Consider the following 72,089-nt stretch of genomic DNA (forward strand, 5'->3'; position numbering starts at 1 on the left):
ACAAAGTTAAACATAAATATGGTAACAAAAGTGATACAAGTCAATAGGCAATAATCACAACATATCCTAGAACTAGGTATTACAGAGTCACAAACTCTAATTGAATACATGGAAATATCTCAAAATACAATACTGTTCAGATAGAGATTTGACGGTATAAATGTAAGGAAAGAACTCCAAGGGACCACGATTGTTGAAGCATCTCTACCTTGAATTCTCACAAACAAAAAAACTCTCAATGCCTGGTTCTGCTATCTCCAGCTCCCGGATCTATAGAAAAATATACAGAAGAATAGCATGAGTACACCACAATCGGTACCTAGTAAGTATCAAGACTAATCTTGGTGAAGTAGTGACGAGGTTCAAGACAAGACACCCACTAGTAAAATAACCAGTACAATATATCAATGACTGACAACAGGAAAAATAATAGAAGGCAATAGTTATAACCTCGTTAGAACAAGTGATAATCATTTAATACAAGTAAAAGCTCTATTTTACAACAAGTCATCAAATATAATCACACACATAAGGCACCTTGTGCACACATTATCAATCACCCTCGCACAACAAAAACCTCGTGCCACAATATGTCACACCCCGCACAGCAAAGCTCCCATGCCACAATATAAGTCACACTTGCACGACAAAGACCTTGTGCCACAATATAAGTCGCACTTGCACAGCAAAGACCTCGTGCCACATAATATCAAGATTCCGTATCAATTGCCAATTAATACATTTAATATAACTTTTCAAGGATCAATATAGTAATGCATGACAATAACTTTCTTTTTACTTTAATCTGTTATGCTAAGAACGACTCAATAGAATATGAGCTGACAACTTCTACGTAGGTAAATCAGCTTCGCAACCAAATCATCAAGTAATAATAGAGACATAATTTAGCATGTTAGGAACAACGCAATAAATATATAAAAATGCATGACACACATAGAGAAGTCATAAGCACAAACAAGAATGCCCCTTTGCACCCCCACACAAACATCATCAACAAAACGCTCTCAGGCCATCACATATCATTCCCAAAATTCCACCCTTATCTCACCACGTGCACAATAATAAAGCAAATGTTCTCCTTGTCTCACTACACGCATATTACAATCATCCCACCTTGTCTCGCCACATGTGCAAACTAGATATATATCCTGTCTTGTCTCTCCATATGTGCAATATCAATAATAATAATAATAATAATAGCACGGCAGATACCTCGTGCAAACACCCAAACAATCTGCCCAACAAGTTCATATGTGCCAAAAGCATAACAATACAACATGTCAACAATAATCACCAAGACATCAATTCACAATCTGCCAACGCGGTGCACAAGGACAATTCAGTAAGGATATGCAGATGGGTGTTCAATATATAAGCATGAAAGTTAACTCAAATTAGCAAAAATCTCACAATCGCCCAACTTGGCCATTTAAGGAATTAAAATCCTAAAAACATGATCTCTATCATGGAATATAAACTCAAGTAAGCAACCAAAGTGAAAACACATAAAGCAAAGACCTCTTAATAAAAACAAAGTGATAAGAGCAACCTCGAGCCGAATCCAGTCATAAATCATACATAAGACCGTGTACACGCTCGTCACCTCGTGTGCACGTCATTCACACAAATCACAAATAAGCAATTGAGCTAAACCCTACGGGATAATTCTCCAACACAAGGTTAGGCAAGATACTAACCTCAAACAAGCTAAGTCAGTACTCTAAGAAGCCCTCCCGCATGAAACAACCTCCGGACAGCTCGAATCTAGCCAAAACAACTCAATAATATCAATAAAAGCCATAAGAAACAAGCCCAAATAATAAAGCTACGATCTTGATTTAATTATGCAAAGTCAACCCAAAAATTCAATCCCCGACATGTACCTCGAAACCCGACCAAACTCAATAATTCCGAACACTTATTCCAATATGAGTCCAAATACATGTGTTTCACCCAAATTGACCTTCTATTCATTAATTTTCACTCTCCAAAATAATAGTCAAAAACTCCTGAATTTTACCTTAATTTCACATAAACTAGGTGTAATATTTCATGGGTAATCAATATCTATCGTAAAAATCAAATAAACTTCACTTACTTCTTCAATTGTAGTGAAAAGTCCCCCAAAATTGCATCCAATCGAGCTCCACAATCCAAATAATGAGAAAATGACCAAACCCTTTAACATATAATGTCTGCTAATTATTCCGCATTTGTGGTCACTTAACCGCATCTGCAATACCGCTTATGCGATCAAATCATCGCATCAGTGTGATGACCCTAAAGGTCATCTCTTGTTTTAGAAGTCAAAACTATGTTTCGAAGCCTTAAAAACCTCTTTTTATCTCTCCTCAATTTGCGTGCGCAGTCCGAGCGCGTTCCGGAAAGATTTTATGTGAAATTTAAGAAAAAGATTGATTTTGACCTTTAAAATTGATTAAGTTGACTTTGGTCAGCATTCTTGGTAAACAGACTCGGACCCGTGATTTGACGGTCCCTTAGGGTCCGTAGTAAAATATGGGACCTGGGCGTATGCTCGGAATCGAATCCCGAGGTCCCTAGCCCGAGAAAAGAATTTTTAAAGAAAATTGTTTGCTGAAAAATATAAAGACTTTTGAAATGAATGATGTGTGTTCTTGATGGTATCGGACCCGTATCTTGGTTTCTGAGCCGGGTACAGGTTTAAAATAATAATTAAGTCGAATCTGTGGAATTTGGTAAGAATCGGAGTTGATTTGGTATAAATCGGACCTTTAGTAGAGAAAATGGAAATTTTAATGTTCTTAAAGAATTTCATGAATTTGAGGTTAAATTCGTAGTTGTTGATGTTATTTTGATGATTTGATCGCACGAGCAAGTCCGTATGATATTTTTAGACTTGCGTGCATGTTTGGTTTGGAGCCCGAGGGCTCGATGAGTTTTGGATAGGCCACGGGGTGATTTGGGACTTAGGAAATTTCTAATGTTCATCTGGTATCTATTGCAGGCTCTGATCTCGCAATTGCGAGGTCAGGCTTCGCAATTGCGAGCCTGTCAGGTTTGGTAATTGCGAGGGGCTGATCGCAATTACGATGAATGCCCTGGCCAGCCTTGCTCGCATTTGCGAGCATTTCTTCGCAAATGTGAAGTTCTCAGTAGTCGCAAATGCGACCTATTTGTCGCAAATGCGAAGGAAGCAGAGATTGCAAAGGTTTGCATTTTCGATGCCCTTCTCGCAATTGCGAGCTTCGCAAATGCAAAGCTCCTGTTGCAATTGCGACTCTGCGACCTGTTAAGTGGGATTTTGACGGGATTTCAACTCACTCTTTCAATTTTTCAAACCCGAAACTCCCATAGGCGATTTTCTTGAAGAGACCCCAAACCATAGGTAAACGATTTCTAACTTATTTTCTTCAATCTATAACATCTTTTTACATGATTTCACTTCAAAATCTAAGGTTTTTCATGGGAAATGGGGTGTTTTTGGGTAGAAGTTAGGATTTTCGAATTTTGGGGATTTGGACATCAATTGAGGTCCGACTTCAAAACTAATTGCATATTTGAGTTCGTGGGTGAATGGGTGATCGGGTTTTGACCAAGCGGGCCCGGGGTCAATTTTTGACTTTTTGGCGAAAACAATGGGAAAGCTATTTTCATGCATTAGAATTGGTTTATTTAGCATTTATTAATGTTATTAAGTAAATTATGGCTAGATACAAGCGGATTGGAGGTGGAACCAAGAGGTAAAGCGGTAGTTGAGGCTTAATCTTGTCCGTGGAATCGAGGTAAGTGTTTGGCCTAACCTTAGCTTGAGGGAATAGGAGTTGTGGTCTTATTTGCTATGTGTTAGTATGAGTACGACGTATAGGTGTGGTGACGAGTATCTATACATTGGTGTCAAGCATGCCCGTGGATCTTATATCATGATTGTTATGACTCTATTATGCACTATCCATGCTTAAATTGATAATTATCAATGTTGAACAAAGCTTATGAAAGTTTCTTGGTAATTGACTATTGTTGAGTATTGGCTCAAGTTGAGTTTCATTTTGTAAAGTAATTGTTGAAAATGAGATTGGTTATAGCTGAATCCCTTGTCGGGATGTTATTGTTGATATTGTTGATTCCCTTGCCGGAACGTATTGTTTCTATTGTTTGGGTGAGGAAGAGTGTAAAGCACGAAGGGTGATGCTGTGCATGATATTGTGAGTAAGTGTAATGCACGAAGGGTGATGTCGTGCCGATATTATGAGAGATAATGCACGAAGGGTGATGTCGTGCCATGATTTGAGAGTTAATGCACGAAGGGTGATGCCGTGCTGATATTGTGAGGAATAATGCACGAAGAGTGATGCCGAGGTAATGCACGAAGGGTGATGCCGTGCCGTTTCTGTTGTTTCGCACGGTGAGGACGAGAGTAAAAGCACGAAGGGTGATGTCGTGCACATGTTACCGTTTCATTATTCTTGTTGATATAGATATGATGTTCATTATGCTTCTTTATTAATGCTTCTTTATTGGCTTATTGTTAGAATCTGATATTCCTCGCAGCATGTCCCCTTCCCACCTTATTCTGTTGATTTCTGTTGTTATGATTCTGTTGGTATATGATTTAACTGCACAGGTATATATGATTGTCGTGTCCTAGCCTCGTCACTACTTCGCCGAGGTTAGGCTCGACACTTACTCAGTACATGGGGTCGGTTGTACTGATGCTACACTCTGCACTCTTTTGTGCAGATTTCGGTATCGGACCCGGTGAGTAGCTGAGGTAGCTGCCTTCAGTCCAGGGAGACCAAAGTAGATCTGCTGGCGTCCGCAGAGCCTAAAGTTCCCCTTCCCTGCTTTAGTTTTCTGTTGTCTCTTTTCATTCCGAGAACAGTTGTACTTCCTTTAGACTTGTGTTTGTAGTAAAAATCTTAGTTGTTCGGGAAATTGTGACACCAGATTCATGGGTAGACATGTATTGGAGTATTTGGATTTGTTATGACTCTTCCGCGCTTTTTCGGTTGCTTGTTAATGTGTAAAACCTAAATAATTGGCTTGCCTAGATTTAACGAGTAGGCGCCATCACGACTCCCGAGGGTGAAAAATCCGGATCGTGACAATCTGCGACTTCCCTCCATCTGTCGACTTATCGCATCTGTGGTCCACCCGCGCATCCGCATCTGCAGTCCTTCACCACATATGTGCTTCTACTTGTGCGCCACACTAACCGCATCTACGGTCCCTGCCTTCTCCAACCAAATTCGCACCTATGCTCACCTGGTTGCTTCTGCGGCTCCGCATCAGCGGCCCTTTTTCCACAAATGCGAAAATATTAGACTCAGCAAAAACACCACTGCCAACAACCCACAAATAATCCAAAATACGTCCAAAACACTCGAGTCCCTCGGGACCCCGTCCAATCACTTCAACCAATCGAAAAACATAACACAAATATAATTGAGGCCTCAAACCGCATAAAACAACATCAAAACCATGAATCGCACTTCGATTCAAGCCTATGAACTAATGAACTTTCAACTTCTAAAACTCATGCCGAACCATATCAAATCAACTCAGAATGTTCTCGAATTTTGCTGCAAGTCCCAAATAACACAATGACCCTATTGCAACTTCCGAAACTAAAATTCATACCGATATCAATAAAGTCAACTCCCGGTCAAACCTAAAAACATTCCAGATCTTCAACTTTCCAACTTTTGCCAAAAAGTACTAAATTAACCTACGGGCCTCCAAATCCAAATTCGAATACTCTCCTAAGTCCAAAATCACCATATGAAGCTATTGGAACCATTTAAATACCATTCTGGAGTCGTCTATGCAAAAGTCAAATTTCGAACAACTCTTACAAACTTAAGCCTCCAACCAAGGGACTAAGTGTCCCAAATGAATTCAAGACCTCCCCATAACCAATTCAATCATCCCCGAAAATCTCATAACTACGATTACACACACGGAAAGCTTCCCAAGGGAAATCGAACCTCAAAATACACAAAATGATTGATCGGGCCGTTATATTATAATTATTTAATATATTATTTGATATATTTTGATAGATTAATCTAAAAAAATATTTAACTATGTAATTGCACTTATCCGATCAAACATTACTGTGAAAGTACACTATAATTATATTATGACAAAAAAATAGATCATTATAATTACTATACTATATAATTAGCAGGGTACGTAATTACTACCCTAGAATTACACAACCAGGTAATTATACATGGCTTTCCAAAGAGACCCGGAGAATAGAAGTTATATTAAAAGGATATTAAATCCTCATGGATTTTAGTAGTAACACAAAAGCCAAAATAAAAACCAGTCCTATTTTTCATGTGAGGTGGGTGATAAACGGTGAAAAATATATATTTTTTGGTGTACTTTCATCTCATAACTTATGTGAATGGGGGAGGCTACATGAGTTGTTGTAGTTAATTATGCTTATTACGTGCATTCTTATGTGTAGGAGCAAGTTAGACGAAAGGTGAGCAAAAGAAGTTGATTCAGGACCAAAAGACAAAAGAAGAACTTTGCTTGTTCACTCTCGCGTGCACACGAGAGAGTGAATGAGCTAGCTGAGGAAAGCTTGAAAAACAAAATAGTGAACTAAGCTAAAAAGGCATGGAAGTGCACACGAGATTTGGGGGAAAAAGAAAAATATATTAGAGATCAATACGGCAGGTTTAAAAGCGGGATAAGAGATGACGAAGCTTTGACGTGATCATAGTGAGCGGTGAAAAAGTGCAATCTAGCGTAATTCGAGAGAATATGACTACTACATAATTGTAGTGGCTCAAATAGAATTACAATAATTAAGTCGAGTGCTCACGATCAGTAGAGAATAACTAATAAAATGAGAGAATACATAAAGTACCCATTAAACTTGTCCGGAAAAATCATTTACACACCTAAACTTTACGGGCAACCTTTTACCCCACTATTCTAAATGTAAGTGAATTTAATACCCCCTTCNACATTAGAAATGGATTAAGAACCCTTAATAATGAAGACTTGACAACAGACAAAAAGTTTTGTATCCCTATACTGTATCAATTCTCTTGTAAATTTCTGAGGTCTGTTTACTTTGACAAGAAGTTATTGTTATCATTCGTTTTTTGATTGACAAACGAGAAATGAAACTATTTTCTCAAATATTTTCTTCTAGGACTAGGATAGGATAATTCTGTAATCTCTAGTTGAATGTAACCTTATGCTTAAACCTTAGAAAGTACAAACCTTGAATAAAGGATTAAGATTGCTTTGAATGGCTCTTGAGAATCTTTTCTTCAGAGTGTCTGCTGAAATAGTTATCCCCTCTGTGAGAACCACAAATATAGCTAACTGTTCTGGACCACCATTTGGCGGTGCAGCACTGACTGCAGCGGTTTCCAGGACACTGACATCAGCACGATCACACACACGCTCAATTTCTATTGAACTTGTCTGCAGGTAGAAAAGAAAATTGAGAGAATACATAAAGTACCCATTAAACTTGTCCCGAAAAATCATTTACGCACCTAAACTTTACGGGCAACCTTTTACCCCACTATTCTAAATGTAAGTGAATTTAATACCCCCTTCAAAATACTGAACCAGTCTTGTGGTGGCTGTGTTTACACGCGCATAAAGACTCATATTTTCATTTTTTTTCCAGTTTTTTTTTTTTAAATTTCAGTTTTTAAAAAACGAAAATATTATGTTAAAAAACAAAACAAAAAAAATCTGTTTTTACAAATTTATTTTTCCAGTTTTTACAAAACAAAATTCTTTTAAAAACTAAAAAAAATGAAAAAAAAATATTTTTCAAAAACGAAAATATTTTGTTGAAAATAATTTTTTCAGTTTTTAAAAAACGAAAATATTTTGTTAAAAAACGAAAAAAAAATTTCTGTTTTTTACAAAAAAAAGATCAGTTTATACAAATTTGTTTTTTCAGTTTTTACAAAAAGAAAATCTTTAAAAAAACTGAAAAAATAATATTTTTCAAAAACGAAAATATTTTGTTGGAAATATTTTTTTCAGTTTTTAAAAAACAAAAATATTTTTTAAAACTGAATTTTACAATTTTTACAAAAAGAAAGAGAAAGAAAAAACGAAAAAGAAAAGAAAAATGAATAAGAAAAGAGAAAAAAATAATATTAAGTTAATTAGTTATAATATCCCATTAGAAAGTGACACGTGGACCACTAAATTAGTTTTTAAGTTATTTTTTTTGCCTTCACGCGCAGCTACAAAGTGAACTACATTTCTTGCGCCAGGTCATCACTGAAGGGGGTATTAAATTCACTTAAGTTTAGAATAGTGGGGTAAAAGGTCACCCGTAAAGTTTAGGTGTGTAAATGATTTTTCCGAACAAGTTTAATGGGTACTTTATGTATTCTCTCAAATAAAATTATAGAAGACGTAGTGGGAAGGATTCCTACAATTGGGGAAATCATAACTCTAAATCTTCTTAATTCACTCTCCAACTCTTAGTATCTTTAATTATTAATTTAATATTTTAATTTGTTAGTTAATTAGTTAGGTATAATAATAATAATCTTTTAAGTGATAGGACAGTTATTGCTAAATCTTAGTTCTCTGTGGTATTCGATTCCGAATTTTTAGACCGGGCTATATTTGCGGCGATCGCTTATCCTTTTTAGGATTAGAGTTGGACGTGATTAGTGGGTACAACAATATAGGATAGCATGATAGAATTTGATTGGGTGCACATGCATTTCGTTTTTTATTTTTTATTTTTTGTCACGCTTTAGCTAATGTAGCTTTTTATCTTCCTAATTCCTGATTACAGTAACTAATTTCTTATATATCTCTTTGGATCTATAAATTTGAGCTAATATAACAACTTCAACTTTGTTTTATCTATCAATTTCCGAAATCACAAGAACGATCGCAAAATATTTATCTTGGAACTAACAATATGCGAACCGGCCAGGAAAAACTTTTTTTTTTTTTAATTTAATTTTTCTCCACCGAAGGTATAAAAATCAAAAGGTTCATCCACACGCGCTGTAATATAACTCGATCATCAGCTCCAAAAAGTTAGTATAAAAATTATATGTGATTCTACTGTTATGATAGACAAATTTAATTACTATAATATGATACAAATTTTAGTGAAACTTTTAGTTTTATAATGGATGACACTTAATAATCATACGTGAAATAAACACTAGTATATATAAGCTTTTATTCTTTTCTTCCTAGCTAGCTATAGGGAGTACACGTGGCGATAGAAAAACTTAACAGGCAATTGAAGCGGACAAAGTTTTCAGAAACAAACTATCTTTTGGTGAAAATTTTGAGCTTAGCGAGATATGAGATCGCCATTGTTCATTCCATTCCACAGCATTCCATTCTGCATGCGTTACAGCTTCTTCTTTATCTCGTCTGGTTTAATTTTCTTGATTGATCGTTGATTATCTTAATTTGTTTGGGGAAGGCAGAAGCAATATTAAAAATGCAGGATCATCTCATCCCTTCCTCACCATCAACACCTACCCGAATCCGGCGTAGACGGACGCAGGAGGTGGTATAGCAACTTCTTCATTTCATCTTTTTATTACTATAAATTTGCTTGGATTTTATTCCTACTGAATACTATTACTTGAATCAGGAGTTTCTTTAACTTATCTGTGCTAACGGTGCATAGTTTTTTCTGCACCATCACCTTAAGGTGACGTGGACAAAAAAAGTCTAATGAATTTTATGTTCCTCTGATCCCGCTGCTGATTTAATCTGTTAAGTATATAATTAGATGGAAGATAATGAGTTTTACACTGCTACAATTTGTGGTTGTTTCGCTAGAGAAGTTGAACTTGGTTAATTTTAATTTGTTCATGTCAGATATTTCCTGAGCTAAGCAAAGTAGATGAACAAAACAAATATAGATCAATGTGGATTCGAACGTATTCTTCTCTATGGATGCTTATAAGCATTATCATCATTCTATACTTGGGTCATCTGTATATTTGTGCGATGGTCGTTGTCATTCAAATAATCATGACCTTCGAGCTATTCAATCTACTTAGAAGACCCGATGAAGATAGATGCCTACCTGGATTTAGGCTACTAAATTGGTAAGAATTCCCCTGTATGTACTTTGATTGCAGCTACTCAAAATGGAAATATAACTGGGGTATGCATTTTATATTGTTCAGGTACTTTTTCTTCACAGGCATGTTGTTTGTGTATGGACGCATACTCAGCCAACAGCTTGTGAACACTGTAACTTCAGATGAATTCTCATATAAGCTAGTAGGCAAGGTCATAAAGTATCAGATGGTCTTTTGCTACTTTCTGTATATTTCAGGTCTGTTCATCTTCGATGTGATAAATTTCGATTTCTACAGTCTGCCTTTTTGTTATTTCATGCATACATCCATTGAAGGGGAGCCTTGGCATAACTGGTAAAGTTGTTGCCATGTGACCAGGAGGTCACGGGTTCTTGCAGAGATGCAGGGTAAAGCTGCGTACAATATACCCTTGTGGTCCGGCCCTTCCCCGGACCCGCGCATAGTGGGAGCTTAGTGCACCGGGCTGCCCTTTTTTATGCATACATCCATTCACTTCAAATATGCCTCTTTTCTTTTTCTGGTCAATTTATCGCTATGTGACTTTTGATGCTTTTATCAGTTAACGTACCTATTCTGTATCACAAGCGCTTTTTAGCAAGATGTTAATTATGTGATGATCATTTGTATTTACAGGACTTGTGTGGTTCATACTAACACTAAAGAAGAAGACATACAAGTATCAATTTGGTCAGTATGCATGGACGCACATGATTCTATTTGTGGTCTTCACTCAATCCTCTTTTACTGTAGCCAACATATTTGAAGGCATTTTCTGGTAATATAAGTTTTCAGGAAGTTAATATGTGATGTTATAACAATTTTTACTCCTGTTGATGCATTAATTAAATGCTTCTTTTGGTTATATCATTGAATTATCTTAGATATTATACGGCATAGCCTTATGAACCATACAATGAAAGAAATGCCTAAACCTCCCCTAGATATATGCTTTTTTTTACTGTCTGAGTTTATCGTTTCATAAATGCTAAAGGATGTATAATTTGGTCTGCTCTTTATCTTATCTGAGAGTTATGAAGTGAAACCTATATCTCTAGTTAGTTGGATCTCCAAATTATATCTTTGGAGCTCTATCCCACAGAGGATATTGCCGCAACTTAAGTATTTTCATCTTATTCCACTTGATTCCCGTAATGCAAGAACTGCTTCATCTACTATGTAATCTAAATTTGCACCTTAATAGCTATGGCAACAACATTCAATTAAAAATATGCTTCCCTATCCGTTAGTGGTAAGTTGGGAATATTAAAGAGAATCACCTTTTAAGGCTTGTGGATACTTATTCAAAGAACTAGCAAATTGTTAGCCAGAGATGATCTGTACTATCGTTGAGTTAGGTCACTTTCTTTACCGTAGTGTGCATATCGACATTTAATTCTACTGTTGCAGGTTCCTTCTTCCAGCATCACTTATAGCTATGAATGATGTAGCAGCTTATTTCTTTGGTTTCTTCTTTGGGAAGACACCTTTGATCAAGCTTTCTCCAAAGAAGACATGGGAAGGCTTCATTGGAGCATCTATTGCCACCATCATAACAGCTTTCTTGGTCAGTGGCACCTTTTCAGGACTTCCAGTTTTCAATCTTCCTAATCTCCTGCTCTTTTTGACCAACTGATTGTATTTTTTACACTTGGTTGAGATGGAAGTAGTTTTGTCACTGTATCCAAAACTTAATAATAGAGGAGGGACTTGATCTTGTTCTGTTCTTATGCCACGGCTTATAGTTGTAGATATACTTGGTTGAGAATCCAGGGGTGGAGGCAGAAACCGAGCTACGGGTTCGGCCGACCCCAGTGGCTTTTGCTCAAACGGCATATTTTGTGTTAAGAAATTTAATAAATATGTACAAATATTAAATTTAGAACCCAGTCATTAGCATACACTTGAAGTCGTCGTTCTAAACAGAATCCATAAGGTTGAAATCTTGGCTCCGCCTCTAGCTGAGATGAAAATATTTTGATTCTTTTAGGTGGTAGTTGGCTTGTTACTCTATCTTCCCTCCTCTTTCTATAATAAGGGCATACACAGAAAAGTTTTATGTGAAGCACTGTCAAAATGTGAATTTTGTAATTGAAATTTTCAGCTTGTATGCAGTTTGCTAATGTCCTCGGCCGTTTCCAATGGTTGACATGTCCAAGAAAGGTGAGATCTTTTATCTTTCAAGTTATTTTTTTAGTTGGTATTTTGCAAAATTTTGATGATTGCTTACTTATCTAACAATGTATATGCAGGATCTATCGACTGGTTGGCTTCAATGTGATCCTGGTCCTTTATTCAAGCCAGAATACTATTCTATAGCTGGATGGCCTCAATGGGTGAGTCTGCATCATTAATACCTTTCTGTGGAAACTATGATCTTGCTTTGCGGGTCTGTATATTAACCGCAGTTCCTCTTTCATCACGAAATCGAAATTACAAAACTATAATGCTATAAGCTTTCAGCCCATTAGCCTAGAACTCATAATATCAAGAATTCCGATGGTAACTTGAAAAGAGTGAATCCTCTGGAACTGTTTTGACAATTCTTTCTACTAATGATGTGTGGTTTTTCTTACTTGATGATTTTTTTAATCAATATTATCAACATTCTCCTACAAGCTTGGGACTAAGGCATAGTTGATTGAATGATTGATCGATATCGCTGCTGACAATGTAGTCTCAGTAGTTCCATGAGAAACTATCAAAATCAATGAAACTTTGTAACAAAAGATGGCTCAGATCTGCTACAACTGCTAGTTCAATCTAATCTCTTAACAAGCTGGTATTGAGTTTTATAAAAACACAATTCTACAAGTTTGTATCGTTCAAGTCACACCCTAAGTCATCTAATTTGTGCTTGATGAAATAATCCATTGCTTAGGCAATCTTGATGTTTAAATGCTCGAACCGCATCTAGCACTCGGTTGTTTTACTCTATAATATGCAACAACAACAACAAACCCAGGGTAATCCCACAAAGTGGGGTCTGGAGAGAGTAGAGTGTACGCAAACCTTACCCCTACTTTACGAAGGTAGAGATGCTGTTTCCGATAGACCCCCGGCTCAAGAGAAAAAAAAAAAACTAAAAAAGAAGCAGAAACAACAAGTAGTAACCATATCAAGCAAAGGTGATATAATAATCGAATAGATACTCTATAATAAGCACAATATCGTAGACTTTCTTAGCACTACATTTAACATGAAATTCCTCTGCTGCTTACAGAACTTACATACTCATTATCATTTAGTGAATTCTTACAGTTCCCTCTGAAGGAGATATCAATACTACCAGTGCAATGGCATGCTTTATGCCTGGGTTTATTTGCGTCAATAATAGCTCCGTTTGGAGGATTTTTCGCTAGTGGTTTCAAAAGAGCCTTTAAAATCAAGGTCTGTATAGCTATTATTTGAAATTGAATAGTATTACCTTTGTACTTTTTAGTCACTGATATCCTCCATTTACATGGAATCATCCAGGACTTTGGATATTATATTCCTGGACACGGCGGTTTCACTGATAGGATGGATTGCCAGGTAATACTCAAGAATCAAGCAGTTATCTTCAAACTAAAGAAACTACTTGTGCCCTGAGTTTTTTACAAAATAAAATGTTTTCATTCACCTTAAATATTTTGTTAAGATGATAGAGAGTTGAAGCATTTACTTGTTCAGACACAAAATTACTTCCTCTTATTTGAAGTTCAACAGTGTAAGCTAAAGCTAAGGTTGTGTTACATATGCAGATGGTGATGGCAATTTTTGTCTACATCTACTACCAGTCATTTGTTCCTCAGGACTACTCCGTTGAGATGATTTTAGATCAGGTAATAACTGATTTTCTAATAGAGTGCTAAAGGTGAAAGTTACATGCTTAAACATTTGCTGTGGCCATATTTTGTACTAAAAAGACATGAAAAATATAGCCAAATTGGTGAACATTGCTTGTGAAAACTACACTTCAAATGGATGTGTTGCTAATTCCAAGGCACAAACCAAGCAGATAATTCGTTTTCCAGGGTCTATCGGAAACAGCCTCTCTACTCCTCCGGAGTAGGGGTAAGGTCTGCGTACACAGTACTCTCCCCAGACCCCACTTGTGCAGATAATTAAAAGAAGTAAACTAATTGAAGATTTTGAATAACCGTGGTCCAAAGGGGTGTCAGTTGACACCCCTTCTTCCGGAAAATTACACTGTGTAGTTTGGTAATTTTTATTTTATACGCATATATTACTATATGTTGACTCCCCTTGACTTTTTCGCATGCTTACTTCTTTATATTTTGACACCTCTTAGTGAAAATTCTGGCTCCGCCACTGACCGTGGATAAGTAATCTGTAACTGATTCACTTGCTACTGCAGATAGTAAGGAATCTCAGCTTCGAGGATCAGAAAGCACTTTACTATAGGCTGGGCCAGATATTTCGGCAGAGACAGCTGGAAAACTATTGAACAGTACTGCTGCCAGATTCGAGCACAATATTTCTTCTAGGTTGAGATGTTATGGGTGTCCATTTCTGCACATTTACTCTTCTTAAACTCATATTCAAAGTTATGCACCAAAATTTTCTCCCTGTTTCATTTCTTTTATCTTTTCAAAGACTTTATGAGAATCGGTCAATGATCGCAAACACCAGATCCTGTGAAACAAATGTAGGGAGAATTTTTACTATGTCAATCCTAGTTCTCCCCAAGTTGGTATATTTTGGCAAACTGAAATTTAATGTGTGGGGAATCCTTACTTGCCAAAATCACCCTTAAATAATATAGGATGCTTCATTAAATTGCTTAATCACAAAATTTAGCAATTAAGAAACACAATCAGATTGGGTAATAGAAGGTTACACCAATAAGCAGCTTATGAATGTACAGCAGTAAACATTCTCTGGAGTGCCTCTCAAAATACATATAGTTTCAGTTCACCAACTTTAAAATGGTGACTTTTTGGATTCCGATACGGAAATCAGGATGATTCATCAGTCTGGAAATTGCATCAGTTGATCAAAAAAACAAGATGCTCAGATTCAAGAAGCTCCTTCAAACCAAGCCAACAATCGCGTAGCACTATAAGTTCTGGAAACTTGATACTGCTGAAACTTTGCTTGAAGCATTTGGCCACATCAGTTGCTGACATTCTTTGATCATTTCGGAGCACCAATATCCGAGGTAGATGACAAATTTCTCAGAAGCATCAAACTAAGTCGAAAGCTAACTAAGTCGAAAGCTTATCCTTTCGTTGAACATTATGTGCGTCTTTTCACCTAGTTATGTACTGAATATCTGCATTTTCCCTCAGCCATTCAAGTACTTTAGCCCCTTCAAGTACTTCTTGTACCTGTGCAACATTAAGGGACACACTCTTTACTGAATATGGTGGAGAGCAAACATAAGACTTGCTTAAACTGGTGAAATTATTGGTGTAGAAAGAAACATCATCTAATCCAGTCAAATTGGCATATCAAGATAGTTTCCACATTTCTATTATGATCAAGTCGCTTGAGATTTTGCGGTCAACTATATTTAAAATGTTATTGTCAGAACAATTCAATTAAATTCTAACCTGTTGCTTAACCCGGTCCTCGTCATAGTCCTGTTGAGACTTCTGGAATTCTTCAATTGAGTTCTGAACCTCTTTCACTAGCTCCTCTGTTGAAAACTGCAAAATGAATAATAATGATAAGAAAAGGTAAGCTGCACTATCAGCATGCCTAAGTAGGTAAAATGCGTAGGAGCAGAGCATAGATAAGCAGATGGTTGTTGTTAAAGAACTAGAAATGCAACCTACATGGAGGAAAGTGAATCACAAATTGAGTATAGTTGGTAGTTGAAGAAAGACTGGCGGAACAACAACAACAACAACAACAAGACTACTTTCGTTGTTTTGAGTAGTTCTCAGATATAACCTATTTTATTACCTTGCCAAAAGACGAGCAACTAGTATTTATAACAAATATCAAACAATAGCTAATGTGCAGACTATAGTAATTATATGAAATCTGAGTACAACTTAAGGCTTTGAGATTGCACCAGAGCCAAAGGGGCTTGAGATAAGGAGGGTACTACTAATAATTTTTAGAAATTTTAAGCAGCCAATGATAAAGATGAAGGGAAAAATAATTATCGGAATTTTGATGGGGGGTCATATATCATTACATAAAGACGGAATGTACCTGCAAATTTTCGCGTATAAATATGTCACCAACAGCTAAATTTTGCTTTATAATACTTGTTATATTTTCTTTTTGTGCTTCAAGGAACTCATTCACGGCCCTTGGGCTTGATAACGATGCCAGCTGCTGTTCGCTCAGTTTCATATTTGCCTAAAACAAAGATAATGATTAGATCAGAGCACAGAAGTCCATAAATGGAGAGACAACTGGCTGGTGAATACTAGTTCTGACCTGCAATTGTAAAAGTTGAGCTCCATAGAGTTGTCTTCCTTGCTCTTCGAAGAGAGATTGAGGAATATCAACTTCAACCATCTAGATCAAAAGAGAAAATGTCATAAACTCATCATAAACAAAAGGTTAACAAAACGAAATCTAATACATGTATGGAAATAGTCACCAAACTTAGGGTCTATGTATGAGTGCGAGTCTGCGGCACAACAGGATTACCATATCTCAAACATCAGCAATTTTTTAGTAGTGAGCATAGCAAATAATAACAATAAAACCTAAGTTATTCTCACTGACTGGCGGGTGTAAAATTTATTCAAAGAATTTTGTTATATAGGAAACGAACTGCGTGTTCATATGGCCATAAGCCCATAATCAAAGTTAAGGGAAAAACTCAGCTTGTGATTTGTAAGCTAGAGCTGATCAGAAGAAATTTGTCAATCAAGCAACACATGTTCACTATGGCTTGCATGTTTTTATTTGCTAGACACGACTGTTGAATAAAGAAATGGAAAGAAACCTTGTATAGCTGGTCTAAGATGGCATTATCAGTTGCTTGGTCTTTAGCTGCCTGTTCAACTTCAAGACATCTTTGTAGCAATGCTTGCTTTACCTGCAAATTATTTAGCAGGAAATTTCCTCAACTTCGATGTCATTCAGGAAAATAAATTGCTTTCCTACAACTCCTCTGCTGCACATATGGTTGGGGGGGGGAGGGGGAGGGCAAGTCCTACCTCCTCAATGGAGCTGCATCCCGGGATAAGCTTATCAGCAATCGAGTCATTCACCTCAGGCAAATCTCTGTAGAACAGTTCTTTACAATCAACCTGATGAGAGAAAACAAAAGGAAGAACTTTCATCAAAATTATACTGAGTTGTACATATTAATAATCTAAGTAAGTTTCTTCCCTACTCAACCTAATTTGGCAAAAAGCTCGAAGTGATCTCAGAAAAAAAAAAACACGATCAATCAGCCTTAAAGTGGTCGAGTGGCATAGAGGCAACACTATTGGTGTTATTGTCCCCCTTATTTGTACTATTCCTATGTGGTTCTTTTATTTGCTTTTTATTATGGCAAAATAGCCTAGGAGACACTTGTACTTGTTCCGGTTTGTCAGAACGAAAGGGAGAAAGGGATGAAGAAGAAGAGGAGGGGAGGGGCGGTGGGGGGGGGGCAGAACGAAAGGGGAAAGGGATGACAGAAGAAGAAGAGGGGGGGCAAGAACGAGGGGGAAGGGGTTGAAGAAGAAGAAGAAGAAGAGAACGAAGGGGCCCGGTAGGGGCTGAAGAAGAAAAATAGTATTTTTGATTTATTTATTTATTTATTTTATTTTTTTAATAAAGAAAAATCATCAGCTCACGCACCTAATGTGCGTGTAAATCACTTATTTTGTCCACCTCAGCCATATCAATGCCACATAAGCCCGGTCAACGGTCAGAAGGGTTTAAAAGTCTTATTTTGATTAAGTTGAAGTGTCTAGATGAAACTTTATGGAGTGTAGGGACCGGAATGATAAACCGGAACAAGTACAAGTGTCTCCCAGGCTATTCTGCCTTTTATTATTAATAAGACTAGCCCTAGGCACTTGCCTAGTGGATTTGCTTAAAAAAAAAAAAAGTGGTCGAGTAAGTAGCACTAACTTTTGCTTAGAAACACTTAACAGAGATCCTTATTCAGATGAGGGCAGAACACCCTACGGCTAAAACTTGAAAAATCAAAACTAGATTCCACATCAATTTCAACTGACCAGCAAGATTATGCAATTCTTCTCTACAGTGACAGCCAGCAATATTGTTAGATGAGCTTTAGTCAATTCTTGAAGTCAACATTTTCTTTGCAGTATTATGGTTAAAGTATTTTCGTCACTTTTAGTAGTGACGGAAAACATGGGGCAATCAGTCAGGGAATGCCAAAAGAGAGAAGGAAATCTTGCCTAGATGGAAAAGTGAGAGATGATAAACAAAGTAATCATAACTATTTAGATGATGTAGAATTCACTTCAAATCTTTATCAGGTGGCATAGGAACTCACTGTGAATTGAGCATGAACACCACGAAGATCCTCTTGTTTCCATGAGTCTGGAAATACCAAAGGGAATGACTTCGTTTCACCACGTTTAATACCAATAATTGAGTCAAGAAAACCGGGAAGGACATTATCTCCATCTTCTGTGTCAAAGTTGAAACCTGAACCATAAATATAATAACAATCAGCTCAAACACTTTCAATAATAGGACAAGCAACTAAAACATACTTGCAGACCTTATTTCATAAAAAAAAAAAAAAAAAGATATACTAAAGGAATACTAGCCTTTACTCTCTGCAGCAGGTATGCTTTTAGCATCTGATCCATCTTGTTCAATTGTAGTTGCTGATATATCAATCACTGCAACATCGCCAACCTGGAGAATTTTTAGATACTAACGTAAACAAAATATCGTATGCATAAAACAAAAAGAATAGCCTTCTCAATTACTTATGTATGCCTCTGGACTTAATCTCAGTGCCAAATGCACAGAAGTTGGAGAATGTAACAGTACCTATATGATCAATACTCTGTAAATGAGTATGCTAGGAAAAAGAGAAACCAAAATGCTTTCCGACATCAAAGTCAGTTCGTGCTAATGAAAGTAAAAGATAATGCTTATATATCACAAAAGGAAGGTTGCAAATCATATCATAACTTTTCAGCGTGTGCTCGTGCTGGGGGCTGAAAAATGAAGGAGCTTTACACAAATAACCGGCCGGATTCACTTACTTTTCAAGACAGTATACGTGGATTATACAGTGATTATACATGGTTATACACACATTATACATGAATAATACATATATTATACATCCGCCAGCTATTGTTAATTTTGCAGTTGAATGGGTGGCTATTTAGGTTATTTCTTCAAAAATGAAAGGGTTTTTTGCATTTTTACTCAGCGTTGAAAGATCTTCATTTTATCGCATGAATGATATCACTTAACCAATTTAAACTGTCATTTGTAGAAATGTTTCATTTTATTGCAAATGGTGTAAACAGAAACGAGGTGAGGAAGGGTTTCAGCAGCGAGGTGAGGAAGCAGCTGTGATTGGGGGAAGGTGTGGTGCTGGCAGAAGTCCGTAGGAGCTGTTGAGTTGCATCTGATTTTGTGGACTCTTAAGCAAAGAGGATACAATGGCATGCATATTCATTTATGCTGATTTAACATGTTCAATGTATAATTTAGGCGTTAAACTAGTAAGTAAGCAGAGAGAAGAGTTAAACAAATTCATTCAAACCCTCTAGATGCTTTCAAGAAGCTATCCAGCTTAGACCGAGGAACCAATGGTTATACCTGTAAACCCCGGTCAGTAACAATTTTCAATGCACCCAGAGACTTGTGACGCCGTTTAAATTCTTTTTCTGAAGCTGTCTGAGCATCCATATCACTGTCAAGCTCAACAACCACCTTAAGATTCTTATATGCATTGTCAGGTTTCCACTTGATTTCAGGAGCCACATCGACAATCACATCATACCTACAATCATCACAAATCTCAGGTCAGGACTTCCCTTACCTTTTTATGGCCATAGGCCATCGCATATATGATTTCTCAAGTTGACCAGAATTTTCAGGTGATATGCTTCTCAAAGGCGGTACCACCTCAATTAGTATTAACTAGATCAAACTCTTCTCACTTTTCAATTCTAAAGCTAATAACAGCAACTGTAGATCATGAAAAGTGCAAGTCTAACCACAACGCATGAGAATGTTATTACTTTTATTTTATTGCCGAGGAACAGAAATACAAAGACTAAGGCACATGTCTAAGAAAAGATGGCATAAAACAGCTTTTGAGCAAGTCGGCATGACAAGAAACTCATTATCGTTATTTTCTTATTCAGTTTTCCTCCTTAAGGCCTATGCTGCAGATCTAAATTTTTAAATGTTAGAGATGTAAACTCCAGAATTTATTCGGTTAGCACTGAAGATTGTTTGAAAAACAAAAACTGCCAAAAGTTTGTAAGCATCTAACACGAGTTTATAATATGCCAGGAAAAAGCATTTTGCACAGAAGTATCTATCTGGTCAAACTCAAAACCATTGCTTAACAGAGATGCACATAAGATTGTTAGCATTCATTTCATAAAGAGTACTGTTCAGAAAATTACCCAATGCATCAGAAGGTTAATTTCATTGTCACCAGTTTTACAGTTAATTGATCAATAGTACAGCATTTACTTTAATCAATTTAGAAGATGTGGAAAATAAAGTTTTCTAACTAAATTTAATTTGAGTCTTCAACAAACCTCAAGGAATTCGTAGACACATAGGTCTTTTCCATGTCTGCGAATTTGGTCGCAATGCGAATTGAGTCTTCCAATGCCTTTCCAGTAATCTGCAGCATACAGTGCATCAGAGTTAGCACACCAAGAAAGTGGAAAGCGAACAATGTAATTCCCTATTATTACTTACAAGCAGTATGTTAGTTTTTTAAAAGATGGGGCAGCAAAAAATATTAAAAGTAAAGATTGAAAATGTCTCTCAATAATTTTATTAAGCATAACAGGGCTTTAAATAGCCAATCAGGAACATAAGCTGCAGAAAAATCTGCATAACAAGAATTCAAAAAAACTAAAATATCTCAACAAACCTAAAAAATCTAACTGAAATTTAAATTCAAAAAAGTAGATTTATCCTAAAATTAAGCTAACTTATTATGCTAAAAAAATGCAATAGTAACTGAAGCAAATCATCAACACTCCTCCTTTGCTTCAGTTGCTCTAAAACAATTCCTCCTCCTCAATTACTGCTTCTGCTGTTTGTGCTTGAGGATTGTGTTGAGCGTCTTTGAACTTACACACTTTTGTAACATGGCCTGTTTGTTTGCAAATACCACATATTGCATCATGCCTCCACCAACAAAAATTTTCTAGGTGTGTTTTCTTTTTGCAGTATTTGCAAAGAGGATAATTGACCTTTTCTTTTTTGTTTTGTGCATAAAAAGCACCTTCAGTAACCATTTCTTGTCTAGATGCTCTTCTTTGTTCTTGTGCTTGAAGAGCACTTATTAGTTCTGCAACAGAGATGGTAGAGAGATCTTTAGACTCTTCTAGAGAGGAAATTTTGGATTCAAATCTCTCTGGAACCGTCACAAGAATTTTTTCAACTATTCTGTCATCTTTAAAATCCTCGCCAAGCAACCTGATTCTATTAACAATAGAAGAAATCCGATCAGAATACCTAGTGATAGTCTCGTCTTCTTGCATCCTAAGAGATTCAAAATCCCTTTTCAAATTTAAAATCTGCATTGGTCTAACTCGATCACTTCCTTGGTACTCCTTTTTAAGTTTTTCCCAAGCTTCTTTTGCTGTCTCACATTCAATGATTTTAGAAAAAATTGAATCTGCAACTGAATTTTGAATCACAGTTTTGGCTTTGTATTTTTTGGTTTTCTCTTCTGAATGGTTTTTAATTTGGGCAAGAGTAGGATTTGCAGGGAGTGGTTGTAATGGTCTATCTTCCATTACAGCTTCCCATAAATCATAGGCTTCAAGATATGATTTCATTTTCACTGACCAAATCTAATAGTTTTCACCAATGAAAGTTTGTGGGGCATTCAAAGAGAGACTGTTGCTTGCCATATTTGAAAATAGGTTTAAAAATTGATATTGGTTAAAAAAATGATTTGAAAATGGTTTTTTTGGAAGAACTCACAGATCCCGTAAGATCGATGAGGCTCTTGATACCACTGTTAGTTTTTTAAAAGATGGGGCAGCAAAAAATATTAAAAGTAAAGATTGAAAATGTCTCTCAATAATTTTATTAAGCATAACAGGGCTTTAAATAGCCAATCAGGAACATAAGCTGCAGAAAAATCTGCATAACAAGAATTCAAAAAAACTAAAATATCTCAACAAACCTAAAAAATCTAACTGAAATTTAAATTCAAAAAAGCAGATTTTTCCTAAAATTAAGCTAACTTATTATGCTAAAAAAATGCAATAGTAACTGAAGCAAATCATCAACACAGTAAAATATTTTAGAGCAAGATACAAGTTACTTCCTAAAATTGCCAAAACAGTATTGACAGACACCACTTTGGCCCGGTTTTCTATTTATGAGATACACCAGAGGTGAAAAGAGTTCCTAAAAACTTTAGGTACATAAACAGTTTGACAGGAAGTGATTAGTAAAAAGTCAAACCTCAAATTTGTAACAACAGCTCTAGAAGCTTAAGCTGTTACAAGATTAATAAATTTGTAAAAGTAGCATGATGACGCACCGAAGACATGGCATGTGGAAGTGTTCTTTTCAGAATAGACTCGACTGCAGCTTTTTGAACATTTTGCTTCCCAACATAACCAACGAGGATATCTTCTGGAACATTCTTCCCAGGACGAAATCCAGGAACCTGAACAACATCCGTTGAATTAGAATCCAGAGTTGGAGTGGATCGGCAAGCAGATATTTAGTGAAAAGATAGGCAGTGCACCAGCAGTTGCCATGGAGTTTTAAATCATACTCAATAGATAATGTGGATCATGGCAATCAAAGCTGACATCTAGTATTCCTAAGAGGAAGAAAGTATAGAAACAACATTTAAGAACAATGTTATAGTCTTCTCCTCAAGACAATAAATTAGCTTCATGCATGGAATGTGACAACAGTTATAAATTTAAAAAGGTTTCCATCTAGAACCTTTGAGTGTTTCATGAACTCTCTTATGACTCTTCCATAGCAGTCCTCGCATACCACAGTTGGAACTTCTACAGTCAACCTGACCTGCAAAAAGCAAAAGAATTGAAGTGATGTAAGTCAAATGACGGACATCATAATGACATCTTATCCTTCTAGACATTTAAACAAAAGAATATGTGAGCCTTCAACCCTGTGGATACTTCACTACTACAGATAGGATCAAGCTAAATTTCTAATTCTCAAATTTGACTATTCCTGATATACTTGGAACACCTTGTAATGCATTGACAATCCACTTTAACTATAGCAATGCATTTTTAGTTTTTGATCATCATAAATTCAATGCATCCGAAAAATTAAAATGAGGGCATTATTAATCTTAGCTAATGCTACATCCACTGTTTGAATTTTGCAGGAGATAAAGCCTAGGAATTTTTCAAGAAAGATAATAAGACCTAGCTAGGCAGCTGACATATATGCAATCAAAAGTTCGTTCAGAAAAGGAGAAAAACCACTTATGCACAAGATAAGAATCCATAACAAAAATTTAAAGTTGAAAAGATGATTAAAAACTTGTCACTAGGTTAGAGAAGTATTATTCCCTCTCCAATTTTAATTAACATTCTCCTTATTAGTCTGATCCAAAAGGAATGACATCTTTCTTTATTTACAAATAATTCTTAGGACTTCTTGTTTACCTCAAGCTCAATGACATGATTTTATCACTACATAAATGTCTATGGCAATGTTTTAGACAACAAATTTTAAAATTCTTTCTGGTAAAGTTGTTGTCATGTGACCAGGAGGTCACGGGTTCGAGCCGTGGAAATAGCTTCTTGCAGAAATGCAGAGTAAGACTGCGTACCATTGACCCTTGTGGTCCGGCCCTTTCCGGACCCCGCACCTAGAGGGAGCTTAGTGCAGCACGCTGCCTTTTTTTTCTTTCTTTTCTTAAACTTAATCCCAATCAAACACTGTCACATAAATTGTATGAAAAAACCAAACGTTTGTGAAGAAAATTAAAACTTGGGGTTTGAAAAAAAAATAAGACACTTAAAGAAACTAAATAAGCGTACTCTGGAATTGGGTTCCTGGGTTTCAGTAACATGAATATCAGCTGGAAGTTTGTCTTTTTCAACAGTATCAGCAACGCCAGGAGCTGCTGAGGCAACGAAACGAGTTGAAGAAAGCTGCTGCTGTTGAAGAAAGGAGAATTGGCGGGAAGAAAAAGTGGGTACTATTTGTTTGAGAGGAGAAGAGAGCAAGAATTTATCATTGGGTTGAAGAAAATGAGGTTTTGTATTGACAGATGAGAAATTAGGTGATAGAAATGAGAGAAAAGAGGGCTTGAATTGGATTGCAATTGGCGTTGCCATTTTTTCAGTTCTAAACCAAAGTTGCACAACTGAAGATAACACTCCCCACCCACCCTAGGCCTTATTTAGAGCAATTTCCAAAGTAGGATAAGGTACGGTTTCAAAAAAATATTCCTATCTTTTAATTAAAATATATTCCTATCTTAACTCACATTATTTCATAGTAAAAGAATATATTTAAAGTATTTGAAAAAAAAAATTGTAGTAATAGAAAAAACTATTTTGACTTGCCTAATGTGGAGGATGATTTAATAGCATAATGGCTTTAACTTTACTCTATTGTTGCAAATTTTTGAATTTTTATACTATTAAGTCACATAATAACTAATTACATATAAATATTCACAATTTATTGAAGAAACTATGCTGATTTAATAAACTACACTAATAATGTAAAAAAATTAGTATAGATAAAGTTATGATTATGTCATAAACCCCTCCTCTATTTTCCTCTCTTTCACTATTCACATGTCCACAATCATATCAGAAAAACAAGAACATGAAAATATGAAATCCATTATAACTGGAAAGGAAACCAATTCGGCGTCGTTCCGCTGCAAAAACCACAAATGAAAAATCTAGAGTTTTTTACCAATATTGTCCTTTATCTTTGAGGGTAGGTCTATTTTGGTCCCTCAAATATAACTCTGAAGGACTGCTATTTAGAAATTAGTCAGTGTATTCTAAATTTCAGTTTTTCAGTTTAATTTTTCAAGACAAAAATGTCCTGAGTTGTCTGAAAGTCTAGCCTAGAATTATGACAAGTGGCAACATAGGAAAAAGACATGTGGTAGTTTTAGGATAAAATTAGTTAGATTAGTTATAATAAGTTATTTAGTTATTTTTAAATTCAAAATCAAAATCAGTTATTTTTCCCCTTTTTGATTGCTTATTTATTATTATTTTATTATTATCTTTTTTGTTAATTATTGGCTTTTAAATGTTTACCAACGGAAGGGAATAAGTTTTGTCAACTATTGTGTTCCAACAATGACGGTTTCCTACGATTTTTTTCTATTTGGTGAAAGTTTTTTCTATTTTGTGCTCTTCCTTTTAATATGTGGAATATTCATATTCATATTCATTCTATGCCAATTATTTCATATTTGTATCTGCTACATTACATACGAAGGAGTTTAGCTTGATACGTGGACAACACAACATGGAACAATTAGGAATACTATATAATTAATGGTAATTTTGTATTTCCTTGCTTATTTTTTTCCATAGTGATGATATCTCTGGGCTATGACTTACTTGAATATAGCTTATGAAAAATTTCATTTACAACCATCTTTAGAGAATCAATTATCTGCGAAAACATACCCTGACTTCTCCCATGTATCTTTCATTTCTTGCGGTGTTAATAATTTAGTTCTTTATGTTCTTTATTTCGTTCATTTGAAACATCAGCACATACTATGGTTGTTTTTCCATTTTTTTCTATCAAGTTGGTCTAAATTAATGATTAGTAACTGTATAATTATTCAACGACTGGAAAACTCAAATTAGCTTTGGAAGTTTAATATAATATTTTAAAATATCCATATAATTTATGGAATAATAGTAAATCAAATTTCTGTTTGTAAGTTACGAAAAGTTCAAGCAATCAAGTAAAGAATAAGAGTACAGCGGTTGAAATCTCCGTTGATTTACATTATTTGTAGCGGTTGAAATAATATTTATTTTTTAATAATGAAGCAATTTTGAGTAATAAAATAAGAGTATCGAAATAGTTTAGATTTAAGAAGTAAAAATATTTATTCATATTATATATTTAAAAAGAGAGAGATAGACACGGACATGAGTGAAAAACAAATAAACAATAAAGTACTTAAACATGCAATCACAACAAAAAATATGGAACAAGGATAAGCATATTTGAATTTGGTAGAAATGACACCAAGTAGCCACTTTGAAGGACTGCTATTTAGAAATTAGTCAGTGTATTCTAAATTTCAGTTTTTCAGTTTAATTTTTCAAGACAAAAATGTCCTGAGTTGTCCTGAAATTAAGTTTTTTAGTTTAAAATTTCATGACAAAATAAGTACTGGCTAATTCCTAAATAGCATCTCTGAGAATAGTTAACTGTGCACTTGCCCCTCGAATTTGATATGAGAAAGTCTTTGAATTTCAGAAAAAAAATATTGCACAGATACGGCCGTCTAACTGAAATATTAATAAATATTGAATAAAATAACTATAATTCAAATTCATATGTTGATAATATCAATAGTTAAAACTAAAATTTAATATATCATATTGAAAACAAAATAAAAGTAGTTCAAAATTAATATTTGAATTATAGGCAAAACACTAAATAAAAAATTAAGTAAAAATATTATAGTAAAAAAAAAATGCATACAAGAGGAAGATAGGGATTGTTTGAGTATATTTATGATATTGATTAATTTGTAAAATAAATATAGTAACTAATTAAATAATGCTAAAAATTATGGTTAACAAATTTAGACAATGAACTATGCATTTATATTATTTTGTCTTTTATTAGTATAATTATTATAAAATGTCAAGTGTGCCAAATATGCTAGCATTCTCTCATATAAGCTTTACACAATTATTTTATAACAAGCAAAATTTTAAAATTGACCGCGTATCGCGCGGGTAGCTATACTAGTTATAACTGGAAAGGAAACCAATTCGGCGTCGTTCCGCTGCAAAAACCACAAATGAAAAATCTAGAGTTTTTTACCAATATTGTCCTTTATCTTTGAGGGTAGGTCTATTTTGGTCCCTCAAATATAACTCTGGGCATATTTAGTCCCTTAAGTATGCTCAAGTGGAGCACCTTTAGTCTCACTAACACAATGTTCAAAACTAACGATGTTACCTAACTCTGATGCATGAAGCAAAACTTCTGCTCTGAAGTAAAACGTTTCCTCTTTTATTGGATAACGCAAATTATCACTTTAATTCCTCCTTTTTAAAATAATTTCTTCTAGAATTTTGACCTTGAAAATATCCCCTTCTGTGCCAGTTTTCAATGAGAAAATGACATTGTATAGCCGCTGTAAAAATAATAGCCGAACAAATATATAAAATTTGTATATTTTTTATATATATATACATTTAAAATTTTCAGTTGATTTTTCCAAAAAGAAAAGTTAAAATTAAAAAAAATAGAGCTGTCACGATCACTTCTAGGCATATTATTGAAGCAAACGAATAACCAGGTTGTATTATCACTTTTAGCCCGTGCCAGAAACTATTTACATCTGGTAGCTGAAAAAGTATATAAAATTTATATATTTTTGTATATTAACTTACAAAATGTATATATTTACAAAAAATATAAAAAATTTGTGCATGTTTTCGGCTATTATTTTTACAGCGGTTATACAGTTTCATTTTTTCATTGAAAACTGGTACAAAAAGGGATATTTTCAAGGTCAAAATTTTAGAAGATATTATCTAAAAATGAGAAATTAAAGTGATAATTTGCATTATCCAATAAAAAGAGAGGAAATGTTTTGCTTCAGAACAGGAGATTTGCTTCATGAATCCGAGTTGGGTAACATATTGCGTCATTGAAACTAAAGGTGTTCCACTTTAGCATACTTTAGGGACTAAATATGCTCAGGATTATACTTGAGGGACCAAAATAGAGCTACCTCAAAGATAAGGAACAATATTGGCGAAAAACTGCAAAAATCTACAAAAAGGAAGCATCTATGTCCACTAACTCAAGTCTTAACAGAGTTTTTTTTTACGTAAAACACAGCCCAAGATTTCGTCAAATCACATAAGCAGAGAGATTGTTCGCCATGGCTCGGGTAGCTTCAAGTCCCATTGGACTCCACAAACTGAGGCCGTTCCATTTTAGACCCCATCAGTCTTTGCAATTTGTAAAACCTTCCATTTATGAGCTGAAAAATGTTTGCAAGTATCAAAGAATATATTGCCAAACTGACCCAAAAACAGGCGACTGTTGCCAAGAAAACTCCAACCCACCTGAATCTGCACTAAAGGTTTAATCTTGTCACTTTCCTTATTGTTTCCATCAAACCCCTTTACCTTTATTTGATATTTTTGTATAGTGTGCTAGAAAAATGAAGTAATAGAGCAACCCCTAAAATTCCATGTTGAGGGAAGCATTCATTTGTACTGTTGTTAATTGATAGGAGTGTTGTTTATTCATTTATTACTTCATGAAAAAGAAAAATAGTGTTAATAATTTACTTATATTTGGAGAACTCTATTTGTTGGGTGTGTGAAAACATTGGTAGCTGAAAAGATTGGGAAGCTGCCTATAAGGTATAGGAATCCCTTAATGGTGTGAGGCCTTTTGGGGAAAAATCTTGCGGGCGTGGCCCAAAGCGTAAAATATCACACCATGTTAAGAATATTATTGGGTTGGTTGAGCCCAACACTATCTTTCTTACAGTTCCCGCACAAAAAGGAAAGGAATTAATGTTTGAAGTTTTGCTGGTGAGATGATATGTTTACATGGAAAGTATAGCTAGTGGTGTAATCTAGTTTTGATATTGATACAAATACATAGTTTCAATTGGCGTTTCAGCTTTATCAGTGTCGACTCAATTGGCGTTTCAGCTTTATCAGTGTCGACTAAACCTATACTGATTGTATCCCTTGAATGTTATTCGTGTCTGGTGCAGTACTTTTGTTTAGAATCCAATATACCTGTGTTGCTCTGCAGGATAAGTCTTCAGGGGTTGACACTGAGATTAGTAAAGCTGAAGTCTCTGCTCCATCTTCTGGTCCTGAATATCCGACCAAAGACTTCAATCGGCGGGTAGCACTAGTGTCTGTCCTTGCAGCACTTGGACTTTTCTCTTCACAAAGAGTAGATTTAGGTATTCCTTCTTTGAAGGATATCACGGCTGCGGCTCTGCCGTATGAAGAGGTTAGTGTTGCAATTAGAGTTTTTCTGGTAAAAAGGATACATAGGAGTATTTTGCTTTTGTTTTAATTTATAAGTTCTATTAAGATTTTAGGAAGCTTATCATCCAAATAAAGGTAATAGATGCTGCACAATGAAAATGTTTTACTTCACATAGATAATTACAACTTACTACAAGGCAAGGATAATTCAAAATACACAATAATTCTATTGGTACCCTCCCTCAATCTGAGCTGATTAGGGAAGGCATATATTAGAGTTTGCTTTAAGAAACTCTGCAGATAATAATGGCTTTCCGTTAATGTGTCAACAAGCTGGCAATGAGAAAGAAAATTGATGGACAATGAGCTCGCCAAGAGCTACCTTCTCTCGGATAAAATGATTATAAATGCTTACATGTTTGATCCTAGAGTGAGATTGGATTTAATGAGATACGCGGTGCCCCAATGTTATAATAAAAGTTTATAGGTGGCTGATTAAGAGGGACATGAAACTTACCCAATATTTTGTATCAATTGAAATACTGCAACTCCAGAAGCAAGGGATCTAGTCAGCTTCATACTCACTCCACCTTGCTATGTATTAACAGAAGTTTAGCCTCTCTTTTTTCCTTATAAATAGATTGAAGCTGGGCTTCTTATGTATTAAAATAATAAAGTGACAGTGGAAGAAGCTAGTCGCTTTTGTACTAGACATGAGAGAGAAGGTGCCCTCCAACACGAGGTTTATGCATGATTCAGATACTAAATTAAAAGCAAAAGTTAAGGTGGTCTTCTGAAGATGTTGTATTTATGCTAATGCAAATGTATGTACTTAATTCAAATCAGATCTGATGGATAATTAGTTCACACGGATAAATGCAAAGGATAAGTTACAAATGCAAAATAATGAAATTGATAGTTATGACATAGCCTAGAGTGCATCTCATACTCCCACAATCGTATGATTTACATCCGAACTTCCCTAGTTACCAAATTGTCAGTCTTGTGATTTCTTGTTGGATGTTGGTATATAGTTGTTAGCTGATATCACTGAAGCAGTTTTCTCCGCTTCTTCAATCTACTTAGTTGATGCAACACTATTCCTGCATAATTTGATAATACCCCGTCCGCGCCCCTACCCTAAGCAAATGTAAGCTTACATCAGAGTCTTTTTTATTCTGCCCTCTAAGTCACAGATACATATTTCACTATTGAGTCGTTTCAACTGTAGTTTCTTTTATGTTTTCTGTTTGTAGATTTGATTAAAATTTTCTTTTCGATCTCTTCCCATGCAGGCTCTTTCCAATGGAAAGCCTACTGTTGTAGAATTCTATGCAGATTGGTGTGAAGTTTGTCGAGAATTAGCTCCGGATGTCTATAAAGTTGAACAGCAGTACAAGTAAATCTTTTTGTTGCTATTGATCCCCTATAACCCAACTTCTTTTTTCCTATTACTATAATAGATTTATCTTTGAGTTATTCTTCTAAGAGAGAGAGCACCATTTTTCCAATAGCAGAAGTTTCTCATTTCCTGTTTAAGTGATACCACCTGCCTGTTTGAGTTTGTCCTTGTTCTTTGTAGCAGGTTTTTAGCAACATACATAGCGTGAGTCAGTTAACAATTTATTTTACCAAAGTTCATGCTGTTAATGCAGGGACCGCGTGAATTTTGTAATGTTGAATGTGGATAACACAAAGTGGGAACAAGAGCTTGATGAGTTTGGAGTTGAGGGTATCCCTCATTTTGCATTCCTGGATAAAAATGGAAATGAGGAAGGTAATGTCGTTGGCCGCCTTCCAAGACAGTATTTGCTTGAGAATGTGGATGCCCTTGCCCGAGGGGAAGAATCAATACCTTATTCTCGTGTTGTGGGACAATATACAAGTGCTGAATCGCGCAAGGTCCATCAAGTTTCTGATCCGCGAAGTCATGGTTAGGGCTCAGTCACACGGAGATATATTGCTCAAACTGTTATTAATTCTAGTAAGACTTACATATATGCAATGAGAAAGGAGTAACAAATACAACTTACTGGTTTGTAATTTTGGCATTTTTTTTTGCACACTTTATTGTATATAAGGAATTTATGTCGTAATCTATTGCACAAGTGACATCTAGTTTCGCTGAGTTAATTAGTTGCTCAGTCAGAGTAGCAATCTCCAAATACAGAGTGTTCTAATATCCTTTTTGCCTTGGTCAGCGAGTGAAAAATTCCCCATCTCCAAAAATACAAGAGAACAAGTGCATACGCCTTATTCTTTTAGGCTGATTGCAGTGTTTATATTGTTGAGCAGCTAACTTCCACACCGATAAAAATACAAGAAATTCGTTATCAAAGCAGAAGCTGAACGTGTTTTTCCTTGCCTTCACCATTAGCTGAAAAATAATGCTCACTTCTTTCACTCAGAGCTCCGGTTTAGCAAAAGAAAAGAAGTCGTGGGTCTCTTATGCAGAATAAGTTACATTCCCACTAAAAAGTTCAAAACGTATAACAATACTTGCGTATCGATAAAGAAGTGGAGAAGGAAAGTGCTCCACGCGCAATACGAATACCTTATGAATCAGAGACTTCTAAATGTTCCAATTTAAGACAACTCTGGATTAACGTCAAACCAAAAAGACCAATAGATTAACATCTGCACAATGAACACCTCCCCTGAAGGAATATCTAGAACTCAAATTGCCTGCGAGCAAAATGTTTCTGATTTTAAATAGCAAGGACTTTGTCTACTCCAAGCTCTAAAGCCTCAGTAGTGAGCCACCCATTTAAGTGTTTGTACTTTGATCAGCCTCTCTCTCCACGGCTACTGTTACACCAACTTCAGCAGGCCGAATAATTCGGTCATGCAAGGTGTACCCCGGCTGCAAACAGAAGTCCAATTAAATTGTCTGCTACTCATTTGACTTTCAATGAGAGGGATCAGGAATGTATTAAAGATTTTGCTAAGGAATTTTACAAATTAAGACTGAAATAACAAATAAATAATATGAACTGAGAGGAAAATGCTAAAAAATACCTTAAGACAAACAGCAATCACGCCAGGAGCCTTTTCAGGATCAGGTACTTGAAATACTGCATTATGCTTATTCGGATCAAACTGTTCATTTGTAGGATCGTATTTTTCAACACCAAATTTCTTGAATACCTGAAAAATTAACACAGCAAACCAAAAGAAGCAACTTAGTAAGATCTATAACCTACTTGCAAAAAGGATTAAAAATCCTATAACATGGTGCAAAAAATAACATTGAGCAACTATAATACCCCCTGGAACTCAACAAATGGTATAAAAACACCATTGAAGTTTGAAATAGAACAAAATAACCCGTACGCAAATGGTCAATTGTCAATGGCCAAAGCTAATGGAACCTAACGACTATTGTGTCTTCCCAGCGGTAGGCATGTTTATAGCTATAGCAAAGACCACTCAGTAGAAGGTGCGAGTGGCAACATAGAGCATATCACGCCTGAGATATTTGGCCAGTGTTTCACGTATACCCGACTATCAACCTTGAATATGATAGACAGTATGATAATTGAAGGTGGTAAAAGCAAATGAGGTAGACCTAAAATCACGTGAAGAAAAATTATCTCAATAAAACCTACAATCTCCCAAAATTAATCAGACATAGCTATGAACAGTATGTATACACATCTACACGGATGCATACTGACATACGATTCCAACTGGTTGGGATTAACACTCATTTTGAAAAATAACTAGTTGGGAGATAACTAGTTCGGATTAAGATTTAGTTGTTGTTACACTCGCACTAACTTCTATATTTGTCAAAATTCTTTTAATTCTTGCTAGAGATGAATATCCACTCAGGGGTAAGCGTGAGAATTGAATTGTTTGCAGAATAAGAATTCAGCAGTCGAGACATCTATGTCTATTTCATTAACAAAAAGATGAAAGGGTGTAAGCAAGGAAATGACCTATTAGGGCAGGAAGAAGGTATGAAAACACAAAGCATTCTCTTGCTTCCCCACGTGTTGTTTCTAAGTATTGTCCCCTCTATGCTGGATCTTGGCCCAGCCTACTTTTTTCTGTTTTCTCTTCTCTTATGTCCTGCCCGTGCTTGGATAGAGAATGGGTACGAACCTTTAGTTGATTGATTTTGCTTTTAGACTTAATTGTTGTTACACTTGCATTAGGTTCGATATTTGAACACAAGTCTTTTATTCTTGTTAAAGACGAGTGTAGGATAAGTATGTGATTTAAAAAAAAACTGTAATTGATTGATTTTGATTTTATTTTCCCTGCAAATCAAAAGGGCCAAGAATAAAGAGAGACATTCATTTGTTTATTTCTCTTACATAGAGTATTTAAGATTTATTTCTACTTTTTAAATTAAAAATGGTATTTTACTAAAGCTATTTCCAAGAAGGTACTGCAAAAGTACATAAAGGGAATTACATCGGACGAAGGAAAAAATTATTTGGCATGATTGAACAGAAAATAAATATTAGTAAATAGAAGTTGACTCATCTATCCTAGAAAGAACTGAAAAATCTTGCTCTCCCTGCTGTTTTACTTCATAACCAGACAAAGAGGAAACATCATAATCCCAATTGGCTTCACACGTTCAGTTTCCCTCCCTCTTTGCACCCCCAGAAAGCATAAAGAGCTGAAGTTCTACAAACTTGCTCTCCACAATCCACAGTAAATAAAATGAGGAGAGATCAACGGTTCAAGGGTAAGACTGTACCTCTGCCAGCTGTTTATCAGTCATCTCAACACCTTCCAATAGTGTCTTCAGAAGTGGCATGGCTCCAACTGTGTCCTTAGATGCATCAATCTTAGAAAAGCTTTCTTTTACAACGGAAGAAGCCCTGCCCAAGTTATCAGGCACATCTAGTAGGGCTTTCACAAAATTCTGCAGCATTATTTATACCAAAACATGAGAGAAACGGAAGTAAAACTTAGAACACAAAAAAGTTTAATTGTGTGCCTGCATAGCAAAGCATGCGCTCATCAAGACTAACCTGAATGGCAAACTTCTTGGAATTTTCTGCTTCTCGTTTAGTTCTCTCCATGACATTCTCCATCTCTGCATAACTCCGGAGAAACTTATCCTGCAATTTCCGAAACTCATCATCTTTCATCTTCAGGAGTTCTTCCTTCTCAACCACAAGTTTCACCAGGTCATCCCTAGAAAGGTCCTCCGCATCTATATCTGAATCCAAATGAGCATTTTCTTGAGTATGTCTTCTACTTATGCTTTTTTAATCATGTTATAATAATATGCCATATAAAAACCTGATTCATCCTTCTCATCCTGAATGTGAGAATCAGCAGAGGCTGAAGCTTTCTCTGTTGTGCTTCCTCCTTCACCTTGGGACTGAGATGTTTCTTTTTCATTAGGTTGGGGTGATGCAGAGGATGAGATTCCAAACCATTGCAAGGCAGAGTCAGGTAGTAGAGACACCTGATAAAAAAACACAGTCAGCAAAATCAGCAACATTTAGGTAAGCATTAGAGATACGATCTTATAAGAAGAAAACCACTACAAGCTCGAGAATGTACATTAAATCACTGCCCGCAGATCTTTTTACAGACGAGCATATTTTTCAATTGAGCCTCTCTAGCTGCACAAGGTAGGGTAAGGTATGTGTACACACTACACTCCCTAGACCCCACTTGTAGGATTCCACTGGGTTTGTTGTTGTTATGTTATAGACGAGCATATTATCATTGTTTTTTCAGCGAACTTGACTGCTAACCATGAAATGACACAATTAGGATTCTTTTATTTTTTTCTCAAAATTAGAAATCATTTTACCCAACATAAGTCTTGTCCTGCATTTTCAGTTCATTTGGGATATAAAAGAATATAATTACATACTGCCAGTAAGCTAAAGGCAAAATCATTATATCTACACTCTTTGAAATCCAAGCATATTTTAACTTCTTTCCTCCTACTAAACTATATGTGAGAGTTGCCAGTGTTGCTAATAACTCACATATAGTTTTAAGTCCAAAACTTTCCAAGATAAAATTTTTGCAGCAACCCATTAAAAGGTACCGATTTTAGTAGATACAATCAAAGCTAAAAGTAAGTTCAAGTTAATCTTGCTATACAGCTAAAGTACAGTTGCAATTAAAACCCTAGCAAAACCCTAATTCATTAATTAATCCAGAAAAGGCGGGAAGGTGATTGAAAGATTATTTGGGGGTGGGCAAAAAGATTGAACCTTTTCTTTGATGTCACGAACGGAGTGAAACTGAGATGAAAGGATGGGAAGGTGGTGTTGCTGCTGTTGCTTTTGTTGACGATAATAGAGGCGGCACTGTGTCAACACATTCCTTGAGAACCGAGATGATATTCTACTCACCGACATTTCTGAATTAGGGTTTCTGCTATATGGATTGCACAAACAAGAGCAAAAAAAATTGAACTAACTTGTGAATTGGGATGGCGGTGGGGTAATGAAACAGAGAAGGGTTTTAGGAAGAGGGGAAAAAGAGAGACGTGGTTGTGCTTGAAGAGGAGGAAAAGGTTTACGAGAATTTTTGTTTCGAACACTAAACAAAATAAAAAAGAAAACCTTTTTCTCTTTTGCTTTTTAATTTTTCATTTGATTCCCACTAAAGTAGTAAAAAATAATTTAAAATTAAACTTGTTGGCGTGTAAAATTTGCGGAATTAAATTCATAAATTAATTTGGACTATATTTTAAAGGAAAAATTTTACATAAAAACAAGTGAGCTCCCTAGTTTTCAATTTATAGCTCATATTTAAATTTACAGCCAATTAGCCCAAAAATAATAGCCTAAGATTCAACATCCAACTCCAATAGGTTCTAGAAATTACTATTTAATTTTTAAAAAAGATTGCTCAAGCTTTTAAGTTAATTTTCACTTCAGTAACTGTGACTCAAATATTAGTTCAACAAATCAAATCCATTTGTAGATTTTTAACAAACTTAAATATAGGATCTAAATTCCGAATTTGATTTTATGAGAAATTTGGAGTGAGTGTTATTTAAACTTGTTAGAAATAGTATAATGATGTTGTGTATAAAATTTGAAGTCAGTTAATGGAGATTTGGACTGGTTTTGAACAAGAATTGCAACTGAAAATCGTGGAAGAAGTTCGTCTACAGACGATTGTATAAAGGTATACAAAAGTGTATAATAGTGTATAAGATGTGTTTATACACTCATATACACTATTATACAAGATTATATATAATTATACAAAAAACTGACTTCGTCTTCTTCCTTGCGTCTTTTCTAATATTTAACTTAAATCTTGCTCAATTCTACTCCAAATCACTTCAAATTTAAATTTTGAACTCCTTTTGATAGTTTCAATCAATTGGAACAACACCCAATCCAAACAACTAACAAACTTAAAAAAATCCTATATTCGAAAGCAAAGCTTTGAATGACCTTCAATGGTAGACTTCTATTCTTCAATTTTCTTACATTGCAACTAGGTGACACTGGGTAAGAAGCAGCAATGGCAGACAACCCCTTGAAGCATATGTAGAAGATGTGAGAAGAAGAGAGAGTGAAAGCAATGATTATGAGAACACAGATTTAACTCCATAGCTTTTTAGAAGCAATGGTTGTAAAAACACATATTTTGAATTTGTTAGTGCTTTCAAAATATGTACAATATGGGCTAGGTTAGGTAAAACTTAAAAATATGGGCCATTTTTTGCTATGGTGTGAAGTCATGTATATTTTCTTGTAATTCTTTCTATTTTAAATTCAAGTTATATTAGTCCAAATAAATTTGTTGGGCTAATATAATTGGATTAGTTATATAAGTCCGATATAGATGGATTTAATAATTCAGTCCAAGTTCATTGGACTACAAGTGATGAGCCTAATTCATTAAGCCCGAGATGCCATCTTCCTAGAGGCCTAGTTTGGTGCCACGTGTCAAATGACGTGGTACGCCAAGTCAAACGAAAAAGCCAATAGGAATCATGCCATGTGTCAAAATGACAAGGCATGCCAAGTCAAATTAAGAGGCCAATGAAATCGCACCACCGTGTAAGTGACATATTCTGGCCAATCAAATACGGCTTTGTCACACTTCAATTTGATTGGTCGGAAAGAGTTTGTTCTTATCATAACTCTTCCCTCCCACTAGGGGTGTACATAGGTTGGGTTGGTTTGGATTTTACAATTACCAAACCAAACCAATTGTGTCGGGTTATTAAATCTAAATACCAAACCAAACCAATAAAACTCGAATTTTGCAATCTCGATTTTTCTCGGGTTATTCGGGTTATTCGGGTTTTTTCCGGTAAAATCTTCGTAGCACGAAACATATTACTTGTGCTCAAAATATTTCGTTAATCCTAGTAAGATACAACTATATAAGGTATTTTACAAGAAAATAATACAAAATGTGAGATGTGTCATAGCATTATTCTAAAATATTCAACAATAAAGACATTAAAATTATGTAATATAAATATTGCTAATTAAAAAACCATAATAAAAATAAATATAATCTAAAAGTACTAAGTCATGCTAAAATAAGTAGACTAATAAGGGAGTATTAATTACATGATTAAACACTAAAGAAAAAATAAAAATATTTATCTAAATTATTGCAAAACAAAAAATAGATATTCAATACATTGTCGTTCGTTGTATTGAATTGAATGTCTTTTGTTAGCATTAGTATTGATTTGATTTTGGTTTGGCTTTTGTTAGCATTATTTAAGTTACTAATATTAATGGCTATAAAACTTATTGGAACATTCAAAAGTTCTAAGTCCAACCTTGAAATAATACCTTAAAAGATAAAATTATGAAAAAAGTTTAAGAAATATTTATAAATTACATCACAATAAGTATATTTATATATTAAATATATCTAAAAATTCTAGATATGTAATGTCGGGTTGGTTTTGTTTCGGTTTGACTTTCTTTAGTCAAAACCAAACCAAACCATAGTCGAATTTTTTTTCTCGGTTTGACTCGGATTATCGGGTTGGTGCGGTTTGTCGATTTCCTTTGTACACCCCTACCCCCCACAACTATAAATAGGGGTCTTCATAACCCAGAAAAAGGACCAGAAATTATAACAAGAATCAAGAGAGAGTTCGTGGATCAAACGCTGTAGATCTACTGATTAAAATATCAAGACGAAGATTCAAGAACAGACTGCAAGCCTTTGGATTAAAAATACATCTAGATCAAGATCAGACCTCAAGCACTTGTATTAAAGTAAAATAAAATTCAAGATTAAGCTCGAAGACTCTTTTATTTACAGTTGAAAAGAAGAATCAGAGGAATCATAGAGATTGTTGTATAGGTCAAAATTTGGACGACCACGACCGTTACTGAGTGTAGCAAAGAACAAGGTCCTTACGATGCAACGCCCTTCCGTCGTTATGAAGGGTGACAACTAACAACGGCTAGTGAACGCACGGCATCTGCAGCAGTGTTAACATGATAGGGAACAATAGGAATATGCCTTTCGAATATTCCTTGTGTCGTACCTTTTTTAGGGTAAAAAGGGGGATTGTCCCCTATAAAGAGGAAGGAGAGAACATTCGTAGAGGGGGAGAAAGAAAAACAATTTGGCTTATTACAGATCAAAAATCCTTACATCATCCTTTGTCTTGACTAATTGCATTCATTGCTATATTCTCTTACATTTGAAGTTCTCGCCTTTACGAATAATCATTTGGTTCCAACAGATTAGGAAGTATCATTCACCATATTTTATCCTTGCACTATCTAATCTAGATTTTATTACGCTTAGCTGAGATTTACCTCTTCATCTTCATCAATTGATTTAATCAAAAAGGTTTTAATATCTTTTGGTCAAACAATTTGGCGCCGTTTGTGGGGATTTCTTTAGCTAAGATTTTAGTTTCATCTAGATCCTTGAAAGAGATAATCGCCTCTTCCTAGCTTTGCAAAAACCAACAATGGCAGGAAAGGGAGACGCAAGGTTAAAAGCGGTAGCAGGTATCATAACCAACCTTCTGGATTCCATCAACGAAGCCGGTAGGGAGGATAACGAAAATGCGACACCAAACGCTACACCCGAGGGAGATACCTCACCTCCCCCGCACGAAAGCGTGACTGCTTCACGCGAAAAGAGAGCCTCCACATCCACAATAGCAGAAGCACCACCAGCTGTGAAAAGGCTATTGGAAGAGTGGCTGACAAACACTCTGAGCAACATACTCGATAAACCCGTTCAAAGGGATATCGGAGGCACAACAGTCGGCGTCAAACTAGAAACTCCACGTATATGTAACACTCATATTGGTGTGATGCAGGTAACGACGCACTCGCAGCCATCCTAAAGAAAATGGAGGAAATGGAAAATGAGAACAAGGTGCTCCGTGATCAGATGAAGGAGCATCAGGAAAGGGTTGATAAAATACCGGGCGCTCCGAAGTTGCTACCAAAACGGGACGTCGGTCTTCGTCGAGCAACCATACAATGAAGGGGAAGCCCCCACGCCATTCCAAAAACCTTGAAAATGCCACCATACTTGAAAATATATGATGGTACTACAGACCTGAAAGATCACATAATCTACTACGTCACAGCCGTAAAAGGCAACAATCTGTCGAAAGAACAAGTGTCATCGGTGCTGCTGAAAAAGTTCGGCGAAACCCTGACAGGAGGAGCGCTGACTTGGTACTCACAATTGCCAACACGATCAATATTAACGTTCGAAGAAATGGCAGACAAATTCGTCACTGCTCATGCAGGAGTGAAAAAGGCGGAAGCCAGGGTAAACGACATCTTCGCCATTAGACAGACGACGGGCGAGGGACTCAGGGACTTCCTAGCCATATTCAATAGGGTGAGAATGAGCCTACCAAACATATCAAAGGGGATGGTGTTGATACCCAATTTTTCCCTATGTATTTATATATACTCAAAATATTCTCAAAATAGTATATACATGCATATATAAGCATGCCCAAGAGTTTTGGTATTTTTCCCTTATTTTTTTTAAAGATCTTAAAATCAATTTGTTGTCTATTTTAATAGCACAAAATTCAATAATTATTCCCAAACTAGCATTTTTGGTGAATAATTTATTTCATTCTCATATTTACACTAAGATATAATTAAAGTAATTTTTGCGTATTTTTATACATTTGTTTGGTATTTTTTTTAGCTAAATTGCATACAATTGCAATTATGGCCTATTTTACAATTAACAGCATTTTATAATCATAAAATCACTTTTAGTATTTTTACATTAATATTTATATGTTATTAATTAGTCAGTACCTGTAATTTATTTTTAAATCATTTCTTACTATTTTTATAAAATAATAAAAGGGAAAAATTGGCTATTTAACAAACAACCCTTATTATTTCAATTATAGCCAATTTAGCCCCATCCCCATCAGATTTTTGATTAAATACAAATGGCCCAATAACCCGTTTAAACCAGCCCGACCCAAGCCCCCTTTGATCTGAACCGTTGATCTTTGAGATCAACGGCCTCAATTCGCCCTTCTTTAATTAAGCCTAATGACTAACCCTAATTCCCTCATTTTCATTTCAGTAGCCGCCCCTGAACACCCTCCCCCTCTCAAACTCTCTCAAGTGTTCTTGAAACCCTAATCCCTTCCCCCCCATTTTCGACCTCTAACTCACCAGAACCCATGGCCTCTCAGGCCATGGATGATCTATGCTCACCTCCTATCGCTCCTATGTGCTTGGTACTCGAAGGTTCGAGGCTAGACCTCAAAGGTCTCCACCCAGACCTCCGCCGACTTGAGGTTCCCGGCCATCTCCGGCCTGGCTCCGGTACATCTTAGCCTCCTGAGCCTGTTTCCAGTCTCATCCGACTTAGATCGGACGTTTTCGAAGCCTTTCTCATTCTAGGGTTCATCTGAAAACCCTAACTATCGAGGTTCTTCTCCGGTTATCTCCAGATCTGTGTGTATTCATGCTTTATCTTGAGTTTTCAAGTGGTTTCCCCAATTTTTCTTTTTAAAATCTTACTTTCAAAGTCGCCTCTTTTCTGGTTTACGGCTTTCCGAAAATGCTTCAGTGTTTTCCGACTTTTCTTCTTCCTTTCTTATGTGTGTTTTATATTCTTATGTGTTTTCATATATACATGTTCTTCTACCATGTTTTCTGTATTTTGTTCTTCTCTCTACTATGTTTTCACATGCTATGTTTATATGCCATGTTTCTATGCTATGTCTCACATGCTATTCTGCTACTTGCCTTCCACTATGACTTGATATGATTCATCTACTGCATTTTTCAACCATGTTCATTAAGTGTTCCTACTATGCCTGCTTAAGCGTATTTGCCTCTACTGTCTCTTCTACTCTCATTGTGTTTCAAATTAATTCCCTTGCTCTATTTTACATTAAACTTTCTACTGTATCTGCTTGTTTCTCTTCTTTGCATTTGGTTCAAGTCGAAAACTTAGGGTTTTTTTGACGAGTGTGGTCTTGTATGTTTGGACTAGGGTTCCATTCGAGCCCTGGACTCTCTCAAATTCACTTTGGATCCATATAATAAGTTTGAATCCTTTTGTGTATGAACTCTTCTGATTAGCATGACAACCCCTTTTATATGTGTTAAAATCTTTCTTCAAAAGGTTTTCCAATTTGTGTTCGAATCAGAATCCTTTTTTTTTGGGTTAATTGATTGCTACTGATTCTTCTTAAGTGAAGCCTCCCTTCACCTTTTTCTGACTTGGTTCATTCACATAAAATTTTCGACCCTTGATTGCTTGGCTGTCAACTGATTTTCTTTCATTAATTTGCATGACCGTGTACTGTCAAAAGCCTTTCCTTAAATAACTATTATGTATTTACCCTTCTTGCATTACTTTGAAAAGTGTTTAATTAACTCATTTCCTTATTTACCTTGCCCGTTTGAAATCAGAATCCCTTAATTAAAGGGAAACCTTGTGTGATTGATTTTCAAACTATTTTCCTACCTATTTCTGCTTCTCTTCTGCATTATAAATACATGACACAATTTTTTTAAACAGGCACACGATTTTTAATCATCACAACTCTCTTCTAAAAGCTTACACTCTTGCTTCTTGATTGCAACTTGGCTTCCCTGAGTCTACTGCTTCTCCCTACTTGCTTGTTTCCGAAAACTGGTATGCCCTTTCATTTAAACTTTTGCCCCATCCCTATATGTTTATTCTATAGTTTCATTCTTCTGTGTGGTTTGCTGTTCATGCTTCGTAGCTTATGCTGAGTATTTTTCTTTCTTTTCCTGTTCTGATTGTAATTTTATTTCCCGTTTTCGATTCATCTTGGTCTGTAATAAAATTTTGTAATAACCTCTGGGGTGATTAGTGAAAAGTGAAGGGTAACCATGTATGCAAAGGGGTAGATATCATGCTCATAGGGAATTACCACACTTCTGTACTCATGTATCTTGTCTACAGCTTTGCACATTTGCATATGACATGTAGATACCATGTCTATAGGTTTATGTACCCATATAGATACCATGTCTATAGGTTTATGCATCCATATAGATACCATGTCTGTAGGAATTTTGCATCTCCATATGGATACCACGCCTATGAACAACCAGAAACCCAAACTCTACGCATGCATTGGACACTAGGCAAACCTATTTATAGGATTAAAAATTAACAGTATTCAGAAACCATGCCTATAGGATTTCTGCGCTCTTGCTACGCCTGTAAAAAGTGTTTAAATTAACGACGCTAGAAAGCATGCCTATAGGAACTATCAATCAAATCTGAATCACTCGTTTTAAGATTAGCACTAACTACAGAACTCGCACCATTCTGAACTGGCAACTTTCTTAATCAGTTTGTTTCTTTATTCCTGAAACCAGTAAATACCATGCCTATAGGTCATCACGTAGGCAAACAAGTATGTAATTAATTGCACTGGTCTTCGATAAGTTGCAGCCAGGCCAGCCTAATGCGAACTTCTTACCTGAAAATATGTAATGAACCAGCCTGCCTAACGTTAAGCATAATTTCGACCTAATCAGTACATGTAAGAAATGCTAAACTACATGATTTTCTGTGATTAAAGGAGGTTTATCTGAGCCTTAATTGTTTTGTGCTCCCATAACTGCTTTCATGTGTTTTGCTTGACGCCTTAGTATTTTAACCTTTTTAAACCTCTGAAAAGCCAAGCTTCCTCCCTTTAGGATTAGTAGTCCTAAAATCCTCCAGGACTGATAGGTGGGACGGGTAATAGCATGCAATAAGTAAACGAGACTATTCCGCGCTTAATACCTTAACGGGGTGGGAAGGGTAGACATGGAGATGATGATCACACGATAACACTACGCGTACGATTGATTACCGATGTTGTGTGGATGATCCATGTGATTTATAAACCTAGGACCCCTTTCCTTATACAACTTTGTTTAATATCAATCCTGTCTTTTCAACTACTCAAAACTCCTCCTTAATTTTACTGCATTATTCCTTTTCTTCCAAATTTTTCTTCTTTGTTTATTCAATGTATTGATTAATTTTCTGCGTTTAGTTCCCCCTTTAAACAAATTGTAGATCATCTAGACCTTGATCCGACATACTTGTCACGTATCTATATGCAACCCTTATGTGTAAAATCATTTGTGTATCTATTGCATTAAAGTCACAACATAGCATGGCTGGGAACCACACTAGTGGATCTTGAGGGGTGCCTAACACCTTCCCCTTGAGATAATTTCTAGCCCTTACCCGAACTCTGGTTTTCTAACTCAAAAACCCTTAATGTCCTAATGCACTTAATCATTAGGTGGCGACTCTTCAAATCCAAAAACCCGATTCCCAAACGGGAATAGAGTTGTCTTCCCAAATGTCGTAAACCCGATTTCGCGAGAAAAAGGGGGCGTCGACAGCATGGCGACTCTGCTGGGGATTCTTTAGGCTTTTACCATTGCATGTTATATGTGACTTTACTGTTTTCTTTATTGCTTTATTTAATACCTTTGTTCGAAACTGACTTGTCTTTTTGTTTCCTTTTTCTTTAACGCTTTCATTTTCTTTCAATATCGTTATAATTTTCGAGCAATTATTGTTATCATTATGAACGTGAAAATACGTGACAATCTGTTTCATTTTTTGTAATTGCATCTTCAACATCATATTCCACTCGTGCCAAACAAATACTATAGCAACGCTTGATGAGTGGTTGCGCTCTTCCGATATTATTACCGCCTAAATTTGGCAAAGGCATATTTGCGGTAAAACTAGTCGATCAGCGGTGCAGTCGACGGTTCCGTGCCTTTTACTCTTGAGCTGTCCGCTCAAGGGTACCAGTCTAGCACCCCATAGAAACCTTATTCTGTTTAACTGTTCATGCATCACTGTCAAACCTAGGCGAGTCAGTTATGTTGTCCATATAATGACTCTTTAGGATAGCCTTATCCAAAGTCCACTGGGTTCCCCCAAACGGACAACACCATACTCTGTGCATTTATTTGGATAACTAAATGCTGTTTATGCTAATTATTGATTTAAATAGTCGAGTTCGGTAGGGGTAAAGGACTAACGCTTTGTTTTGCAGAAAATGAGGCACGAAGTCCCCAGATTCGGCATGGTAACCAATATTCACCCGAGGTTGCTAAGATGGTGGGAAGACCTTCATTCCAGTGACCGGACTCTCGTCCGCAAGTATTTGGGAAACTTACCCTCTCTTTTGGAAATTCAGCCGGACAACAAAATTATAGAGGCTGCGACCTTATTCTGGGACAGTGATAGATCGGTATTTCGATTTGGGGACCTTGAAATGACCCCGTTGCTCGAGGAAATAGGAGGGTTAGCCGGTATTCCTTGGGAGACTCCGGGTTTGCTCATGCCAGAAAACCGCAAGGGTAAAGGTTTCTTCAAAATGACGGGGTTGAAGAAAAACTCAGATTTGACTTGTTTGAAGGATTCCTATATTCCCTTCGACTACCTGTACGAGAGGTACGATCATAGCAAGTCCTACCGCACCTATCTAGACGAATTCACCCTCACCTCATTGGGGCATATCCACAGGAGGGTTTTCGTCTTTATGTTCTGTTTCTTGGGGATGATAGTGTTTCCCATGAAGAAGGCTAGGATCCACACCAGACTAGCCATGGTCACCAAGACACTAATAGAGGGGATTGAAGGGCAACATTTCAGCATAGTGCCCATGATTGTTGCGGAGATCTACCGAGCTTTGGAAAAATGTCAACGAGGGGCCAGTCATTTTGAGGGTTGCAACTTATTACTCCAACTCTGGCTTATAGAACATCTCCAAAAGGGTCGATACCGCCAAGAGCTTCCGCGAAGGCCGTGGAATGACCATATAGCCTTTCACCATCCCAATATGAACTATATGCCTGGCATGTTTGCTCGGCCAGGGGATGCTCGAGGATGGGTAGAATTGTTTGAAAACTTGAAAGAAGACAAGGTGCAGTGGATGTTCGAATGGTTCCCCACTGGAGAGTTCATCATCCGCTCTGGGGACGCTCCATTCCTCATACTCATTGGTCTGAGGGGAACTTATCCCTATGTCCCTCTCCGAGTCATGAGGCAGGCAGGGAGAAAGCAAGACATACCAAAGGTAGAAAAGATGAGTCATTTCAGGGCTGATTTCCAAGACGACGATAGCCCATACAAATGTCAAGCTCAACAAATGTGGAACAACAAAGTCGTCCTGGAGAGGGATTCCATAGAACCTGACAGGTATCATGCCGGCTACACCTTATACTATCCAGGTTGGCTAGAAGAAGATCATGCTGGGTTAGGACAGCCCGGGTATGTTCGAGGTCACAGGGTCATCGACGAAAGGGCTGAGATACAGGTTAAGTACAACCAGTTGCGCAAAAGAATCAGGGAGTGCGAGAGCGAGCATCAGGAGATTCAAGAGGAAAATCAAAAGTTGATCGAGGAATGGAAGGATATGGCTGTCAAAGCCAACAAGCGCCTAGGGCATTTGGAGCGAGGGTTAGTAGAACTGGAAGGGAAATTCATCCGGAGGATCAAGAATTGCCAAAACGCCGAAGGAAATGAAGGAGGACATTTGGCTAGGGCTTATCTGTTGCTGGGATTGCGTGAGCTGGTGACGCTGTTCGATGGAGCCAAAGATGCCGAGTCTGGGAAGGTCCTTCTGGGACCAAATAGTTAGGAGTTTCTTTTCTTTTTCGCTTTGAAATGTAATAAGGCCAACGGCCATTAGTGATATTTTACTTTATGCAATTTTAGTGCCGTTTTGGGATTCGTCTTATTTTTATCAATAAAATGAGGCATTTAGCATTATAAGTTCTCCAAATCAACTTGTCGCTAGGCCTACCTCGGGCACAACGAGGCACCCAATTTAGGACACAATTTATATTCTTGTACTATGTGTTTAAATATTGCAATATTTCTCACAGAATCCGTACTAACTTGTTACCTTTTTATTGTTTTTACTTTTATTTTATTCCCATCCCTAAAAGGTTAGTTCATGCATTCTGGCATCGTCATCCTACTCCATAAGATCTAAGGGCCCTCCACCTCCTCCTCCTCCAAGTCCTATCAAAAGCAAGAACAAAGCAAAGATGGAGAACGTGAACAACATCAGAAAGGACGACTCAGCTGAAAGGGTAGAGATTCCCCAGGGTGTTCAGGTATCCAAAGAAAGTGCAACTCAACTCGAACAAAAGCTACTGAAGTTTCAAGAAGAATTAGACTAAGTTCGGAACTTGGCAAGTCTGTCATTCTCCCTCACTACTCCAGAAATCAACTTCCCCAATACTCAACACCCCATACCTCCACAGAACATCCCAAAGCCACAGAAATAGCCCGCTACTCATTGCAACACACATCTCAACAACACTCCACTCCTCATCCCTAAACCATCAAATGATCATCCCCGCCACACTCCCATATATGTGGAAACCATGCCACAATACACTCAACCCATTACAAACACACCAGAATCTGATGACAAAGATTCTCTCATCAAGAACCTGGCTGCCGAGCTCAAGAAATTGACTAGTCGTGTACAGGGCGTTGAAGGAAACAAAGGCATTGAAGGGCTGAATTATGAGGATCTTTGCATCCAGCCGGACGTTGAACTTCCCGAGGGGTACAAACCTCCTAAGTTCGAAATGTTTGACGGCTCGGGGGATCCTAGAGTCCATCTGAGGACATATTGTGATAAACTGGTCAGTGTAGGAAGAGACGAGAAGATTCGCATGAAACTCTTCATGAGAAGTTTGAAAGGCGATGCGCTGTCTTGGTACATTAACCAAGATCCCAAGAAATGGACAAGCTGGGTAGGAATGGCGTCCGATTTTATGGATAGGTTCAGGTTCAATACAGAAAATGCACCAGATATCTTTTACATCCAGAATCTGAAAAAGAAACCCACTGAGACATTCCGCGAGTATGCTACTCGATGGAGATCCGAGGCTACTAAGGTCAGGCCGGCCTTAGAAGAAGAACAGATGAACCGATTTTTCGTCCGAGCTCAGGATCCGCAGTATTATGAGAGGTTAATGTTGATAGAGGGCCAGAAATTCTCCGATATCATCAAGCTAGGAGAAAGGATTGAGGAAGGCATTAAGAGCGGTATGGTCACTAATTTCGAGGCACTGCAGGCTACCAACAAAGCCCTACAATCTGGTGGCGCGTCCAAGAAAAAGGACGTGAGTGTCGTGATGGTTGCACAGAGAACCAAGTCCCCCAGTAAAATACCAAGCCTACCCAGTACCCCCTCTCACATACCAGCCTATTCCCAACTACCAAGCACCTCCGCCTTCTTACCAAATTCCATCACCCGCTTACCAATCATCTCCCTCTCCCACATATCAACCCACCTCACCAAGATATTCCAAACCTGCACCCGTCTACCAAGCCTATAATGCCCACTACCAATCACCTCCCGCCCGCCAAAACTTCCCCAGGCCACGCCCTAACTTTGACCGCAAACCTCCCAAGCAATACACCGCCATCGCCGAGCCAATCGACCAACTATATGAAAGACTCAAAGCAGCCGGTTACGTCACCCCAATCCCTGCCATAACTCCAGATAATCCTTCCCAGTGGGTCAATCCAAATAAAACCTGTGCATACCATTCGGCATGAAAGGGCATACCATTGATGAGTGTCGATCTCTGAAAGAAAAAATCCAAGATCTAATTGACAACAAAATCATCATGGCCAAGGAACCTGTTCCTAACGTTCGCAACAATCCCTTGCCTGATCATAAGGGTGGTGGTGTGCATATGATCGAAGTAGAAGATGATTGGGACCCCAAGGGGTCAATTGGATTAATTGCCGAAGGTGACGAGCCCAAGAAACCAGCCGTCACACTGAATCCAATTATGGTCCAGATCCAGCCCTCCGGGAATGCTGAGGTAAACATGTCCGTGCCTCTCGAGCTTGAAACACCATCATCCAAAAGGACCACAGAGCCAATTGAGGTGGAGTTTGGGTCTCCAAAAGTACCATTCGAAGTTGTTGTATTGCCACCCAAAATGAGAGTGCCCATTCCTGTAGCAATGTCAGCCGTAACACAGGCCATACCTTGGGATTACACCGCCGAGGCAAGAAGGAAGGGAAAGACTAGGTCCGGAGAAGCAATTGCAGGCACAGGGTATGACCAGAACTGGCAGAATTTATACTCCGGAGCATTTAGTTGAATCAAGTAAGCAGGCCTCCGGACGGCCTACTGAAAGTGGGCCCGATGATCTCTGGCGGAAGATACAGGCAAAAGAATACTCAGTTGTCGACCAATTAAACAAAACACTAGCACAGATCTCTATTCTAGCTCTACTGCAGAGCTCCGAGACACACAAGAACGCTCTGATGAAGATACTAAGCGAGGCGTATGTACCCAGCAACATAACTGGAGGAGAGATGGCAAACATGGTCGGGCAGGTATTGGAGAGTCATAAGATCACTTTCCACGAGGATGAGTTGCCCCCTGAAGGTTTAGGCCACAACAAAGCGTTGCACATCACTGTGCAATGCGAGGACTATTTCATCACCAGGACTTTGATTGACGGAGGGTCCAGCCTCAACATTTGTCCATTGGTGACCCTCAGAACATTGGGGAAGAGTCTGCATGAAATCAAGGATGGGGCTATCAACGTCAAAGCTTTTGATGGTTCCCAAAGGTCCACTTGGGGAGATCAGTTTACAAATGGGGCCAACTTGGTTCGATGTTGATTTTCAAGTAATAGACATCCCAGCATCCTACAACTTACTACTGGGACGACCTTGGATCCACGCTGCTGGAGCCGTAGCATCAACCCTGCACCAGGCAGTGAAGTTCGAGTGGAATCACCAAGAAGTGACTATTCATGGCGACGGGAGTAACCCCATATACAGTCGCCAAACCATCCCAGCAATTGAAGGAAGAAGGAAGCTAGGAGGAGAAACTTACCACCAGATTGAGCGAGTCAACGCCGTGGCAAAGATAAGTGGTGGGATAACAAGATAGAGAGTATACTAAACTGGAGCGGGTATGAACCTGGCAAAGGCTCGGCAAGAACCTCCAGGGAATCACCAAGCCTATCAAACTGAAGAAGCACGGCACCACTTTTGGGTTAGGGTATGGTTATACTTGGGAAGAATTCCAGAACTGGTCGCCATCATGGCGCGACCCTTACTATCCGCTGGAGCACCTATACCCCGCCTGGAACAGACTTTCCAACCGGCCGACATCAAATATGGGACAGAGGAAGATGAAGCATTAGCAGCAATCAAGAACCTATTCTTGGAAGATGACAATATGGACTGTCACGTCATTCTCGAGGAGGAAGGGGAGGAAGGACCTTCCATATAGACAGTGAACCGAGGAGAGCGCCTCAACAATTGGTCCGTCAGAACCACCAGGGCTCGGAGAGCTTCGGGGTAGCAAGGCTAAACAAATCATTATGCATTATCTTTTATTTTTCGCTAGTTGATTTCCCTTCAGTATTATCTTTGAATTTTGAAAAGAGCTCCGATGTTCAAAACAATTCATTTAGCATTTATTAAAGCATTTCAGTTTTTATAAATCTCGCTCTTATTATCTCTTTTTCTCTGCCATTTACTTTACTTTACATAGCATTATTATTACTTATCTTGATGAACGGATGAATGTGACATGCGACGAGGTAACGCAACAAATGGATATAGACTCAGAAGAGGATGAGATACCAGAAGAGGTCGTTAAAGAGGTCGAGGACTTTGAGAATAGACCTAAGTCTAACCTGGACGAGACTGAGGTCGTCAACCTGGGGGATACGGAGAATGTCAAGGAAACGCGCATCAGTGTTCACTTGTCACCGTCAGAAAAGGAAGAGTACACGGAGTTCTTAAAAGAATATGAGGATGTATTTGCCTGGTCATATGATGATATGACCGGTCTCAGTGCATCCATTGTAGATCACAAATTGCCAACAGATCCGACATGTCCGCCGGTAAAACAGAAGCTCAGAAAGTTCAAGCCAGACATGAGTTTGAAAATCAAAGAAGAAGTTATTAAACAAGTCAAAGCCAAGGTCCTCAGGGTAGTGGAGTATCCGACATGGTTAGCCAATATTGTGCCAGTGCCAAAGAAGGACGGGAAGTTCAGAGTCTTTGTCGACTACCGAGACCTCAACCAAGCCAGTCCGAAAGATGACTTCCCCTTGCCGAACATACACATCCTGATTGACAACTGCGCCAAGCACGAGCTGCAGTCATTTGTCGATTGTTTTGCCGGATATCATGGGGCCACCTACATGAGGGCCATGACTACCATTTTTCATGACATGATACACAACGAAATTGAGGTGTATGTAGATGACGTCATCATCAAATCCAAGAAAGCCACTGACCACATGGAAGATTTAAGAAAGTTCTTCAACAAACTGAGAAGGTATAACCTGAAACTGAATCCCGCCAAGTGTGCATTCGGGGTTCCTGCCGGAAAACTGCTTGTGTTCATCGTAAGTGGACGAGGAATAGAACTAGATCCGTCAAAGGTCAAGGCTATCCAAGAATTGCCACCGCCAAAGAACAAGAAGAAGGTTATGAGTTTCTTGGGGAGACTCAACTACATCAGCCGGTTCATAGCCTAGTCTACTATCATTTGTGAACCAATCTTTAAGATGTTGAAGAAAGACGCCGCCACTAAATGGACAAATGATTTTCAAAAGGCCTTTGACAGAATCAAGGGATACCTGTCAACGCCGCCAGTCCTGGTCCTGCCCGAACCGGGTAGACCACTATTACTCTACCTTGCAGTGCTGGATGGAGCATTCGGCTGTGTTTTAGGACAACATGATGAAACGGGAAAAAAGGAGCAAGCCATCTACTATCTCAGCAAGAAGTTTACCCCGTACGACGCCCGGTATTCCCTACTAGAACGCACGTGCTCTGACTTGGGTAGCTCAGAAGTTGAGGCATTATTTCTGTGCCTACACCACCTATCTCATATCAAGGATGGATCCGCTAAAGTACATCTTTCAGAAGCCCATGCCCATGGGCAAACTGGCCAAATGGCAAATATTGCTGAGTGAGTTTGATATTGTCTACGTGACTCAGAAAGCGATCAAAGGACAAGCACTAGCCGATCATCTTGCCGAAAACCCCGTGGGCGGAGAATATGAGCCTCTAAAGACGTATTTTCCTAACAAGGAGGTCTCTTTCATAGGAGAAGACATTGCAGAATCCTACGATGGCTGGAGAATGTTTTTCGATAGAGCAGCAAACTTTAAGGGAGTTGGCATAGGAGCAGTTCTAGTATCAGAAACAGGTCAGCACTATCCGGTGTCCGCCAAGCTCAGGTTCCCGTGCACCAACAACATGGCCGAGTACGAAGCCTGCATCTTAGGGCTCAAACTAGCCATTGACATGAACGTTCAAGAGTTACTAGTGATTGGGGATTCCGACCTGCTCATACATCAGGTCCGAGAAGAATAGGCAACCAAGAACTCCAAAATACTACCATACTTGCATCACATACAAGAATTGAGGAAGAGGTTTACAAAAACAAAATTCCGACATGTCCCCAGAGTACAGAATGAGTTCGCCGATGCATTGGCCACTCTATCATCCATGATTCAACATCCAGATAAGAAATTCATTGATCCCATCCCAGTAAAAATCCAGGATCAACCCACCTACTGCGCTCATGTCGAGGAAGAAGCAGACGGAAAACCATGGTTCCATGACATTAAGAAATATCTGTCAACAAGAGAGCATCCAGAACTTGCAAACACTACTCAAAAGCGCACACTGCGAAGGTTATCCAATCACTTCTTTCACAGCGGAGGAATCCTGTACAGGAGGACTCCAATTTGGGACTACTAAGATGTGTCAAAGCAAAGGAAGCATCCAGGTTGTTGGAAGAAGTTCACGCAGGGACCTGTGGCCAGCACATGAATGGTTTAATCTTAGCCAAGAAAATACTCCGAGCCGGTTACTTCTGGATGACCATGGAGACAGACTGCATCCAGTATGCCCGAAAGTGCCACCGCTGTCAGATACATGCAGATATGATAAAGGTGCCTCCTAACGAGCTCAATGCAACGAGCTCACCATGGCCGTTCGTCCGCTTGGGGGATGGATGTCATTGGACCTATCGAGCCTGCCGCATCAAATGGGCACAGGTTCATACTAGTGGCGATTGATTATTTCACCAAATGGGTTGAAGCAGCATCATATAAGGCGGTAACCAAGAAGGTTGTGACAGACTTCGTTCGCGACCGTATCATTTGCCGGTTCGGCGTCCCAGAGTCAATCATCACTGACAATGGTTCCAATCTCAACAGTGATCTGATGAAAGCAATGTGTGAGACCTTCAAGATCAAGCACAAGAATTCTACAGCCTACAGGCCTCAGATGAATGGAGCTGTAGAAACGGCCAATAAGAACATCAAGAAGATACTGAGGAAAATGATAGAGAAACACAAGCAATGGCATGAGAAGTTATCATTCGCTCTACTGGGATACCGTACCACAGTCCGCACATCGACTGGGGCGACACCCTATATGTTGGTTTACGGTACTGAGGCAGTCATCCCAGCCGAGGTAGAAATTCCCTCCCTGAGAATTATGCGAGAAGCAGAACTTGAAGATGCAGAATGGGTAAAGAGTCGCTACGAGCAATTAACCCTTATAGACGGGAAAAGATTGAATGCAGTTTGCCATGGTCAGCTTTATCAGAACAGAATGACCAGAGCCTTCAATAAGAGAGTCAGGCCAAGACAGTTCGCGCCAGGGCAGTTAGTACTAAAGAAGATTTTTCCGCACCAAGACGAAGCCAAAGGAAAATTTTCTCCCAACTGGCAAGGTCCGTACATGGTTCACCGGGTTCTAACCGGAGGAGCCCTCATACTTGCAGAGATGGACGAAGAAGTTTGGCCGAAGCCGATCAATTCAGATGCAGTGAAACGATACTATGTGTAACTACTATTGATTCCTTTATGATGTAATTTGAACTACGCCTGACCTGATTCCCGTTTAAGAGGGGATACGTAGGCAGCCCTATGGGTTCGATCACAATTCAATAAAATTTCCATTTTCCCCCCGATATTGGAAACTAGGGCAGAATTTTGAGAAGGACCCTCAAAATTTCGAAGCTGACTTTCACCATCCACCGCGCGCGGCCGTTAGAATCACCGCCCTTGTAAACTGGGGCAGAATTTTGAGGAGGACCCTCAAAATTCCGGAGCAAAAGAGGTTGCAATATCTTGAACCGTGTCGCAATCATCGGTTCATCTAAAATCGTTTTATCTATTATGTATTTACATCATATTTTATTATTTTGCTAAATCATGCATGAATACTATCAGAACAGCTTTGTCAGCAACGGTACCCCAATGAAAGCAAGAGCCGAGTAGGACGAGCGCAGTCCGCGGGAAGACGAACTAACCTTCCCCCTTGACAAAACTCACAATCTTTCTTTGAATGCAGGTACCCCAAGACATAGAATCATCGGATACGATTACAAACTCACACTTTTCAGGAATACAACTCTCAGAATCATCACCTATTTTCAAGTGCTACTCGCACGCAACATCCCCAGCAGCCACACTGACAATCAACTAGCAGCTATCGTCTCTCAGCTAAGAAATTTTGTCACTCTTCACCTTTATTTTCGCACACTGCATAAGGCTAACTTTCTGCCTTCCGAGACTTAGCACTGTCTCCATCCTGCATCTCCTTGCATTGCATAGGGCTACCTTTCTGCCTTCCGAGACTAAGCACTGTCTCCATCCTGCATCTCCTTGCATTGCATAAGGCTACCTTTCTGCCTTCCGAGACCAAGCACTGTCTCCATCCTGCATCTCCTTGCATTGCATAAGGCTACCTTTCTGCCTTCCGAGGTTAAGCACTACCTCCATCTTGCATGGCTGAAATATCGCTCTTATTTGCATCGGCTGAAAGATCGCCAACTCTATTTAAATCTTTACATCGGCTGAAATACCGCCATTTATGCTTTTCATCAACTGAAATATCGCTACCTCTTATTTGCATTGGCTAAAAGATCGCCAACTCTATTTAAATCTTTACATCGGCTGAAATATCACCAACTGCATTTAAATCTCTATATCGGTTGAAATATCGCCAACTTCATTTAAATCTCTATATCGACTGAAAGATTGCCAGTTTATATTTAATCATTGTCGGCTGAAAGATCGCCAACTCTATTTAAATCTTTACATCGGCTGAAATACCGCCATTTATGCTTTTCATCGGCTGAAATATCGCCAACTGCATTTAAATCTCTATATCGGTTGAAAGATCGCCAGTTTATATTTAATCATTGTCGGCTGAAATATCGCCAACTTTATTTTAATCCTTGTCGCCTGAAATATCGCCATTTATGCCTTACATCGGCTGAAATATCGCCAAATCCTGCATTTCATGGGATGAAATATTGCCAAATTTGTCCAAAGGCGTCATTGTTCGGAGGCACCATTTTTATAGCCCGAGAACGCCATGCCATGGCCCGAGGACCCCGCTTTATATTGTGCACATCATTATTTAAAGGCATCATGGTTCGGAGGCACCATTATCATAGCCCGAGAACATCATTTCATAGCCTGCGAATCCTTTATTATGCGCTTCATGGCCCAGGACCTCATGGTCTGAGGACGTCATCTTAACCGTCCAAAGACAACATTCATGGTCCAACGGGAACTTGCATCACGTTTAAATTCTGCACGATATGCTTGTATTACTCACTTGCAGGTACATCAGTTGGCAACGACCATTGCTGCGGAGCGATCTCGTTCCAGTTCTCGCAGCCCATTAGTCCCTGACCATCCTTCCCAACCCAAATATTGCGTCCGTCCTTTTCAAAAACCTCCATCGGCATACTCCGTCGATGAATCCTGAACTATATATGACCTGATTCCTGTAAGACTAGGAATATGTAGGCAGCTCAAAAACCAGAGCTCGGTCAAAACCTTTGTAAGTCGTCTCTCTTAGTCAAAATTGGTCATCATATCTTTACCCGACAACTCTTTCATCCTTCCCAGGTAAAGAGGGGCAGCTGTTGATACCCAATTTTTCCCTATGTATTTATATATACTCAAAATATTCTCAAAATAGTATGTACATGCATATATAAGCATGCCCAAGAGTTTTGGTATTTTTCCCTTATTTTTTTTAAAGATCTTAAAATCAATTTGTTGTCTATTTTAATAGTACAAAATTCAATAATTATTCCCAAACTAGCATTTTTGGTGAATAATTTATTTCATTCTCATATTTACACTAAGATATAATTAAAGTAATTTTTGCGTATTTTTATACATTTGTTTGGTATTTTTTTTAGCTAAATTGCATACAATTGCAATTATGGCCCATTTTACAATTAACAGCATTTTATAATCATAAAATCACTTTTGGTATTTTTACATTAATATTTAATATGTTATTAATTAGTTCAGTATCTGTAATTTATTTTTAAATCATTTCTTACTATTTTTATAAAATGATAAAAGGGGAAAATTGGCTATTTAACAAACATCCCTTATTATTTCAATTATAGCCAATTTATCCCCATCCCCATCATATTTTTAATTAAACACAAATGGCCCAATAACCGGTTTAAACCAGCCCGACCCAAGCCCCCTTTGATCTGAACCGTTGATCTTTGAGATCAACGGCCTCAATTCGCCCTTCCTTAATTAAGCCTAATAACTAACCCTAATTCCCTCATTTTCATTTCAGTAGCCGCCCCTGAACACCCTCCCCCTCTCAAACTCTCTCGAGTGTTCTTGAAACCCTAATCCCTTTCCCCCTATTTTCGACCTCTAACTCACCAGAACCCATGGCCTCTCAGGCCATGGATGATCTATGCTCACCTCCTATCGCTCCTATGTGCTTGGTGCTCGAAGGTTCGAGGCTAGACCTCAAAGCTCTCCACCCATACCTCCGTCGACTTGAGGTTCCCGGCCATCTCCGGCCTGGCTCCGGTACATCTTAGCCTCCTGAGCCTGTTTCCAGTCTCATCCGACTTAGATCGGACGTTTTCGAAGCCTTTCTCATTCTAGGGTTCATCTGAAAACCCTAACTATCGAGGTTCTTCTCCGGTTATCTCCAGATCTGTGTGTATTCATGCTTTATCTTGAGTTTTCAAGTGGTTTCCCCAATTTTTCTTTTTAAAATCTTACTTTCAAAGTCGACTCTTTTCTGGTTTAGGGCTTTCCGAAAATGCTTCAGTGTTTTCCGACTTTTCTTCTTCCTTTCTTATGTGTGTTTTATATTCTTATGTGTTTTTATATATACATGTTCTTCTACCATGTTTTCTGTATTTTGTTCTTCTCTCTACTATGTTTTCACATGCTATGTTTATATGCCATGTTTCTATGCTATGTCTCACATGCTATTCTGCTACTTGCCTTCCACTATGACTTGATATGATTCATCTACTGCATTTTTCAACCATGTTCATTAAGTGTTCCTACTATGCCTGCTTAAGCGTATTTGCCTCTACTGTCTCTTCTACTCTCATTGTGTTTCAAATTAATTCCCTTGCTCTATTTTACATTAAACTTTCTACTGTATCTGCTTGTTTCTCTTCTTTGCATTTGGTTCAAGTCGAAAACTTAGGGGTTTTTTGACGAGTGTGGTCTTGTATGTTTGGACTAGGGTTCCATTCGAGCCCTGGACTCTCTCAAATTCACTTTGGATCCATATAATAAGTTTGAATCCTTTTGTGTATGAACTCTTCTGATTAGCATGACAACCCCTTTTATATGTGTTAAAATCTTTCTTCAAAAGGTTTTCCAATTTGTGTTCGAATCAGAATCCTTTTTTTTGGGTTAATTGATTGCTACTGATTCTTCTTAAGTGAAGCCTCCCTTCACCTTTTTCTGACTTGGTTCATTCACATAAAATTTTCGACCCTTGATTGCTTGACTGTCAACTGATTTTCTTTCCTTAATTTGCATGATCGTGTACTGTCAAAAGCCTTTCCTTAAATAACTATTATGTATTTACTCATCTTGCATTACTTTGAAAAGTGTTTAATTAACTCATTTCCTTATTTACCTTGCCCGTTTGAAATCAGAATCCCTTAATTAAAGGGAAACCTTGTGTGATTGATTTTCAAACTATTTTCCTACCTATTTCTGCTTCTCTTCTGCATTATAAATACATGACACAATTTTTTTAAACAGGCACACGATTTTTAATCATCACAACTCTCTTCTAAAAGCTTACACTCTTTGCTTCTTGATTGCAACTTGGCTTCCCTGAGTCTACTGCTTCTCCTACTTGCTTGTTTCTGAAAACTGGTATGCCCTTTCATTTAAACTTTTGCCCCATCCCTATATGTTTATTCTATAGTTTCATTCTTCTGTGTGGTTTGTTGTTCATGCTTCGTAGCTTATGCTGAGTATTTTTCTTTCTTTGCTTCTGCTTTCATATGAATCCCTACCCCTAACCCCCTTTATGTGTTGAGTTGAAACCTTGGCCTGACAGTATCCCAATTACTGTCCAGGCCATGGTTTGACCTTCAATAGGTCCTGGACTCTCCAATGTTTGGCTAGTGAGCTGGTTAGGGGTGTGCTAGCATTTTATGTTGCTGGGCATGACCACCAGCCTGCCTTGGTATCCCTTATGTCCCTCTATTGCACTTACACTTGTTCCTAGACTCTAAGTTCTGCCCCCTCCAATGAGCCTTGCCTTGGGACCTTGAGTTCCCTCTGAACTTGGATATTGGAGGGCTGGCCCTTCTACACTGCACTTTAATTTAGTTCTGTAATGATATCTGGGTGTGAGTATTGCCTGGAGTTCTTGAAACTCCTTGGAACTTTGACACATCCCGGATAAGAGAAAGGCTTTGGAACCTGATCCTGGTAGTTGGCTCATATCATATTGTTAGACCTTGGGTTTGAATTAGGCTCCTCGGATGCAGCTTAAGAGTTCTAATTGTAATTTTATTTCCCGTTTTCGATTCATCTTGGTCTGTAATAAAATTTTGTAATAACCTCTGGGGTGATTAGTGAAAAGGGAAGGGGAACCATGTATGCAAAGGGGTAGATATCATGCTCATAGGGAATTACCACACTTCTGTACTCATGTATCTTGTCTACAGCTTTGCACATTTGCATATCACATGTAGATACCATGTCATAGGTTTATGCACCAATATAGATACCATGTCTATTGGTTTATGCATCCATATAGATACCATGTCTGTAGGAATTTTGCATCTCCATATGGATACCACGCCTATAAACAACCAGAAACCCAGACTTTACGCATGCATTGGTCACTAGGCAAACCTATTTATAGGATTAAAAACTATCAGTATTCAGATACCATGCCTATAGGATTTCTGCGCTCTTGCTACGCCTGTAAAAAGTGTTTAAATTAACGACGCTAGAAAGCATGCCTATAGGAACTATCAATCAAATCTGAATCACTTGTTTTAAGATTAGCACTAACTACAGAACTCGCACCATTCTGTTAAAATTGGCAACTTTCTTAATCAGTTTGTTTCTTTATTCCTGAAACCAGTAGATGCCATGCCTATAGGTCATCACGTAGGCAAACAAGTATGTAATTAATTGCACTGGTCTTCGATAAGTTGCAGCCAGGCGAGCCTAATGCGAACTTCTTGTCTGAAAATATGTAATGAACCCGCCTGCCTAACGTTAAGCATAATTTCGACCTAATCAGTACATGTAAGACATGCTAAACTACATGATTTTCTGTGATTAAAGGAGGTTTATCTGAGCCTTAATTGTTTTGTGCTCCCATAACTGCTTTCATGTGTTTTGCTTGACGCCTTAGTATTTTAACCTTTTTAAACCTCTGAAAAGCCAAGCTTCCTTCCTTTAGGATTAGTAGTCCTAAAAGCCTCCAGGACTGATAGGTGGGACGGGTAATAGCATGCAATAAGTAAACGAGACTATTTCACGCTTAATACCTTAACGAGGTGGGAAGGGTAGACATGGAGATGATGATCACACGATAACACTACGCGTACGATTGATTACCGGTGTTGTGTGGATGATCCATGTGATTTATAAACCTAGGACCCCTTTCCTTATGCAACTTTGTTTAATATCAATCCTGTCTTTTCAACTACTCAAAACTCCTCCTTAATTTTACTGCATTATTCATTTTCTTCCAAATTTTTCTTCTTTGTTTATTCAATGTATTGATTAGTTTTCTGCGTTTAGTTCCCCCTTTAAACAAATTGTAGATCATCTAGACCTTGATCCCACATACTTGTCACGTATCTATATGCAACCCTTATGTGTAAAATCGTTTGTGTATCTATTGCATTAAAGTCACAACATAGCATGGCCGAGAACCACACTAGTGGATCTTGAGGGGTGCCCAACACCTTCCCCTTGAGATAATTTCGAGCCCTTACCCGAACTCTGGTTTTCCAACTCAAAAACCCTTAGTGTCCTAATGCACTTAATCATTAGGTGGCGACTCTTCAAATCCAAAAACCCGATTCCCAAAGGGGAATAGAGTTGTCTTCCCAAATGTCGTAAACCCGATTTCGCGAGAAAAAGGGGGCGTCGACAGATGGCGGTAGCAGCCTTCCAAAATGGGTTAAGTAGGAATGGGTCAAAAGCGACCAAAAAGCTGTTAAATAGACTCATGAAATAAGTAAGGGCAGACGAGGACGACCTCAATGGTCCGATCCAATGGCTCACATCAGTCCAAACTGAAATAAGGAAAGATCGCCGCAACGATGGCCGAAGGGATCAACTATCCCGTCCCAATCTAGAGAGGCGTCAGCCTTACATCCGGACATCCATCCCACCTCCTCCACGACACGCAGACATCACTCCTCGACATGCCGCGCCACACCGAAACGAAAGAGGTATGCCCCTACTATTATCTGCTCATAACTTTTGTGTTTTTCCTTCAGAAATAGTATATGCACTAGAGAAGCTCGACACAAAGGTGCAATGGCCGCAAAGAGATGAAATCCGACCCGAGCACCCAAAAATCGAACGTTCTGTGCGAATTCCATCAGGAAAGGGGGCATAAGACCGAAGACTGCATAGGCCTATAGCAGGAAGTAGCAAGAATGCTAAACCAGGGACACTTGAAAGAACTACTGAGCGATCGAGGATGGGCTAACTTCGCTCGAGGGCGCGATCAACCTCAAGGACCCCCAAAACCACCTTCACCCGTTCGTACTATACAAATGATCATCGGCGCTGGCGATGATACGACAATCAACCACGTAAAGTTCACCACTACACACAAACTCAAACGGTCAATCGCTTACGAACGGTACGATAACCTCGAAGATAGTATCATCTTCGATAAGTCAGATGCCGACGGTTTGTCTTTCCCTCACTATGATGCTCTTGTTATAACTTTACGTGTCGCGGATACCGATGTAAAAAGAATAATGGTGGATGATGGAAGCGGCGCGTGTATTATCCATCCTCGAGTCCTCGTACAGATGAGACTCGAGGATAAAATAATACCACATTGCATAACACTAACAGGTTTTAATAATGCAGTTGAACGAACCTCTGGAGAGATAGTCCTGCCCGTTCTGGCCGGAGGAGTCACTCTGTAAACAACGTTTCACGTCATGAATAAAGAAACAGCCTACAACGCTATCATAGGGCGCCCATGGATACACTCCATGCGGGCCGTCCCGTCATGTTTCTATCAAGTAATCAAATTTCCTACTCCATGGGGAATATTCAGCATCCGGGGCGAGCAACGCACCGCACAAGAATGCTATCGTATTGCCCAAGACTTTGCACACACCCAGCAACTAAAAGGACCAAGTGCGAAAGCATAGCAGTCAGCCATATCGGGAACCAAACCCGACGTACAAATAGAGGCTATCAAAGACCCAGACGTCGTAGAAGCCTGCGAGTCAACCGTAGAGGACCTTGATCCCGTCCACTAGATATCAACGACAGCACGAAAAAGCTTATATCGGGCACAATCTCTCAGAACCAGGTAAGTTCCATAAATTCTTAACTGACAATGCCGATTTATTTGCCTTCTCCCATTCAGATATGCCGGGCATACCAAGAGACATCGCCACACACTGAATGTTGACCCCCTCTACCCGCCTGTGCGGCAAATGAGGAGAAAGTTCAACGCCGCAATCAACGACGCAATTAGCGATGAAGTCGATAAGCTACTCGCTAATGGCTCCGTCCGAGAATCAAAGTATCCTCAGTGGGTCGCCAATGTGGTCATGGTGAAGAAGAAAAATGGAAAGTGGCAGATGTGTGTTGACTTTAACGACCTAAACAAAGCATGCCCGAAAGATTCCTTTCCATTACCACACATCGACCAGCTCATCGACGCAACGGCGGGGCACGAGTTGCTAAGCTTCTTAGATGCCTATTATGGTTACAACCAAATTCTAATAGCAGAAGAAGACCAAGAAAAGACTACTTTTATCACTCACCGAGGAACGTACTGCTACAGAGTCATGTCGTTCGGACTTAAGAACGCGGGGGCAACATACCAAATGTTAGTCACCAAAATGTTCAAAGATCAACTCGGTAAGACCATGAAGGTCTACATCGACGACATGCTAGTGAAGTCGAAAAGGAAAGAAGATCACATCGATCATTTGAAGGAAGCCTTCGACATACTAAGGCAATACGGCATGAAATTAAATCCCGAAAAACGCGCCTTCGGCGTAACCTCGGGTAAGTTCCTCGGCTTTTTGGTTTCGCAAAGAGGCATCGAGGTCAACCCAGATTAGATCAAGGCCATCGAAGGAATACCAGAAATATTAACCAGCAAAAAGCAGGTATAAAAATTGACAGGACGAATAGCCGCCCTGTCGAGGTTCATCTCACGGTCATCAGATAGATGTCACAATTTTTTTAATGTATTAAGGAAGGATCATGGACTTCAGTGGAATTCAGAATGCGTCGATGCCCTAAGAAAACTGAAAGCATACCTGTCCTCACCGCATTACTCGCCAAAGCAGATCCAGGCGAGTGCCTCCTGGTCTACCTAGCGGTCTCCGAAGTCGCGGTAAGTGCAGTTTTAGTACGCGAAAACAAAGGTACGCAATCTCCAATTTACTATATCAGCAAAACCTTAATTGATGCCAAAACAAGATACCCCCACCTTGAAAAATTGGCTCTGGCATTAGTCATAGCTTCACGAAAGCTTAGACCATATTTTCAATGCCACCCCATAAAGGTGGTAACAACCTTCCCCCTCAGGAGCATCCTGCACAAACCCGAGCTATCGGGTAGGTTGGCCAAATGGGCCATAGAATTGAGCGAGCACGATATAACATATCAACTGCGAACTGCAATAAAGTCGCAAGTGCTCACCGATTTCGTGCCGATTTTAGCGCAGAAAAATTGCCCGAGGTTGAGCAAGAAGCGCTTTGCACTTCGGCACGATCCGACTTATGGGTCCTCTACACTAACAGCGCATCTATTGCGTCGGGATCGGGACTGGGACTCGTCCTCGAAGTCCCTACGGACGAAGTGATTCGCCAACCCATACGGTGTCCCGAAATGACTAACAACGAGGCCGAGTATGAGGACGTGATTGCAAGATTGAAATTAGCCCTCAAGTATGGCGCTCGACGACTCGTCCTTCACTGTGACTCTCAACTAGTGGTAAATCAAGTCACCGGGACTTTCCAAATCAAGGAAGAAAGACTGCAGAAATACCAGACAAAAATTCACAAACTACTACCAGAATTCGACGAATGCCGCCTCGACCAGATACCCCGGGCGCAGAATATTGAAGCAGACGGTCTCGCCAAACTAGCGGCAGCTACCAAAAATATCAGCAAAGAAAATATGGTCACCCTCTTCCATTCCTCAATAGACCAGGTCGAGGTACATTATATAAATTTAACTTGGGACTGGCGCAACCGCATCACAACATATTTGCAGGAAGGGACGCTCCCACGAGATAAGAAAGAAGCCAAAAAGCCTCGAATACAGGCGTCCAGGTACAACCTCATAAACCATGACCTTTACAAAAGGATGTTCGGCGTCCCACTGGCCAAATGTCTTGGGCCAAATCAAACAAGGCGGGTGCTAGAAGAAGTACACGAGGGTCACTACGGTGCCCATATAGGAAACCAAGCCCTCGTCAGATGCCTCATCCGCGCAGGATACTACTGTCCTACCATGAAAAAAGAATCCATGGATTACGTCAAGAAATGTGCGCAATGCCAAAAATACGCCCCTATGATACACCAAGCAGGAGAACTCCTGCATTCCGTCACTTCGCCATGGACATTTATAAAGTGGGGAATAGATATCGTCGGACCCCTCCCAGCAGGCCGAAGTAAGGTACATTTCCTTTTAGTTTTAACTGATTATTTTTCCAAATGGGTGGAAGCAGGTGCGTACACCCAAATACGCGAGCAAGAAGTCATCGCGTTCATATGGAAAAATATAATATGTCGCTTCGGCATTCCCAAAGAAATCAGATGCGATAACGGACCTCAGTTCGTCGGAAAGAAAACGACCGAGTTTTTTGAAAAATGGCGCATTAAACGGATACTCTCCACGCCATACCATCCTGCCGGTAACGGTTAAGCTGAATCCTCCAACAAAACAATATTAAATATTAAAGAAGAAGCTCGAGGACGCCAAGGGGCTATGTCCAGAACTGCTACCAGAGGTACTATGGGCATACCGCACCACGCCAAAAACTAGCACCGGCGAGACGCCATATTCATTAGTCTATGGGACTGACGCAGTCATACCCGTCGAGGTTGGAGAATCTAGCCTGAGATACTCCAATGAGAGTGGACCAAGCAACGATGGATGCAGATTACAAGACCTGGATGAGGTCGAAGAGCGAAGGGATATGGCTCAGATAAGAATGATAGCCCAAAAACAACAAGCAGAAAGGTACTATAACAAGAAGGCCAAAGTACGATCACTCAGAGTCGGGGACTACGTTCTCAAAGCCAAAACACAAGCAGCGAAAGACACGAATGAAGGGAAACTGAGAACAAACTGGGACGGGCCATATAAAATCATAGCAGCAGCAAACAAAGGAGCATTCCAATTAGAGACAATTGAAGGAAAACTACTACAAAATAACTGGAATGTCGCCCACCTCAAGTACTTCCACTTCTGAAAAGAGACGCCGCCTAAGTCGTACTCTTTTTCCCTCACTCGGGTTTTGTCCTAATCGGGTTTTCTCGGGGAGGTTTTTAATGAAGCGACGAGGGAGACGTCTCGAGGTCCGAAGTATTGTTCATGGCCCCGCCTGCTGATGTCATCTCCAGGCCGAGCAATGAAGGGACTAGATATAAAGAATCTCCATTGGATGTACGGAGTCGACATGTATCGCCATTGTAGATATAAAGAATCTCTATTGTATGCACGAAATCGACATGTATCGCCATTGTAGATATAAAGAATCTCCACTGTATGCACGAAATTGACATATCTCGCCAATATACGCACAAAGTCAACATATATTTCCGACAGGAATATAATCGCTCCATTATGTATACGAAATCAACACGCATCTCCAATACATGAATAAAATCGGCATTTGCAACACTCCAGCAAATATAATAGAACGCCATCCTCCCGACGGGATATACTTCGGCACCAGCTCGAAAGTAACATCCCAATGGCTAAGGCCATCATCAAAGATATGAGTTCGACATAGTTCGAACCACGACGGGATACTACTTCGGCATCAGCTCGAAAGTAACATCCCAATTGCTAAGGCCATCGTCAAAAATGAGTTCGACATAGTTCGAACCACGACATGATACTACTTCGGCACCAGCTCGAAAGTAACATCCCAATGGCTAAGGCCATCATCAAAGATATGAGTTCGACATAGTTCGAACCACGACGGGATACTACTTCGGCATCAGCTCGAAAGTAACATCCCAATGGCTAAGTCCATCATCAAAAATGTGTTCGACATAGTTCGAACCACGACGGGATACTACTTCGGCATCAACTTGAAAGTAACATCCCGATGGCTAACGCCATCATCAAAAATGAGTTCGACATCATTCGACCAACAACGGGATACTACTTCAGCACCGGCTCGAAAGTAACATCCCAATGGCTAAGGCCATCATCAAAGATATGAGTTCGACATAGTTCGAACCACGACGGGATACTACTTCGGCATCAGCTCGAAAGTAACATCCCGATGGCTAAGGCCATTGTCAAAAATGAGTTCGACATCATTCGAACAACGACGGGATACTACTTCGGCACCAGCTCGAAAGTAACATCCCAATGGCTAAGGTCATCATCAAAGATATGAGTTCGACATAGTTCGAACCACGATGGGATACTACTTTGGCACCAGCTCGAAAGTAACATCCCGGTGGTTAAGGCCATCGTCAAAAATGAGTTCGACATCACTCGAACCACGATGGGATACTACTCCGGCACCAACTCGAAAGTAACATCCCTATGGCTAAGGCCATCGTCAAAGAAATTAGTTCGAATCCACTCGAAACACAACGGGTTTAATATTTCGGCAAAGGTTCGGAATAACATGAATGCAACAAAGGTTACCACTGAATAAAAAAAGAGAGGAAAAAACAACAATTCGGAGGAACACGACCAAAATGATTATTCATTACAGCAAATATATTACAAGTACTTTTCTATTCAAAGGGCTCAAAGACGCCCTTACAAAAATGACAAAGCAAAAGTAAATACAAACCAAATACTACACATCATTTTCGGTGGCATACACATCCTCGTACCAAGAGTCGGAGGCAAGTCTGTTCGCATCATCAGAATTAATATCATCCCCGTCAGGCGTGAGGGGATCGTACCCGCACGCCTCACGAGCTGCACGGGCCTTGGCACGTATATCCCGAAGCTCTACTTCGGACGCCCTCCAGTCAACATGAAGAGCCTTATACACATCGAGCTGGGCTTCAGCGTGAACCCACAACTCATACAAATGTTGAGAAACGACAGGATCAGCCGAAGCATGAGATATAGAGAGCTGCGATAGTCGTCGCACGTCCTCCATTTTCAAAGAAGCCACTTGCTCATTTAACACGGACAGTTCCGCCTCCAACTCTTGAATGCACCCCTCATATCCCGCTATCTCAAGCGCAGACGCCTCCATCTCCTTGGCCCGCTCCAACCTAAAAAAACACGGAGGGCGACTTCTAAAGCCGCTGCCTCAGAGATGGCAGTCGCCCTCTCCCTTTTAGCGTAGGCCAATCTATCAACATTCGCGCCCAATTCACCCTTAAGGTCATCGAGCTCCGCCGCCTTCATGACTAATTCGGCAGTTAAATTGACTACCTTTGCTTGGAGGTCGGCATTTTCGGCCACTACTCCCTTACTTAGATCAAGCTCATCTTCCCTGACCTTAAGGGCTGCCTCGAGCTCACTACTAAGGGCAACGGCCTTCATAAGGTCCTCGTCTCGCTCCTTCAACTCTTCAACCTTACATGCCAATTGATCCTCCCTCTACTTGAGCCCTTCGTGGAACAGTTGGAAGTCGCGATCCTGATTGTAGATGTCGGCCATCGCACGATGCTTGGTGCGATATTCTTGATACTTAGAAGACATCTTTCCATAGATGGTCGTCCTCCTCTTTTCCCGACGCTCACGTTCGATCTCCATGATGAGGGTCTCACATAAAAAGAAAAGTTAAAACAAAAGGATGGGCCAAAAATAGTAAAACAGATCCAACGACGAAAAGAAAAGAAAGGCATTTACCCGCAAAGCCATGCCAGAAACGCTCTGTGACAACTCTGCATCACTCATCGCTCTAAGTGCCTCGCTCTCAGGGGCAGCACACAAAGGGGCGAAAACGGACGCCACCTGATCACATTTCGACAACAAGTCGTAATCCCCGGGGATGATTATGTGTCGATCAGAACCCTCTGTTCTAACCTCTACGCGAGTATGGCGCTCCAAAAAATTCTCGAACATCCTCCGGGTCGACGTCCGAACCCGAGCCGTCGTCCTTGGCGCGTAAGCCCTCTCCAACAGTAGATGACGCACCACCCTCAGCGGAGCGCACAGACCCCCCTCCTTGGTAAACTCCTGTCCGGGGAGACCTCCCCGCCAAGATAGCGTCCGCCATAAACGCGGGTACAGGTGCCGTCCCCGACGCACCCATCCTACTCTTACCAGTCTCAACGGCCACGTCTTTACTGAGCTCTACCCTCCGCTTTTTCCTCAGCGAAGGTTCGTCCCCGTTAGAGGACTCGTCCAAGAGGTGATAAACCGGTAAAGAAGAAATCTCCTCCCTCACGACCATATCTCGAGAGGAGTCTCTCACCTGTACCGGTGGAGCACGACCCTCTCGGACGGACTCCTCCAAAGTATATTGCATTCCCGCCGAGGCGACGGCTCGGCGAAATGCAGGGACTGCGGCCCTCCGCCTAGAAGCTCCACGACCTGTCATCACAAAAGTCGTATCAATAGATAATGGCAAACAGCCAAAAAACGGTGCAGAGGAAAACACTTACCAGATGAGACCTTCAGCCCAAAACGTTTCACAAACGCGGGCCAGTCCCGTGTCTCCACTGCGTGAACCAGTAAACGGGATACCCAGTCCCTTATACCGGCAATCTGACGGGGTGTATGCCCCACAGCTGCAAAGGAAAGCCGCAGATAAGTACTAAGTCGAACAAAAAACAAAAAACAAAGAAAGTAAACGAGTTATGACACCTACGATTATTATTCCACCGCTCCGGGAATCCAGCGGGGTCCGACACAATATGTTCAGTTCTGACAAAGAAATACTTATGCCAAAACTTATGGCTCGCCCGGTCGTCAGTTCTGACCGCCAGCCCTTTGGTTCCACGGTGCCTCAAGTGTACCATAGTACCAATGTGAAAACTGGGGGAAAACAAGTGCAGGAGGTGGTGAATATCGACTTCGCACCCCGCCAATTCCGCATATTTGGTCAACACCAAAAATATTTTATACGTGTATGGGGAAAGCTGCGCCGGCCAAACTCGATAAAACCGACAGAATTCTTCCGCTAACGGAAGAAGGGGGAAGGAATGACCAATTACAAAAGGGTATTCATAAAAAGCACAGTACCCCGGTCTATGGACCTCCACGAGGTCCCTCCCCGCCGGAACCATCTCGATGTGAGGGGGAATGCTATACTTGGTACGTAGGGCATTTATATGGGCCTGCTCGGTTTCAAATATTACTGGGGTGGGAGTCGGAGCAGAGTCCTTAAGAAAGTCACTTCGAGACATAGGGTGTCTCGGTAACAACTCGTCTACGGTAGGAAAACTATCCCCTTCCCCAGCAGTCGCATCCTCACCACCAGTAGGAAGCGCCACGGATAACGAAGTGGCGTCAGAAATCCCCTCACGTGATCGGTGTGTTCTAGGCATCTCTATGGAGGAACATGTGTTAATAAAATGAAAGAGACCAAGAACAATGAACAAGAAAGAAGAAATGAAGAAAATCGCAGAAGCAAAGCTAAAAACATGAAAGGGAATGATCAGAAGAGAAATGGCCAAGAGTTTTTGAAAAAACAAACCCTTCCCCTATTTATAGGGTTGGATGGCACCAGAATCGAAGCGAAAATCTTCCCATGGCAGCAAAACCAAAGTGACAGGCCGTCAATCTCTACCCCGGGAAGATGGCAATGATGACGCACGTGGAAGTGACGTCATTCCCCAATAGAATACACCACCCAGGATATAGCGAAGTGCACCGCACTTCTGTCATCGGTCATCGTTATGGTTTGCTGACCAAATTTCTTCGTAAGTATGGGCGATGTCCGCTTCCCAAAGATGCACCAGGCCGCGACCTCGACAAGCGGAGGGACTAACTGTATAGGTCAAAATTTGGACGAACACGGCCGTTACTGAGTGTAGCAAAGAACGAGGTCCTTACGATGCAGCGCCCTTCGGTCGTTATGAAGGGTGACAACTAACAGCGGCTAGTGAACGCACGACGTCTGCAGCAGTGTTAACATGATAGGGAACAATATGCCTTTCGAATATTCCTTGTGTCGTACCTTTTTTAGGATAAAAGGGGGGATTGTCCCTTATAAAGAGGAATGAGAGAACATTCTGTAGAGGGGGGAGAAAAAAGAACAATTTGGCTTATTACAGATCAAAAATCCTTACATCATCCTTTGTCTTGACTAATTGCATTCATTGCTATATTCTCTTACATTTGAAGTTCTCGCATTTATGAATAATCATTTGGTTCCAACAGATTAGGAAGTATCATTCACCATATTTTATCCTTGCACTATCTAATATAGATTTTATTACGCTTAGCTGAGATTTACCTCTTCATCTTCATCAATTGATTTAATCAAAAGGGTTTTAGAATCTTTTGGTCAAACAATTGTAACACTGTTTAAAATAAAATACTACGATTGTCGCAATATCTTTCGGTCTTGATTTTATTTTTTCGACACAATTTATTATCTACAAAACTACCGAAAGCTTTTCTTACACTCAGTCGTAACTTTTTTTTATTCTTTCACTTAATCTTCTTCCACCCAAGATGAAACGAAATTCTTTTCAAAGTAAAAAAGTAAATACTAATGCAATTTTATTGTTTGTCAAGATGGTATTACTATATACAAGTTGCTTCCTCCTGAGCCAAAGAAATATAAGACCGTTGAGGTTAAATTTGTATGTGATAGAGTGGATAGTCTGTTTTCTTGACATAGGAACCGAAAGAGCTTTTGTTTGTCGATTCATGGTGTGATAAAATAAAAATAGTTTAGATTCAAGATTAGAAGTACTAATCTTTTACTCTTTCTTTTTATTTGTTGCTATATGTCTATGATTTTTGAAGTATTATGTGTTGAACGTGAGAAACTCTATGTTACTTGTAGTAGGCATTATGTCTGTTGCTTTTTGTTAATGCATTGAAATACTTCTATTAAGATAAAGCAGTTTTATATACATCTCATACTTGTGTCATACCTTAAGCCAAGGCTATATCGGAAATAGCATCTCTATCTTCAAGGTAGGATAAGGTCTGCATACATACCCTCCGCGGACCCCACTTATGGGATTATACTAAGTTTGTTATTGTTGTTACACTTTTTTCATAATTTCTAATTTTTTTTAATAATTTCTTTGTAATTTGATCTTCTTCTTTTTTTAAATATTTGTCTCACTTATATTATTTTAAAAATATTAAAAATTAAAAGTTCTGTGAGGCTTACCTCCAGCACCTCGGGGTTTTCGGCTCGCCTCACGATAGAAGAAAAGTCTCGCCCTGCGCCTACACCTTTTAAAACACTGATCCTATCTTGCATTGAGTTATTCTCATTCATAGTAAGTAAACAAAATGCTCACACCCTGATTTTCTCTTCTTTTTTTTTGACATAGTTAACAGATGAGCAGCAGAAAAGTCTAACAACAATCATGAGCATTCGAAGTAGAAATCATGACACTTGAATTCAGATGGTATTTCTCAATTGTGCATTCTAATTTAAATCGAAGATTGCGATGTTTTTGCTGACCATATATCCCGTCGTGCTTGATGGAATACGTCTCAAAATTGGTTGTACTTCCTTTTTTGTAAAATTATTTCAAAGGACAAGTTTGAACTTTGAATTTCTAATATGCAAAATGCAGATAATTTTATAGATCTCCAAATTAATCTTCCAAAAGTTTTATTCTCCTTTTAGTTTCATACACTATATTAGGTTGGGGTTGCTTATACAAGTTATAAAGGAGGCAAGGACAACAAGCACGTTGGTGATTAGAAATGGATGACGAGGTAGCAACTTAGGATTGAGGATTACAAGTGGATAACAAGGTAAGGAATATATGTTAATTTAAGTCGCCAATGTCCTGTTTCAAGAAATTTTTTAGAAAAATGAGGCAAATTGGGTGCTTGTTGTTCCAGCACAATAGCTTCTCCCGGAGATGCTATTTCGAGTCCAGCTCATGAAAGAGTGCGCGAGTATACGTCGGGATAACTTTTTATTCATTATTCATCCTCAAAAATCGTTTAGTTCACAGCCATAAAGGACTTGGTACCTATTGTCATAAACCTCAAGGGGTTGCGATCAATTACGAGAGCTCAATCGATCAGACAGGGGAAGAGAGAAAGAAAGGTCAATCGCTGAAAGGCCTTCACAGCTAGTATAGCACCTTATGGTAAACAAAATAAACAACAAGCACCAGTGGTCTAGTGGTAAAATAGTACCCTGCCACATTACACGAGTGCAAAAAGTTAGGTTGGGTGGTGGACATGTACATGAATAGTGCAAAAAAGCCATACCGACTGCAAAACAAACGCACTTTCTATTTGAAGCCTTTATATCCGCCTTTCAGACCAACACTATGTAACTTATTATATGTATTACACCTATCCAGGACTTATTGTAGTAGCTAACCACCCCT

The 72,089-nt window shown here is 38.9% G+C and overlaps 4 protein-coding genes across 5 annotated transcripts; 2 read left to right on the plus strand and 2 right to left on the minus strand.

Moving 5' to 3' along the window:
- The first annotated feature begins 9,281 nt into the window (after positions 1-9,281).
- On the plus strand, positions 9,282-14,671 carry LOC109237773 (phosphatidate cytidylyltransferase 1-like). 2 transcript variants are annotated; one of them, XM_019404143.1, is made up of 11 exons: positions 9,282-9,547; positions 9,862-10,094; positions 10,176-10,327; positions 10,725-10,866; positions 11,499-11,655; positions 12,204-12,251; positions 12,341-12,424; positions 13,350-13,478; positions 13,566-13,622; positions 13,832-13,912; positions 14,449-14,671. In XM_019404143.1, the coding sequence occupies exons 1-11, from the start codon at positions 9,476-9,478 to the stop codon at positions 14,536-14,538; spliced, it is 1,245 nt and encodes a 414-aa protein (XP_019259688.1). In that variant the 5' UTR covers positions 9,282-9,475; the 3' UTR covers positions 14,539-14,671. The 2 variants fall into 2 exon arrangements, with proteins under 2 accessions (XP_019259688.1, XP_019259689.1); XM_019404144.1 differs by having other exon boundaries at positions 9,282-9,544.
- Positions 14,672-14,851: 180 nt separating this feature from the next.
- LOC109237772 (trigger factor-like protein TIG, Chloroplastic) lies at positions 14,852-24,579 on the minus strand. The gene is made up of 13 exons (XM_019404142.1): positions 24,236-24,579; positions 23,160-23,243; positions 22,744-22,872; positions 20,768-20,856; positions 19,812-19,995; positions 18,797-18,887; positions 18,517-18,671; positions 17,219-17,311; positions 17,005-17,097; positions 16,488-16,568; positions 16,257-16,406; positions 15,647-15,742; positions 14,852-15,421 (listed from the first exon to the last, which is right to left on the minus strand). Exons 1-13 carry the CDS (start codon positions 24,533-24,535, stop codon positions 15,344-15,346), a joined length of 1,623 nt encoding a protein of 540 aa, XP_019259687.1. The 5' UTR covers positions 24,536-24,579; the 3' UTR covers positions 14,852-15,343.
- A 3,649-nt stretch (positions 24,580-28,228) lies between these two features.
- LOC109237775 (thioredoxin-like protein HCF164, chloroplastic) lies at positions 28,229-31,546 on the plus strand. The gene is made up of 4 exons (XM_019404146.1): positions 28,229-28,524; positions 29,214-29,420; positions 30,694-30,797; positions 31,054-31,546. The coding sequence occupies exons 1-4, from the start codon at positions 28,321-28,323 to the stop codon at positions 31,334-31,336; spliced, it is 798 nt and encodes a 265-aa protein (XP_019259691.1). The 5' UTR covers positions 28,229-28,320; the 3' UTR covers positions 31,337-31,546.
- A 193-nt stretch (positions 31,547-31,739) lies between these two features.
- On the minus strand, positions 31,740-35,925 carry LOC109237774 (protein GrpE-like). The gene is made up of 6 exons (XM_019404145.1): positions 35,599-35,925; positions 34,664-34,832; positions 34,390-34,580; positions 34,113-34,280; positions 32,417-32,545; positions 31,740-32,261 (listed from the first exon to the last, which is right to left on the minus strand). The coding sequence occupies exons 1-6, from the start codon at positions 35,743-35,745 to the stop codon at positions 32,166-32,168; spliced, it is 900 nt and encodes a 299-aa protein (XP_019259690.1). The 5' UTR covers positions 35,746-35,925; the 3' UTR covers positions 31,740-32,165.
- Positions 35,926-72,089: the final 36,164 nt, after the last annotated feature.

Source organism: Nicotiana attenuata, unplaced genomic scaffold, assembly GCF_001879085.1.
Source record: "Nicotiana attenuata strain UT unplaced genomic scaffold, NIATTr2, whole genome shotgun sequence".
Taxonomy (NCBI): domain Eukaryota; kingdom Viridiplantae; phylum Streptophyta; class Magnoliopsida; order Solanales; family Solanaceae; genus Nicotiana; species Nicotiana attenuata.

Bases quoted from the DNA above. Each gene is read 5' to 3' on its own strand.
- LOC109237772 (XM_019404142.1), bottom strand. From the start codon at position 24,535: ATGGCAACGCCAATTGCAATCCAATTCAAGCCCTCTTTTCTCTCATTT. The intron at 22,873-23,159 runs GTTCTAGATGGA...GATGTTGTTCAG, and splicing joins AGTTCATGAAACACTCAAAG to GTTCCTGGATTTCGTCCTGG. The intron at 18,888-19,811 runs GTATAACCATTG...AAAATTCTCCAG, and splicing joins TTACTGACCGGGGTTTACAG to GTTGGCGATGTTGCAGTGAT.
- LOC109237774 (XM_019404145.1), bottom strand. From the start codon at position 35,745: ATGTCGGTGAGTAGAATATCATCTCGGTTCTCAAGGAATGTGTTGACA. The intron at 34,833-35,598 runs GTTCAATCTTTT...TTTTTTTATCAG, and splicing joins TTCGTGACATCAAAGAAAAG to GTGTCTCTACTACCTGACTC. The intron at 32,546-34,112 runs GTACAGTCTTAC...TTAATTTTTCAG, and splicing joins CTGATAAACAGCTGGCAGAG to GTATTCAAGAAATTTGGTGT.
- LOC109237775 (XM_019404146.1), top strand. From the start codon at position 28,321: ATGGCTCGGGTAGCTTCAAGTCCCATTGGACTCCACAAACTGAGGCCG. The intron at 28,525-29,213 runs GTTTAATCTTGT...GTTGCTCTGCAG, and splicing joins CACCTGAATCTGCACTAAAG to GATAAGTCTTCAGGGGTTGA. The intron at 29,421-30,693 runs GTTAGTGTTGCA...CTTCCCATGCAG, and splicing joins CGGCTCTGCCGTATGAAGAG to GCTCTTTCCAATGGAAAGCC.
- LOC109237773 (XM_019404143.1), top strand. From the start codon at position 9,476: ATGCAGGATCATCTCATCCCTTCCTCACCATCAACACCTACCCGAATC. The intron at 9,548-9,861 runs GTATAGCAACTT...TGTTCATGTCAG, and splicing joins GTAGACGGACGCAGGAGGTG to ATATTTCCTGAGCTAAGCAA. The intron at 10,867-11,498 runs GTAATATAAGTT...CTACTGTTGCAG, and splicing joins ATATTTGAAGGCATTTTCTG to GTTCCTTCTTCCAGCATCAC.